The 60,948-nt window shown below is 37.0% G+C and overlaps 5 protein-coding genes across 6 annotated transcripts; 2 read left to right on the top strand and 3 right to left on the bottom strand.

Annotated features, from left to right (window-relative positions):
* Window positions 1-2,401: 2,401 nt before the first annotated feature.
* LOC109029684 (uncharacterized) lies at window positions 2,402-8,623 on the bottom strand. Its single transcript, XM_019040275.2, has 3 exons — window positions 8,602-8,623; window positions 7,886-7,936; window positions 2,402-4,950 (listed from the first exon to the last, which is right to left on the bottom strand). The coding sequence occupies exons 2-3, from the start codon at window positions 7,929-7,931 to the stop codon at window positions 3,278-3,280; spliced, it is 1,719 nt and encodes a 572-aa protein (XP_018895820.2). The 5' UTR covers window positions 7,932-7,936; window positions 8,602-8,623; the 3' UTR covers window positions 2,402-3,277.
* Window positions 8,624-9,277: 654 nt separating this feature from the next.
* On the top strand, window positions 9,278-17,178 carry Sgf29 (SAGA-associated factor 29). The gene is made up of 7 exons (XM_072301590.1): window positions 9,278-9,434; window positions 10,265-10,415; window positions 12,067-12,201; window positions 13,109-13,231; window positions 14,618-14,776; window positions 15,507-15,744; window positions 16,897-17,178. The coding sequence occupies exons 2-7, from the start codon at window positions 10,374-10,376 to the stop codon at window positions 17,088-17,090; spliced, it is 891 nt and encodes a 296-aa protein (XP_072157691.1). The 5' UTR covers window positions 9,278-9,434; window positions 10,265-10,373; the 3' UTR covers window positions 17,091-17,178.
* A 1,134-nt stretch (window positions 17,179-18,312) lies between these two features.
* LOC109029712 (uncharacterized) lies at window positions 18,313-21,058 on the bottom strand. The gene is made up of 2 exons (XM_019040302.2): window positions 20,677-21,058; window positions 18,313-19,320 (listed from the first exon to the last, which is right to left on the bottom strand). The coding sequence occupies exons 1-2, from the start codon at window positions 20,788-20,790 to the stop codon at window positions 18,667-18,669; spliced, it is 768 nt and encodes a 255-aa protein (XP_018895847.1). The 5' UTR covers window positions 20,791-21,058; the 3' UTR covers window positions 18,313-18,666.
* Window positions 21,059-24,517: 3,459 nt separating this feature from the next.
* On the bottom strand, window positions 24,518-34,935 carry Pabp2 (poly(A) binding protein nuclear 1). 2 transcript variants are annotated; one of them, XM_019040309.2, is made up of 6 exons: window positions 34,772-34,935; window positions 33,638-33,779; window positions 31,334-31,445; window positions 30,356-30,423; window positions 29,501-29,829; window positions 24,518-27,040 (listed from the first exon to the last, which is right to left on the bottom strand). In XM_019040309.2, the coding sequence occupies exons 2-6, from the start codon at window positions 33,773-33,775 to the stop codon at window positions 27,007-27,009; spliced, it is 681 nt and encodes a 226-aa protein (XP_018895854.1). In that variant the 5' UTR covers window positions 33,776-33,779; window positions 34,772-34,935; the 3' UTR covers window positions 24,518-27,006. The 2 variants fall into 2 exon arrangements, with proteins under 2 accessions (XP_018895854.1, XP_018895869.1); XM_019040324.2 differs by having other exon boundaries at window positions 34,647-34,840.
* Window positions 34,936-35,092: 157 nt separating this feature from the next.
* Window positions 35,093-40,636, top strand: ND-B17 (NADH dehydrogenase (ubiquinone) B17 subunit). Its single transcript, XM_019040338.2, has 4 exons — window positions 35,093-35,252; window positions 37,025-37,308; window positions 38,762-38,863; window positions 40,058-40,636. Exons 2-4 carry the CDS (start codon window positions 37,036-37,038, stop codon window positions 40,193-40,195), a joined length of 513 nt encoding a protein of 170 aa, XP_018895883.2. The 5' UTR covers window positions 35,093-35,252; window positions 37,025-37,035; the 3' UTR covers window positions 40,196-40,636.
* Window positions 40,637-60,948: the final 20,312 nt, after the last annotated feature.

Consider the following 60,948-nt stretch of genomic DNA (forward strand, 5'->3'; position numbering starts at 1 on the left):
ATGGTCCCAATCCCTTTAAAATTGGACACCCCCCCCCCCCAACTTGCAATTTCTCTTGAATAAATCCCACCGAAATTTTCGTCAATGCCTGTGAAACACCTCCCCCCCCCCCTCCCAAAAGGTATGTAAGAAAAAGAAATGAGACGTAGATCCTCTGAATACTGTCCACAGATATTCACGTTTAGTTTAAAATTAAAACATTGGCAAAAGTGCAAATACCTAATGAAAGTTTGGAATGCTGATGATAATGAATATTTAGATGGGAAAATAATATAATATCTATTTCAGTGGAAAAACTAGAAGAAGGAAAAAAATGCATTTCTGTCTTATTCGTTTCAGCAAATCTGGTTCAACTCTGGACAGCAATTATTCACTTTAAATCCTTGCAAGAGTTTAATCAACCCAAAGCGTGATTGTATTAACCGCCACACTCTTCTTTTTCTCAAGAACAGGGTAATCACTAATGTTTAACGCAAGTATCACTATTATCTAACTTGTCTTGTCATCTGCTTAAAAAAATTTGCCACTCAAAAGTTAATCCATCAGAAAAAAGAGGAAAACATGTATCTTGCCTAAAAAGTTGAAACCTCCTGCCACATTTTATTGGAATGCATTACTTAAAACTTACAGGAAATTTTAAATTGCTTTTCATTGACTTTATCTGTAAATGATCTCTAAAAATAATAGGTACTTTTTTCTTTCCAAGTAAAGTAAGAGAATAAATTTTTAACCACCAAAGGCAAAACACAAGTTTTCCCAGTTAAACGATAAACTCAGGGGTTGATAGGAAAAACAAGAGTAAATTTCCATTCAAGTGGAAAAATAGTTTTATTTTCAATTATTGTGAGTTGGACAAATGTAAGGCAGTCTTCTCTACGATTGACAAAAAGTAAATAACTATTAACTACACATTTTTTAGAAAAGAAATATGAAAACAAAAATTATTAGGGTAACTAGCGAAAATACTGATGCTCATATAACTGACAGTGGGCTGTGGAAGAGTATGTAGGTTACAAGGTTACAGTGATGGTTTGTTCAAAAATTTTGATTAGGTACTTGATTCCGAAGAAATCGAACACTAATATTTCGGATTTGTACTTTGATTATCTTTTGGCTAGGGAAGAAGAGAAATGTATTTTAACTTACATTTTGATCTAGGACTTTACCTATCTTATTAAAAAGTTTTACTCGTATTAGAAAATACTGGATAACTGGGAAAAAACAAAGTGGACATATTGGGATGCATATGTTGTCAAAGGTTTTCTGAGAAAATATGAGTTTCTTGTATAGTGTATAGTCTAGTGCAAATGATACATAATCATAGGACAAGACAACTAGTTAAGGTGAGTCCGTTTTTTAAAAAGTTTTAATTGCTCTGTTCTGCTAAATAAATATTTTGTTGGTGGAAATTAGGTGATACATGAAAGCGTCGAACAAACAGGGCGTTTTCTTATTGAGCACGCAGTTTTTATTTTTAAATCACAAAACAGCTTTTAGTCAGCCTCTTACTGTAAACTAGGTAGGCGAGTATCTACGCTTTGAACTTTAACTTCCTCATTTCTGGATAGCCACAAAAGGTCACTAATTAAAACCTTTCCTAGTTAAAGCATGTGCTCTTTCACTAATTTGAATAGAATTTGATAATTTTACAATTAGCATCGGACTAATTTAACAGGAATCTCCTTGATAGCATGACACGCTGCCTAATTTCCTCCTCAGGTCTCGTTTTTTTAACAAAGAACTAAAGTAGCGTCTTGAAACTTTCTGGAATTTACCCCTATACTATACAGAATGATGACACTAAAGTCTGCAGAAGAGTTTTGTTGAAAAAATCAAATATGAGAGGAACTTAGGCGACTCCTGATTAGCCTAACAAGATCAAGAGTTGCCTTATTTCCTGATTATTAGATGACTGGAAACTAATCAACAGAAGGATTATTCTAGAGGATCACAATTTTTTCTTCGACAAATTTCCATGGTTCATTACAATATTTGAGGGCCTCAGCAGTGTAGACCAATAAAACAAAATCACATAAGTTTCAGACAGAGACAAATTTTCCTTTGTTTAGAGTTTTTGCTGGGCCCTGCCTCAGCTACAAAAATGTTAGCATTTCGGTGTTCAAACGTCCTAAATTGCTAGAAAAAGATAAAAACTATGATTTGGACAATTTGGTACAATTCATTGGGTATTTCCTATGTGAAAGATGTTTCAGGTCATGAATAAATCTCAGGATGTTTTCGTACAACATACACTACATAGAACGCACTGACTGATTAAAAACAATACAATACAATAAAATTCGAAGTACATGAGGAGAATTTAAAATGAATAAACTTGTTTTGTTTCCTTTCTTTCATTTGAAGGAGCCGAGTTAAAAAAGGAAAAAAAAAAACATTCCTGACCAGGATTCTTTTCTAAAAGGAAAGTTCAATAGGACATATTTCTGCCAAACGGAACTATGTGCATTATGACGTGAGCCCTGTTATGCATATCGACGGTGTAAGTCGGCAATCACATAACTCGTTTGCGGTGTCTGAAAATCTCCGCCTCTATGTTATTTTTTTAAAAGAGAACAAATTGACATCATTCCTTGAAGTTTTTGCAGAATTTTCTTCGCACAGAGAAGAAAATTCAAGGCAGTTTTAGAGAATTGCTGCTGAGTAGTTTTCAGTTTAAAAAATAAAGTATGACAGGAAGTCTGCGATGTCGCAAACCGAGTTATGTGACTGCCGACTTACACCGTCGATATGTCCTTGTGGGTCTCAGGGCTCATGTCTTAATGCACATTGTTCCGATTTGCAGAGATATGTCCAATAAATCTTTGCATCCGCCGAAAATAAGCTGTTCAAAGAGCAAGCTTTCTCGTTCGGCAATTTACTTTAAAGCATGGAAATTAAGTTGAACAGTTCTTTTATTACATGAAGCTTTTCCGACACTTTTTAGCTTGGTCTTTCTTTAGTTTAAAGCATGTTCAAAGATGAGAAACGAGCTGTAAGGTGTTGAACGGTATTGAATGCATTAAAAATCTGTGATTGAGTGTCTAAGATGAGGTAGACACAGCTTTCTCTACAGATTCTGTTGATTTTAAATACGTACCATCGATTTATATATTCAAATTTAAAATGAAATGGTGTTTTAAAAGGGTCAAATACAATGGATGCAATAATAAAACAAAAACAAAAAAACATTTGCACGGCAGACTAGCACTTATTATAATACTATCGAAAGTGCTTAAAAATGAAATAAGTACTTCACTTCTCAGAATAATGATTTTTACTAAAAGTAACTCCTGTACAAATTTTTTGGTTTAAAATTTAAAACGTTTAATTTTTCCGTATACGGAAGAAGGCTAGGCACAGTGATATTTATGTATTCGTCTGGTAGAAACATAATCATAAAGTCATAAAACTCGAAATCACATCTTGCTAGTTCTAAGGTAATGAAATCTGCTTTTAGAATCTCAGTTAAATGAGCTCTCTCTTGAAGGCTGTGGCAATTTATAGTTTTGGTAACCAAGTCACTTAAGCTACAAACAAAATTTACTGCAATTTTTTTCCATTTTTCACCGAATCGCGGTTCTAATTTTAGCCTTAAAAATTCGTAAAGCTTATTCGTAGCCCAGTACGCAGGTCTTTTAATCTGTATATTTTCTTTTCCTTTGATCTTTGTTTGTGAGTGTGAATAAGGTTGGTGTTCTATGAATGTTTCCATTAATGGTAGAGGTTTTTTTCGGGCTTTACCTTTCGTCAGTAGTCGAACTGACAGATCATGATCAGTAAAGATAGATTTTTTCTTTTTTACATTTTTATTACAGGAACTAGATCTTCTGACCATAAAGTTACTTTCATCATCTTCTCTTACATTGAGACGTCTAACATCACAGCTACTATCTGAATTAGCACGTGCTGACACTTTGGTAGATTTCTTCAAAGATTTTTTTAATATTCTTATATTTTCAGGCGTACATTCTTCAGAGCCACTAAGCTCACTTACATTATAGGGCTCACTGACTATATCATTATCAACAGCATCACTAATTCTAGACTTAGACTTCGTTGTGTTCCTAATGTCATTTAAAACTGCCGAAAAATCGGACAAATCGTATACATTTTTTGTGACAGCTAGGTTACTATCAAATGATTTATCCATTGATAAACAAGATGAGGGTCTTTCTTGATCCTCAACAATTTTATCGTTTAGAGAGGGAGGAAAAATGGGGGAGATGGGAGTATCACAAAAATTAGGATTAACATCTTCCTCAGAGCTGCTCGATTCAGGTTCTTTATCCTCAATACATGGTGGGTTACTAGTGAAGGAACAGTGAACTGTTTTATACTGGCAGCGCAGTTTTTCAGATGAAGAAAGGATTCGACTACATCTTTTGGAGATTGTCCTTGGGTGACCAGGCACAGGGAAATCTTGTGATGAATCTTTGGTAATATTTCTGACCTCCTTCGACAGGTTTGCTTCAGAAAGTGAAGGTGAAAAAGCGTTGGAGGCATTCACCTGTGGTGCTAATTTCTTAGGTCTAAATTTTTTTGGCCCAGCACTAAAGGTTGCAAAGGTTCCATCAACATCTAGTGCAAATGTTTCATCAATCTTGGAAATTTGTGAAAAAGCATTTGAGCAGTTCATGATAGGCTGTGGTACTAACTTCTTGTGTATTTTAAAGGTTTTTGGTGCAGCATTGAAGGTCGAGAAAAATGTTCCATCACCTACAGCAAATGTTTCATTGACCTTAGAAATTTGTGTTGTTGAAAAAATATTAGAACAGTTGGAGACACTAGCCTGTGGCACTAACTTTTTTAGTGGTTTAAACATTTTCGGGGCAGCATTTGAGGTTGAAGAAACATCAGCGGTGCTATCAAATATTTCCTGTGTTTCCCAGTGTTTCAGTGTTTTCTTTTTCAGAGGTTTAAATTTTCTAGGCAGTGCATGAAAAGAGTCATCTATGAACAAAAGAAAAGAAGAATACATGTCATTTTTGTAGGTAAGGTACATCGTTACAGCTAAGATGAGGAGATAAGAAAAGTACACTTGAAAAACTTTCTTAAAATGTTTGACAACATGATCAATATATACCTACACAAAACTTTCAGAACTTATATCAATGGATGAAAAATATTTAAAAATGGACCTGTTTTATTGGTAAAGGAATGCCAATTAAACGAAGCCGTAAAAGTTTGGGCAACCACATCTGGACCGAGTTTAACAAAACATATTAAGTTGCATCAAGTTTGAACCCAGGAAAAGAGGTTTGAAGTTTTATTCCTCCATGAGACTCAATGTTTTCACATTTAAAATATTTTTTCTAGACCTGGAATCTTTGGCAGTGGAAAATTTACAAACAGTTGAGTTCATAACTACTACCAACTAATTTTTTTCCCAAAATGCAACGTAAGTAGTGTGTTTCTATTGACCTCAGTCTACTTTTCATACTTTGGTCAAAATTGATAATCTGCCTTCTAAAACCTCAGAGGTGCAGAGGTTCTCTTTTAGGTTTTGGCAGAGTTCTATTTTCAATTCCAACAAGACGATTGATTAATTTTTTTTTTTTTTTTTTTTTTTTTTTTTTTTTTTACAAATTAACAAAAATTCTAGTACAATGAGAAAGTAATATTGAAGATTTAGGAGCACAGCTAAGTTTCCAGATTTTCTCTGCCTCTCAAAGTGTGACGTGTATCTGGAATTTTGCGAGTTCAGATCCCTGCAATATGCTTCGTCAATGTTTCTAAACTTCAAAGGATGTTTCTCACTAGATGGGAGGAATTTAAAGATTAAAGTACACATCCAAAAAATAAGGTTCCCTATTTTATACTTCCCAAACTATAGTTAAGATACGTACATCAAGTCGGTAGAGGGGTGCATGCATGCTCTCAGCTTTCAAAAGAGCCTAAAGCTTTGAAAATCAGTCAAAGGGTTTGCAAGAGGGCTTAATTTTACTGAGATTAGATTTTAATTTTACTCCTCATTGCTGCTTATCCACCTCCTAGGGCACTGGTGGATCGCATGAAAGCTCCATAATTTTTTCCTCTAAGTCGGAGAATGCTTGGAGAAAATGTGTAACATTCATCGTAACCCTCAAGTTTGTACTCTTGTTCGACACTTTTTATGATCAACCAATTTAAGAGGAAATCAGAATTTTTGGGGACAGTTACTCTATGTACCGCATTTTTGCCTCCTGATACTCTATGATTAGTAAGATTTTGATACAGAAATCCAGAAGTACAGAAAGTTCTTCGAAGCAAAAATTGGAGGCAATCTCACATCTATGCCTGCCTGTGCCTCTAGTGAGGGTCTCATCTATAAGCTCGGCAATTTTAGCCTCAAAAGTTCCTCATTCTCAGAAAAATTTCTCACACTGCAAAAACATCAAAAGTACAAATTGGGAGAGAAAATTTAAGAAATCAGAGCACTTTTCTGTTTTTTTCCTAATCTTATGCTTAGCAAAGAAAGAAGAACAAGTTAGAAGTAAAAACACTCTGAGTTTGCAGCACTTGCAATTAACGTGCGTGCCTCTGTAACTAATTATCTGATAGCAACCCCATTTTGATAAAAATTTAAAAGTAAATTTGGATGCAGAAACATATCTTGCCGTGCTTTCATTCTCAGATCTTGATTTTGCAACATTGGCACACATGTTAAAGAATGGAAATCGCTTTTTTTGACTGGTTTTTTAAAAAACTTTGACAACCCCGCTAGGACTTCTTACCGTTTCCAATCGGTGGTTGTCAGAGTAAAGAGGCGGTGGAACCTACTGTCGCCTGGGCTAGCTGATGCAAGTCTGGAGACGAACCTGTTTAAGTCTAGGGTCAAGGACTTCTTTTTGAAATACTATGTTCCCTATTAGTTATATTCTTTGTATTGTACTTTTGTTTGTTTGTTTTATTTGTCAGTTGAGTTTATCATATGTTCAGCTGTTTTGCTCTTTTTTGTTAATTACTTTCTTTGTATTTGGGCAACTTGCCCGTTTTGTATAATAAATAAATAAATAAAACTTTTGAGCATTCTGCCCACCTTTAGGAACAGTAAAAAACTAAAAATGTAGGAAATGTTATTAGTTGTAACTAATCCGGATCCATATGAGTTCGAATATTAAGTGTTAGTTCATACAAGAACGCAAAAGCAAGGCATTACCATGATTATTATTCCCTACGTTTTAGTTTTTTAATGATGGGTTGAGTCAATCGTGAAAAAAAAGGTTTTTTTAAAGATCGGTAAGAGAAAGTCATTTACATGGTTTAACAGCTTTCATTCTTGTTTAGAGGTTCAATTTAGCTCTTGCGTGCCGCATTGCCGCAGGGATTCGCCATTGAAGTACTTTTTCTTAAATGTGAAATTTTGCAAGAAACACAATGATGCCGTTAGAATTCCCCTTAAACAAGATCCCATGCTTTTAAAAAAAGGATAACTAGGGTTGAGTGATAAGACCTAATGGATAGGATTGCGTGCGTTATTGACCCAGTCAAACTATCCATGCACAGATCTAGAGCAAAACCATTAGCCAGGTTACCACTTTGTACGAATACTCACAGGCTGCAGCCTCAGCGCTTATAATGTACTCTGCTCCTTATCTGCATGGAGAATTTGATTAGATACAGGAGTGAGTTCTCTCTACAGAGACGATCCTCGCAATTTAGTCTTCAACTTGGAGATATTTCTTTTTAAAGCATGGTATCTAGTTTGTCTCAGAGAAAAAAAGTGGAAAGCCATTGTGTAAGTATCTTAAAAAATTTTACTACAGTGAGAGAGCATGCTAAGATCGCAAATCCCCCTGTGGCATGCAAGAGTTTCATCGTGAAAAACCGTAAAAATGTTCTAATACTGAAAATGATTACACTGATAGCAATGTCATTTCCTCTATAAAATCGAAGCAGTTTATACCTTCTTCCAACAGTTCCAGAGTATTGTTTTCTGTTGTGTCTTCCATCCTTTCTGAAAAAAAAAAATTGAGTGACATTGTAAGAAAAACATGATATTGATTTGAAGGATGGAGTAAAATTCATCACCTTCTCCACAATGCACAGAAAGGACACCTTGAAACATCTCTTGTCTACATTAAGACAGTCTTCGTTCATGACTAGTGCTTAAGTAAGTCTTTAAGGAAAGGACTTGATTTTAACGATGCTTTTGGAAAGACTTATAAACCCATTTTTCTACCAGTCATTTTCCAGCAAGACGCATCTATGACACGGCAGTACAAAAACCGTTTACTTCTCAATTTTCAATTTAATGGGTAGCATTAAGCTCTTTGAAAAAGATCAATTGAGTTGCTTGAGCTGAATCTCATGTATTAGGATAATTTAATTTCTTGTAATTGATATGACTTGGAACCTTTTAAAGTTTTTTCTTCTTCAAATACCTCCAAATAAGTAATCCCATGCGTGCGGTTAGTGTCCCTCCCCCCTCAGTCCCTAATTAAGCCAGCCTCAGGTAACCATTGTTTGAGACCACCAAACTCGGGTTGCCTGACCAGGAATCAAACCCGGGATCTCCCAATTTTAGAGCAAGCACTATAATCACCACACTACAGGAGGTCGACAACTCCATTAAGGTGAGTGCAGAAAGTGCTCAACATAAATACAAGGAAGGGGCATCACCTGTTTTGGCATGGATGATTTCACCGGTCCTGCAGCCGGATTGTTGAAACTTTAACTGGCTATGTTGGCACGATAAGACAAGACATAGCCCTATCTGCGCCGTCTAATATATCGATTTTCGATTCTTGTAGTGCCGACATAAATTTCAACAATCAGGCTGCTGAAGTGTGGATCAGCAAACCAAATGCAGCCCACAACAAGCTTTGTGCTGAGGAGTTAGAAGATAATATTCAATATTAATTGGAAGACTCTTTCATGACAACTCCGGCAAATAAAACTTTCGGAACGTCAGAGTTTTCAAGTACCAACTGACAGAACAATTCAGTGGTCCTCAACAGTAAATCAGATGAAAATTCCTGTAAATAATACTAAACTTACAAATAAAGTTTCAGCAGTTGAGATAGCAACAAGAAAGCAAGCGAGTAGGTGGTCCGTATGACAACTGATGACAGAATGGGACTGGGACAACACCAGCTTGTTGGATGGGAATAACTTTAAAGAAGGTTCCACAGTGCATAAAAGTAAAGTTTAAGAATACACAATGCAAGAATCAAGCAAGATAATAGAAAAAATAAATGAGGAAAGTGAGGAAGGAAAGCTCGAAGCTTTTGAATTGCAACCGTTGCATTCGGCCGGTTCGGCTTTTGGAGCTCACCAGTCATCAGGTGATAACGCTCAGGATTGTTTGTTTACAATTTCCGTCAGATCCAGATCAGAACTTCGAACTTCAGAAGTTTTGTCCATGTTACCGCTCCAATTTATTTCTCTGAATCTGTTCTGCCTAGTTGAGCTGGGGTATGCTATTTCAAAATACTGCTCTTATTTTCAATTTGGTAAGTTTATAATTTTAATTACTTTCCTTGCAGGTTTTGCTGATTGGAAACTGAATATCTTTGCATTCTAGTGCTAACTTAGTTCACTCAAATTTACTACGGCCAATCCTTTTGAACAAATCTATCGTCTTAACTGATCCTAATCTTCAAGACAGTCTTGCAGACTGATTGTTGAAATTCTGCGCTTGGGGACTGTACAAGACAAGATGAAGGAGAAGTGAGTTATGTCATTGGTCAGCTTTATCTTTCGTCTTCTTTGTCGTGCCGGTAAAGGATGTAATCATCGAGAAGCTAAAGGCATATGTCGTTGTCAGATCCTAGTTTAAATAATCTTTTTATCGGTACGACATATCTTAATGGATATAGCTAACAGAAAATGTTCTATACCTCTTTATCAAAGATAGGCTGTCCTCAATTCCAGTCAGAGCTTTTTGAAAAGGAATGCGAATAAGGAATGAAGTTTACTCCTTCTCTTACACTCAATTGATCATAATTGAGGGGCTTGGAGGACAAGGCACATATGAGCAGTTTTTTAAAAGATTAAGACATCAGTGATGTCAAGTAAAACTAGTCTTCATTATATTCTGAGAAAAATGTGCTCCCAAATTCCAATTTTTAAGCATTAAATAGTCAGTTTAAATTTCTGCCATTAAGCTCCATGTAATTTCAGAACTTCAAACACGTACCTATTTCTCAAAATAGCAAAAACTGCACTCATGCGCCTTGTTCTCCAAGCCCCTCAATTTAAGTATCTTTTTGAGCTGAGCTTGCATTCTATTTTTCCATTTTTACCATGTCTATTAATTTTTTTTTTATTTCTGTATGTTTAGATCCTTTTTTCAGTCCTGATTATTCTACTGTATCGCATCCTTTCTACAGCTAAGTTTGTGTTCCAAAGAGATTCTTGTTCAACTCCTGAAGATTCAATCTAGGTAAAAAATGCTGGCATTCTCTGCTGAAGCTGCAGCAGCACAAGTCAAGGTATTATCATCTATTTTTATGTTTTACTTGGTCATAACTCTAACTGGACTACATTTTGCAATACCAAAGTACTTAATAACTATTTGTAGCTCATCAAAAAAAAGCACTTATTTGCGTAGAAAAACATATGACACTTAAACAGTTTCTGAGATAAGTCAGAAATAGTAGTTTTTAATTGTAAAATGAAGTCTATGTCTACCTTTAGGTAACGTATTTAGGAACAATAATCATTTCTATATTGGAATGAGTCTGTCGCAAAATTTTCCAGGACATGAAGAAAAGTTGCTTCTCATGGCAAATGGCTGAAAAATGAACACCTTGGAAAAGTATAAACACACTCCTAACTTCACAAGCTTCGAAAGAAATTACCACTTTTTACAAGTTCCTGTCTCTAAAAGTGTTCAACAGCAAAGACATAATATGACGTAGGTAACCGAGTCTCCTTGGTTGCACAACTCCACGCGTTGTTTTTCTGTCTGAGGAATTGTGTTGTGACTGCGGCCATTTTCAGTTCTGCATTGAGTTGTAAAACCTAAGTGACCAATCCATATCAAATTTTGTCTTTGAGATACTTATTAAACTTTATGAAGTGAGAAGCTCAGAAATATGCCAATATCTCTTGAAGATTCCTGAATTAGGAGCAGATTTCAGACCTCTCCAATGCGATCATGAAGATTCTCAATTAACTTTCTTTAAAATACAATTCTCAACTTTTCTCTTTTCTCAAAGTTAAATTTTACGATATACCCATATTCATCAAAATTCTAGACCGATTACTACTTAGCATTAGACAAAATTAACTTTTGTTCTAGCAGTATGTTTCCATGTTAAAAGAAAACTGATAGGTTTTTACCTCACTGTAACGATTTGCTAAGAAGTTTGGTCAATCCTCCTCTGAAACAAGAAAAACAGCAAGTTTGCTGCAAGGAAATCAATATTCTCAGCTTGGCTACGCACTTTTTTTTTCAAGTTTGAAATAACTAGTCTCCCACAAATGAAGAGTCGGGTAGAAAAGGGACTTCAGTGCCCTCGTGGCCTTTTACTGCCCATTTGCTTTTTGAATTCTGCATATCTTGTAAAACATTTCCTCAAAATTTCATGGAAATCTGTAAATTTTTGAACGAGAATAGGACTTGTTTTATGTAGTGAACGGCAGTGTTGTTAGCATTAAGATACATTTTTGCTCACTGTCAGAGTTGTGCAGCCCACTCGCAATCGCAGTTCTGATAGCCTTACCTCTCTGATACCCTCCTTCCTTGGATGGTTGTACTGACCTAACGGAATTGTGCCCAAAGATGGGACATTCTCTACTGTTCTGTGTGTAGGCATTTAAGACCTCAATTAAAATCAACACCGTCTATGGAGTTGTTTCCCTTTAAGAAAATGAAGGCTTTTTTAAAGTCCCCAATAGTTTTCTTCAAGTTTTCAGAATCTCGTACTGGAGATTTTTACTAAATTTATCTTCTCTCGGTTTGACCTTTCCTTAGCAAAAAATAAATGGATGTTTCGATCACCAGTCAGATATTTCTATTTAGTTACGTTAATCATTGTACTTAAACCTTCTGAAATACGAATCGACAATCCAAATATCTTAACTAAATTTTTAAGCATTGATACCTCCTTTTGCTAATATATGTTTTTCCTCTTACAGGAGAGACTGAGAACTCTCTATGATTTGGTTCATGATATAGAGAAAGACAGGCTGAAGCGTGAAAATGTATTATCGGACATCAGTAAAACTCACGATAAAGTAACACAAGAGGGAAAACTAACAACTTACTTTCAGGTAATATTCACATCATTTATGAGTTATTTTCATACTGATTTATTCTAATTTGCACAATAATGGTTCCTAAACTAAAAGGGGAGAGCCAAAAGTCTCCGTGTGACCTTTGTAGCAAAATTACAAGTTTTGCCGATAGATAGCAACAAAGTTAGTCCTTAGGAGCCAGTTATTAAAGTCACAGTGAGCTTTCATTTTTTACTTATCGATAAAACTGTAGGCACCTTATATTGTAGTGATGACTACCATAGCATGCAAAGGAAATACATTTATGAAAGGCTAGCATGGCTTCAATTTGGCAAAATGTTCATGAAGGACCTCAAAAGTCTGTGTCTACTGCTTTATGGCTAGATCAGAAAAAAATGTTGGAGTTGTGTATCTACTTGCGTGCATTCTCCTGCAATCAGTTTTACATCCTTAAAAATTGGATCAGCACAAAACTGATCTATCAAGTAATGCCAACACCAAATGTAAGTGAGATTCTATCGGGGCTTTAAAAGAGACAAAACATGCTTCATGTGCAAGCCTGTATCAGAGATTCGTTGATAATTACCGTACGATGTATGGAATAAATCAGCAAATCAATGGGCTGAGAAGTGACAATATTCATCCTTCATTGAAGGTATCACTGATATTTTTATTTGGTCCAGCTACAGAGGGATGTGACAAAATTTCAAGGTCCTCCACACTTATTTCTTCGAGTCGGAGCTGCCCTGGCCTTAGGAAAAGTTTCTAATTATATCTAGTAAGTATTTTTTAAAAATACCTAGTAGGTATAATTTTTCTTAAAACGTTTTAACTTTTCAGATTTTTCTTGCAAGATACAGGAAGTTTCACAATTTTGTTAACATTGCAATGCTAGTACTTTCTTATTCTCTCTAATTGTTGATTCTTCCATTTTTCATCATAGCAAAAATTAAAGGGCTTGTACAAAACTGCGTTGGCTGATGGAGACCAGGAGGAGGCTATGATTCGTAAGGCGCTGGACAAGATTTATGAAATAAGATCCATCGACAATGAACACAGACTTCAGGTACAGCTCCCTTGTAAAAATGTTTTCTTCAATTTGTCATGTTGTTTTCCTCCTCTCTTAATTCTCCTAATCAATTATTTTTAGTCCAAACCAACATTTTAGGTAAAACTAATGCAGGGTGTCTACTGTACGGAAAAAGTACGCATACACTAAAAAAGCACAGATTTTGAAAGGTCGGTAGAGAAGTACAGAAAAGGTACGGAAATTCCAGATTTTTTTGATAAACCCTAAAAAGTAGCCTTGGGAGTATGTTATTTCCATCTATTAAATTCGCGGTTTGATTCCTTGTGTTCTTCGATCCATTCGTTTGTCATTCCATCATTCCACTTTCTCGATCCGAATACATGCATGTGAGGTGAGGAAAAAGTCTTATCTTTTACACAACAAGCAAGGATTTTTAAGAATGGCCAAAAAAATCAATTTTCGGAAAAGTAAGGAAAAAGTACTGAATAGGTAAAGAATTTGAATGACAGGATACCAATAGACACCCTGCTAATGGCATCATCCTGTTTTTCCCAAAATTTGATGGAGAAAGTTGATTCGTATCTAAAAATTTTAAGAGACAACCTCTCACCGAACTTTACACAGATTTTTCTGTGGCGCAACAGAGAAAATACAGAAGATGATGGTTAACAGAGGAGAGTACACTTCCTTATTACAGCAAGCGAACACAGGTTTACTGAAAATCGAGGCACAGCTAACTCATGTTGGCGTAAAGCAGTGCTTACTCCTCATCACCGAAACCTCATTCTCATTAGACTAAGATCTGAAAGTGACTGCCTCGCCATCATCATCTATATCTTTAGTATGCTATGACATTTCATTCCAAATGTTTCTCTGTTGCCAAAACTTTAGTCTTACCAGGTAGAAATGTCTCGTTTAGTCTCAAAATGTATTCCTTGGATTGTTTAAAACCCGCCTCCCTAACTGGCCCTCCCATTTTAAACACCCTTTTTTTTCTAAAAATTTCCAAGCTTTTATCTTTTTGTTCTTGTTCACAAATGACCGCAATTTTACAAAAACTACTCAAATTTCACAGCAATTTTTGAAAATACACTTGGTTTTAATGCTATTGTAAGCTGGCCCTCCCAACTTTTACAGCAGTCCCATTTTTTTGTGCAAACGGCAAGGTGCTTATGATCGCAGGACTGGGAAGTTTCTGCACCCCTTAATGAGTGCAAGTGTTACCTCTCTTATCATGGCATCTGATGAAGCAACAAATACCCCCAACCAAAAGAAAAATTTTCCTGCTTTTGATGAAGTAGACTGTTTCATATTAGATGACAAAACTTTTCCCTGGTTCAAATATTAAGAGGTTCTCTCCCAATGTCTCATATAATTAAGAATTTTCTTCTTGTAGTCATTAAAATTCATTTTTTGTTCCAGGCAAGGAAAGCAGGTTGCAAAAAAACTGTGCGACAAGGTGCAAGTATAAAAATGCTCCAGAGCTCAGGTCAAACATTACCTTTGTGGGTTGGCAAACCCAACGAAAAGCCCCCACCTCTTTGTGGGGCCATCCCTGCGGACCCTTCACATGTGGCTAAGGTATATTGTTTTAACACATTTTCATTCTACAGCAGAATCTTGGCTATAATGGAGTCAAAAATGCTGCAGGATGATCGGCCTGAAATATTAGTCTACCTTTGAATACAATAGAGGCTTTTTCTTATATTTTCAAGGAGAAGGGTTGATGCTGTAGGAAGAAAATCTAGGAGAGAACGTTTTCAAGATAATTTATCCAGAAGTCGTGGTCATTACTCATCAACCTTTTCTTTTCTCTGTAAATCTCTTTTAACATAAACATCTTGGAAAGAGTAACAAATGGTCTATCCTTTAGGCTTTACTGCTTCTGGAGTCAACTTTTAGTGTTGTAATTCACAGCACAGTCACAAATTACTGAATCAATTTTTTCCTTTAAAAAGACAAAAGAAAAGGAAAAGAATCAGAATTTTTTGAAAATTTTCCCCCTAAGAAAGCAAAATTATGAAATTGCAAATACTCTTCAGGTAATGGAATTTTCTCATTTTCGGGCATTCTGTAACTCGGGGCTGATTCCCACGGATTGATTCATCCATAAAAAAGCTAAACCAGCATGAGAAGAAATTGCCTGTATCTTGATTAAGATAACCTGTTATTTTTCGTCATATACGCTGAATAAGTCCATAAACTTTTGAAGAAATAACCTCCTGACTCATTGATCATAGATAGTCAAACAACTTCAAAGAAATTAAATGCCGAAAATAAAGGTTTTTAAATCGAGCTCCTCTTTTTTCAGCCAGGAGACATGGTGGCTGCCCTCGTGAAAGGTGAGGAGGGAGAGAATTGGATTGTTGGTGAAGTCGTCATGTTCAATCACCTGACAAAGAAGTATGAAATCGAAGACTTTTACGTTGAGACTGACAAAGTGCAAAAAGAAAGGTACACGCTCAGTAAGCGTCGTGTTATACCCTTGCCTCTAATGCGTGCAAATCCAGAAACAGATCCTGAAGCTTTGTTTCCGAAGAAATCTGTCGGTAAGTCCTGATTTATCAACTCTTCCTGTCTGGGCCCAAATTTTGTAGGCTATCAATATTTTTTCTTTTTTTTTAAATTACTCACTTGGACTTAGGTATTTTATAATCTGCGGACCCCTCAGTCGCGTTGATGCTGTCCCTAGAATAGGGCTGAAACAAACACGTCTCCAAATTATAAAATACCTATGTGCAAGTGAGTAATCTTAAAATTTTTTTAATCATATTCTTGTGTGGCCTTCAAGGGTGATATAACTTACGTTTTTTATTCGTTTGTAGCGAACCTCAAGTTGCAAAACCTAATATTTATATTAAACTATGAGTTAGGAAAATTATATTCTCAACTCAAGCTGTCTGCAAATTAGGCATAATTTTACAGTAGTCTCCATTCATCCCTAGTTCTTCAATAGTGCCATCAATCAGCAATCAAATAACAAAGACATCATTTTAGCCTCAACTTGCGGCCAACAACAAACCTACCAACCAAATTTTGGCCCTGCCAAACAACTTATGTAATAGCCAAATTGAACTTTCAAATCCACTGAAGCGTTTCCTCCATCAAGGGCTAAGGTTGTGCTTCATGCGTTGCAGAGTACTTCGGAGGTGGCTAGGCGTCTCTATCATTGTTTTGTTGCAGTACAGAAGTTGGAGATTATCAGCAAACCTTTACATTCATATTCTTGAAGCAAAAGGGAGATCATATCCCCATTGTTTCATGAACTCCGTTAAAAAATTGGTCAAAATATCTTTCAAAGTAAGAAAGATATAACTGCTCAAAAAGCGAAAAATCTTAAAAAGGCAGAAATACATACATACACACCCTCATATATATATATACACATGTGTGAGAGGGAGAGGGTGAGGGGGTGTGTGTGTGTGTGTGACACACATTTATCATCTTTAATTATCATTAATTATCTTTAATATATATATACACATACACATGAATTTGAATGGCGTATATTTTCGTGATCTATGACCCGTGATCGGTGCTCTTCACAATGTATCAGGTCTGGGTCCGACACCGTGGGAGAATGCAATAGTGTATTTTCTTCGGAAACACACTAAAAATCTTTCTGTAGTCTGTCAAATTAGCTCCCGTAGCGACACAATTTTACTTTCAAGACACCATGTAATGATATTTTTCCTTTTCAGTCATGGCACTTTATCCGCAAACAACTGCTTTCTACAAAGCTATCATCAACCAGATACCATCAACTCCACATGAACCGTACGAAGTGTTATTTGAAGACTCCTCATATCCGGGTGGATATGCTGCTCCACTGAATGTTTGTCAGCGATATGTTATTGCTTACGAAGAAAACAAAAAAGGCAGTAAAAACATGTGACATGAATCAGCAGAGGGACTCATACCAGAATTTTTCTTTGAATTCGATCCTGTTACTATGTGACTGAAGTCTCCCTATCTTTCACGAATTACTTTAAAAATCAAGGTAAACTCTGAGTTCATCATTATTTCATCCAAATATTTAATTTTTGAATCTACTCGTCCTCTTTTTTTTTTTATCAGCACAAAACATGCTTTCTTTTACGTAGAAAAAGCAAAAAATAAATTGTTGACCAAGACCAAGATTGAACGGACCACTACTAGGCTCAACAATAGCACTTTGTGTGTTCAATAATGGGTCGGTTAGTTCATCGAGCTATGCCATTGAAATCAAAAACATTTTTAAGTCTCCATAAATTGTGTTATCAGATCAGTGTAAATTTCATCTTTTCTGCAGACCTCTTCAACACCTGTCCCTTCACAATAACCAGAATGATTTCGTTTTATTATTTGAATACCTCAGGCCTTGTCTTCCGGGACGTTTCATGGGATTTGTCCCAGGGCAAAATCTCACTCCTGAAGTTGAGAAAAATATTTAGTTAGTCAATACTAATCACAGTACCAATTAAGAGTCCTTGTTGAGTACTAGGAACGATTTAAAAAGAAGAAGAAGAAATTTTTTTGTGTTGTTTAACAGAAAAAAAGCCCAGAATTTTCATTCCTGCAACTCGAACTTGGGAAAAATCCTGGGGAGGCTAGGCGTTTTTGTGTTCTACTGCAACAATTTTTGATCCCATGGGCAAAGCATATTCATTACAGAGTTAATAGTCTCACAGTGTATTTGGTTTCTTGTGCAGTTCTGTCTAGTATTATGACCTCTAAGTTTATACTTTTACGAAAAAAGATTAGTAGAAGTCTTTTTCGTAATTCAGTTCATAAAGCAATTTTAATTTGATGAATGATTTAAGAGTGATCTGTCTTCTCACATCTCAGCACAAAGTTTGTTCACTTGTATCTCATGTTTTAGCAATAAAAACACCATTAGTTGTTCTCACGACCTCTTGTATAGTTATGTAGTTACCCACAATATTGTTATTTGATAAAATGTTCTGCAAGTAAATACTTTTTTTTAAGAAATTAAATTTTGTTTGTCTGTTTTGATAATGCATTAATACAAAAAGTGTTCAATGCATTCCACTGAGATCTTTCAAGTACTCAGTATTCAGAAAAAAATGTGGCAATTATTGAACCATTAGGTAAGATGCAAATTTAAGCAATCAGAATTTCACGTAGGTTTTTTTATTAAGGAAAAATAAAGTAACAAATTGGTCAAGCACTGAAATTGGTTCGTTTTTTCATCACGGGTAGGAAGAAAGAAGCAAAAAAAAATCTTTGGTGCACAATCTATTGAAAAAAGTTTTCGATGATTACTTGCGAGTAACTTATCTAAAAAGATTGATGGAAATTCTCTTAATAAATTCGATGAATTTTTAAATAGATCAAAAGTGTTCTGCAGGAAAAAAGTTTTTTAAGTTTAAAAGATCTTTCATTTTTTGGAGGCATGTGGTGGGCTAAAAAAAAGATAAAAATTAGAGCGACTAACTGAACAACATTCTTCAAAAATAATAAAATTTTTGTTAGTAAGAATCCTCTTCCCGTTTGCAAATGACAAGGCGTCCGTTACGGTACTGTTTTCCTTGTGAGAAGCTCTGAACCAAGCAGTAGGGTACAGAAAAGCAATTTCCTCCACTGAGAACTTCATTGAAATCCTCATCACAAGGAATCGTCGTCTGCGAGAAGCACAACTGAACAGTGCATGAGTCCATCTTTATCGTATAAGTGTACTTGTCTGCCTCGCATTTGTTCTCAAGACACTGCACCACTGCAAAGATTGTTTGTTTGGACTTGTCATTGTAAACGTGGAACCAGAAAAGCTCTGAATGAGCAATGATGAGAACAGTGCGGCGTTTCGGGCTATCTGTGCAGATGTGAAATGAGGTGTCCTCATTGAGAATTTTGCAATTAGGATGGCATGTGCAGACATGCTCTTGGAACTTGCATTTGGCGACTTTTTTGCCGCAGCTGGAGAGCAAGCATTTCCGCTGTGCAGTTGGGTTATTGATCTGAACGATCTTCATGTCAGCATTAGCACTGCAGCGGCGGCCCTTGGATGGGCACGAGTTGCCGCCGCATTCATCTTGGTCACTATTATCTCGACAGCTGTCCTGTTTTTTGCAAGGGTCCTTGGCTTTCTTCTTGCAAGGCTCATCTTTTTGGCAAAAAAATCCATCCTGCAAATCAGAATACACAGGATGAGGGAAAACCTGTTCAACTTGCCATATGCTGAACAAACAAACAAACTACTCGGACTCTTGATAAGTGTTTAAATGCTGTAAATGTGGTTGAAAATCAAGCATCACAGTAGATGCTTTAAATTTCTTGCAGAACACACTGGGCGTATTGACAATTTTTAAATTTGGTTCGAAAGTCCAAATCGTGTTTTTTAAGCTCATGAATTCAATATTCTACCTTGTTAGTGAATTAGTTTATACTTGAATCAAATTAGGCACCAAACTAATTTTAAGTTCAGTATTCTTAGAAGGAGAATAATTCTCTGAATGCACTAATTTTTAGACCCCACAAGTTTACAACTCGAAAAAAAAAAGAAAGAAAGGAAGAGAAAAGACACAGAAGAACGATGATTTCCAATTCTGAGGTCTCCTTCGGATGTTACCAGTTTTAGCCGAAGCCAAAAGATTTTTTCAGGAGTTAAGCCTGCTTCAAGTTGTTACAAGCTGAGCCATGCCCAAGTAAATCCCACAAAGCAAGTATAGGAAGTTATTTTGGGAAATGTAGGGCGAACATAAAATATGTATTGTCTAACTAGCAGAGAAATGTCAGCAAATCGTGATACTTCAAGAGAAAACTCAAAGGAGACTGGACTAAGCATTTGACCATCTAGAACATGTAATTCATTTTAATCAAATCCAAAAGTGTCATGGAATCTCGTGGGTTGCTTGTACCTAATAAGCTATACCTACGATCGGCTTAAAAATCTAAGAAGCTGCAGAAAATCAAAAGAATCATTAGTAATGGAATGATGTTTGAAGCATGTAAATTACGAATTGAGAGCAGGTAATCAATTTGCAGGGTGAAGATTTACTTGATGAATTGTACCGGCTTACTGGAGGAAGATGGTATCCTTTCTTTCACACCAAATTTTCATAAAACTACTTTGAATCATAGAAATGTCCTCAAAATTTATCATTTCAAGTTTTTTTTAATCATGGAAAGAAAAATGTAAAACCTTTGTAATCATTGTTTGGTACCTCTGGTTACAATGAAGTGGAATCAAACATTGTTAATTGCAGCGTTTTAGATAGAGGAAAACATGGCAATTATTGGACAAATTGAGACTCATTCCAAATGAGTACGGAAAATTAACCTTTTAACATTCTTTGCTCATTTCAAAATCCTTCCCCTCATAAAAAAAGAGAATCTTCTTGAAAACTATCACTAAAAACTAATCTTGGCTTGACTAAAAGAGAGAAGCATTGGGAAACCCTCGACTAACCAGGGGGAAAAAAAGAAGAAAGAAAACAAGATAAGAGGAGGGGACTGTTTGGTTAGATACTTATGTAGCATACCTCGCACTGGTAACAGGTAAAAGTTTTATTGCTATCGCACATATCATCTGAGCAGTTGGAGTCGCACTCAAGACATCTATTGAATTTCATAGTAAAACTTTCATCATCAGCCATTTTTTAAACAGACCACTTGAAATTTGGAAGAAGGGAAAGATACTAAAAATTTGGAAACCTCATGTTGGAATTTCGAGGTTTAAAAATGAACTATTAAAAACAAATGGCCTGCAAAAAATCCATGTTTCCATGACACCCTCATCTCTTTATTGCATGAGACTAGAGCATATATCAGCTGTTGCTGATTCAAAATTCTTGGAATAATGAACATGTACGTTTATAAAAAAGAAGAAAAAAATATGAGGATCACACAAATAGTAAGCGTGTGAATCTAACACTTATCTATCTCCACTAACAAACTAACAAGGTGCACCCAAGTCACACACTGCATAAGCAAAATGGCAAGTAGCAAGTTGCAATAGCAAAAATTTTATGACGTAGATGTCAGTGTCAATTTGATGCCTGAATGAGATTTAAATTTGATTTTTTGAAAGAGATATTCTTGATTTTAGCAAAAATGCAATTTTCGGAGTCCAATCTCAACACTTGAGAAAAAATTTCAGCAGTCAATGTATCAATTGAGGGGCTTGGGAGACAATAAGGTGTATAAGTGAGGTTTTTGAAAAAATTGAGATATTAATGATTTCAAGTAAAACTAGTCTTGATGCATAGGTAATCTGTGAAAAATTCGCTCCCAAATTCCAATTTTCAAGCATCAAAAAGTCAATTTGAACTTTCTTTCTGACGTAAGGATCCATGTGATTTCGAAACTTCAAACACATATTTCTTGAAATAGCAAAAACTGCCTTGTCTTCCAAGTGCCTTAATGGTAATGTCTAGATTTTAGGGAATTTTTTAAAAAATCCCTGAGCATACATATTACTGTGGTCCATCAGGTATTTCCACACAAGATTTGATTGAGAAAAACTTTGAAATAGCTTCAGAAGTACATCTCTAATGGATATTGCAAATCAAAAGGTCAACTAATTTGCCGTATTCACTCGAACGTGGGATACTTCTCAAGTTATTATAAAGTGTTTTTCCGTCAAAATTTGTGTGCAAAAACCTGATGGACTACAATGTGATAGAAAGCCCAGAGATTTTTAAGAAAATGTCTTAAAATTCAGATTTTATCAATAGATTGATCCAACTTTGAGATCGATCTCTTAAGTGCTGAAGATCCACTTAAACTTTAACAGATGGTAGTCAGCTGAAAACCCATAATAAAATGATGGTGTTGGATTCACTTCAAAAAGAAGGGGGGGGGGGGGGGGACTAAGGAGACCAGACGAATTGAAAAAACTCCATGGATGACTGCATGTTTTATTTTGTAAAATGTCAATGCCCATCAGAGGCACACATGAGAGCAAAGTGGATAAAAAATAGTCGACACCAGTAATGCTGTAGGACAAAATTCAACCACTTGCAATTTTAAGGCTAATAAATGAAAACTTTCATAATTTATAAAGAACAAAAATTCTAGAAAAAAACTAGTTATACATAAAAGACAAAAAAAAAAGAGCTCAGTATTGCTTTTTTGCACAGAAACTAAATCTTTTTCAGCTGCAGCATAAAAAAATAGAATGAAATTAAGAAATGAAATAAAAACAAATCTCTGAGAACTATTTGTAAAGTAGGTAAGTACACGCAGTAATCTCTCAAGAGAAGGAGCGTCTGCATAAGACATGATAGGAGCAAGTTTGAATAAAAAAGCAAATGTCCCTTTAAGATACCGTCTTTGAAAGTCATTTCAAGCACAGCTATGGATGCAATTTATTTACTACTTTACTTTTTTTATGCAATTCACTTGGAAGCATCTTTTTTAACACACTAATCGCTATGTTTATGCTTCAGAGTGGTTCCCATGTTCTTTAATGTTATTCTCTGAATTTTCCTAAGTTAGTTTTCTTTAGTTTTTCTGTTAGTTCCTCTAATATCAATCTGGTCCAGTTTGGTGTTTGCCTGAGGATATTCAATTACCTGTGGATTTAAAAATTCTCAGCCCAAAAATAGCGCAGCATTAGACTAACATTAAAACAAAGAAGTAATGTTTAATGCCTCATAAAGCATTGGAAATAATGCATGTCATGGTGAGTTATTCTTTCACTTCAGGTAATTCAGGTCTAGGAACTAAAACTATTATTTATTTTTAATATTATTGTCTTCCTGGTCCGAATTAATTTTTAAGAGCAGCACCAGCCAACACACAAATATCGGACGCCATAACAACTCTAGTAAGTTCAAAATGTATATTTCTTCTTCCAAAAACTTCTTTGGGCACACTCACGATCAGTTAATAATACTGCAATTGAAGCCCAAAGAAAGGAATATGACGTTTTAGCAGAAGGCAAATTATTCATGGATTAAATTGGCAACAACCAGATCAATAAAGATCATATTTCATTGCGATATAGAAATTATAAGAGAAAGGCGGTTTTTATGAACGTAGGTATTAATTTTTAATTCAAAATCAGTTCAGCCACAATCTTTTACAACTGCCTAACATTCAATCATACCTTGACGAATACCTTCTACTTACACTACACCAAGCACTACATCAGATGGATTTCCTTGGTTGTTCACATTTAGGAGCAAAATCGCAGGATTTCAATGGATCCGATACTGTTCTTGGGGGCCCAAGCATAAACTCCAAGTTTCGAGAAAACCAAAAAAAAATTTCCATTTAGCTTGTATTCAATCCTTTGAGTCTAGTTTCAATGGGTATTTTCCAGACACATACATCATTTGGGCTCCTAAGATTGAGCAGACGTTGGAAAGCAGTTAGTCCCGTTTGTTCCCCAAACTTAGACTTTGGGCCCCTCAAAAAAATATCCATTTAGTTACTTAAAGTGGTGCTACCACTTCACATGAACAACCCAAAATTTAGATGCTAGAACATCGGTTCCAACTGGCATGTTTACTTCTAAACTAACAAAAATTGACACTATTCCTGCGGCATAGAAGCTGGCGCCAAAAATCTATAAATGCTTATTGTTTTATCATTTGATTTGTGTACCTTCTTAAAATGCAGAATTAAGTATGCCTACACTCTTTCCAAGAGCATTGATCTGCCTTTACTGAAATTTACGGACTGCAGGGTTAATGAAAAAGCCCAAGATCACCATTCGCAAATCGTGGTGAACGTAAAGCTATAACTTTCAAAAAAAGTTTAAGTAACTTTTTAACTTTTAAAGTGGGGAAATTTGCCGCTAAATTAGGCATTTTGCCATCGAACCGCACCTTTGTCTAAAAGGCAAATTGCAAACTTCAAAGTTAAGTAACAACACCTGATCAAGGCGAATGGCCAGTAATTTGGATTTTTCTGCAGCTCCGATTGACAGTGCAAGGGGAACTAAACTAGAAGTGGAACTGGAGAGGATTCCTCGGTTTCTTTCTGGGAGGAAAGTTAAATGAGGTTTCACAAAGGTATTTTTTGTCCTTTACTGTCTTCAGCTAGGTGCTTCCCCTCAGTTTCCTTAGAGTTAAAAATGAGTTTTGGAAGGAGAATGAGGAATGTTTCTTTCTTCCTGATATGTGATTTACTTGCAACTTTGAATGAAAACAGTCAAAAAGCAGTATATTTAATGATAACTCAATTGTTTTCAGTCCACTCGGCAAAAGTTATTCAAAAAATTTATTCAATTCACTGACTACCTTCTGAATTTGCATCCTTGTCCTATCAGGATTTATCCCATTAAAAAATTTGCAGATGTTCACAGGAAATTATAGGTATGTAGAAAAACTCTAGGATCAATTTGAAGGGTAAGTTTTTAAAGAAAAGAAGGTGTTCAGCATTTTTCTTTTTATTGAAAACTTCATTAAATGAGCTTGAGAGAAACTTTTACAGAGACGATACTACAAATATTCCGGGGATGTTCATCTCATTAGTTCTATAATTTTCTGTTTAATATACTCAATCATAACTGATGGTGATGCTTTGTAGAACAGACCATCACTATGATCAGCACATCTCGGCTTAACCGAACTTATCAAAGGACTAGTTAGAACAAGTTCATCCAGAAACGCACAGAATCAAATTTTTGAAAAAATTAATTGGAGGCAGATTTGAATTCAACAGCCGAGAAAAAATAATTTGATTGAAGACAGTTGTTTAACTTTCATCTCCACATTGAGTCTTATAGAGGGATAAAACTTCAAACCTTTTTTTCTCAGTTCAAACATGTTGCAACATGGTGTTTTTCTGTTATACTCAACCCACTTACTTCACTTCTTCTTTAGCCCTTAAATGCATTTTGTTCAGAAGCAACACTCGTAACAGTTGGGGAAAACAAACAATAATCGTATTTTTTTCTTATTTGTTCCGGATTGTAGAGCTGTGCTATTTACAGAACCGACGGTTGTCCATTAAATGCATTGTGCCACTTTCCTGCTATTCTTGGCGGGAAAATGTCCTTCTACCTGATTATAATTATTAATGGATTTAGGTTTATTATAATTATTATTGATTATTGATACTATAAAGGCTGTGTCGCCAATTCGGTTTATTATCAACGTATATGTTGCAGGCAAATAGTGAAATCAGGCATTTTGTCAAATGCCTAGGCAGATAGTCAAATTTTGACGGTCTACAAAATATTGTGAATTTATGGCAAAGAGCTCATGATTTTTCACTATTTTTGGAAAAATAACTCATCAAACATACGAACTCTTCTTGTCTCTTCCTCTTCAATTGCCTCTCATATTTTTAAATGTTGAAATTCCAAAAATTCTGTATTTTACGACATGCTAAAAATTTCAAGATCAGTGTCTCTTCAGGAGCTAAAAAGTGTTTAAAATACTATTGTGTGTGCAAATTTTTACTGAGAATTTTTCCTTGCAGGAGCAATGAATTATTTTGTCTGAAATTAGGAAAAGAGTCAGAATTTCAATCTAAGTTAGAATATTTGACTATTTGCCTGGGCATTTGACAAAAAGCCTGATTTTCCTATTTGCCTGCGACATATGTATTCTTCTAATTATTGATTTTTTATTTTGATTAAGTATAATAAGAGCAAATAAAATATCAAAGAAAACACAATTTCCAGGCGCAACCTTGAATGTTGCTTCCCATTGACTGTTCAAAATCAAGCAAAGAAAACAAAAAAAAGCAAAACCTTGTTGCTTCGAACAAAGGCGTCTCTTCTCTCATGCATTTCAGTTTTTGCTGAGAAAAAAATTTGATCTGAAGTTTATTCCTGGTATGAAAAATAGAAATTTAATAGAATGCAAACTAATGAATAGAATGATAATACGAGATGAAAATTTCTTCAATAAACAAGAAATAAGAATTGATTCTTTGTCTCTGGTACAAAAGGAAAGAATCATGTTTGCGCTTTTTCAGTATTTTTACAAACATTTCATTTTTGCATTGGAGAACCATTGCACAAATTATGTAGTCTGTTTTTAAAGGGGTAAAGAAAAATCACTAGATATTTCAAGAAATTTCATGCGACATTTTTTCTATGAACAAATAAAATATACTAACATAGAAATAATGAGACAGCGCAATTTAGATGCGTTCCTTCCTGAGGGAAATGACAAATAAGAGAGAGAACACTTCTCAAAAGCTATGGATTAAATTGATAAAATCTCATTATGTATGATCATTGCAGTGCAAGATAATGTGGGTAGTTAATTTTTCTTTTTTTTCTTTTTTTCTTTTTTTGTGCATGAAAAGGCTTTGAGAATTGTTGATCGTTTTTGGAATATTTGTGGATTCTTGCAAGAGTAATCGCACCATCAAGTTCAAGATACAGAACACCCTAAAATTTGCCCCTGAGCATAAAGAAATCATTTGAAGAAAAGTAAGTGCCTGTACATTAAGATGCCATAAATTTAATAAAGTAAAATAAATAGATACACATCAAAACCCATTTTTATTCCTAAAACGGGGAATAGGAGACTATCAACCTAATCATGCGAATTTTAACCTCTATACAATGTATAATTACAACACTAAATGCAAGCAAAGGTTACTTGCGCAATATATTACGGCTGCAGTTCTAGAAATAGGTTTTGAACAGGTGGGAAAGGATTTAGCGAGAGTTTATCAAGGAATCCTTAGTTGTGAGAGAAACATGGTAAAAAACACTGAAAATTGGAGCATGTAAGTAAATACAAGTTGCTGAAATAAAAAATAAAACCAACAGAAAAAACGCATAAGAAACAGAGTAAACATAAATTCATTTACTGCATACATATAGTAGAAAAGTTGAGTCAAATCTTCTTCAGACACTTACATCGAATGAACTTGTTGGAATAATAACACAGCATTACTTAGTATGGGAAGTACGATGATCTCCGATATGCTCTGTAACATGAAAAGCAATTAAATTAGAATTTTCAGTGATACTCAAACTGAAAAAAGTTACACAGGGGTTTCTTCATTCCTTGGTTAAATGACGGTAGATAATACGGATAGTAAATGATTCATGTTGATCTAGGTCAACCCCTGAGTACATCTTCACTTAACATTCATTATCACATTGCCTGCCAAACCAGTCGTTTTGACCGACATCGAAAGGTTCTGGAAGTATCACGCGTCATTTCGGCTAGGATGCGATTCCTCATGTTGAACGGTTTGTGAGAACAGAGGTCCTCAAAGCCGTCAATATGCTCATGGCTCATGACTCATGACCAGCACAACTTGAGCATGAGAATGAATTGCTGAGCTTATACTTTTTTTGGCTTTTTTAGAGGGAGGAGGGGGCATAAGTACCCAATATACAAAGTCCCTTAACTAATCCACGAATTTCTATTTCTGCATTTTAAATTTCTTCAGTGAGTTCTCATCTTCAGACTACGTTCTTAAATTTTTTATGCATTTTCACAGACTTTACTTTAAAACTGTTATCAATGAAAGTGAAATTGAAACCTGTAAAATTTTAGACGTTATAACTGCTCTATAATACGAACATCTGGATGTATTTCAACTTTGTTGACCCCAATTCCTTACACATGCAAAACTTTGATGAATTTAATTTTGAAAAGGAATTTGACAAACAAGGGTTCAAATTAAAACTAAAATAATGGAAAATTTGATAAACCGCAGGGCTTTACCAACAAATTTTCCTCTAGTCTTAAAATTGGCATTCAATGACAATGGACGGACCAAATTGAGGAGTTTTTAATGTCTGGGTTATTTTTTCCCAAACCGAATGAGCATACATGATATTTAGATTTGAATTGACGGATTGCAAACAAAACCAAAAACGAGCTTCTCTGAATGAGTCACAACTTTCTAAGTAATATAAAAGCCATTTTTTCCCCTTGAGTTGCAAGATTTTAAAATTCATGTGTATGGGGACAATCATGATGGTTAAGAGGAAATTCATTGGACTGAACGGATTCAACCACTCCGCTAGTTCCAGGGGTGCAGAAAATGCCCGATCACGCGCCCGGTTTATTGGAAAGACCAAAAAAATAAGGGTAGAAGGTAAAATTTTTAAGGATTAAAAATGCTGCACATCTTTGTATCAGTCCGCATAGGGATCTGCGATACTAGCGCATTGCAGCGGAAGTCTTGAACAACGCGATTCGCAGGGAATTTCGAACCATTCATGGAGAGGGAAGTGGTGGTCTTTGATGAATTTACCGTTTTACGATCAGGAAAAGCAGAGGCGTGGCGTGAACGATCAATTGTCGATATTTCCCCATTAGAAGCTGTGGTAAAGAATTGATTATTAAGGTGTTTGTTGCGAACACCCTGTTCATCGATCCTTTTCCATAAGCTGAAAAGGCAGATCAAATGATATATCGCAAGCATGCCACGCCACTGGGGAAAAGACTTGAGGATTTCTCTATTTTCCATATAAATGTACGGGAGGCTTTCCAAATTTCCTCCAACTGAATGAGAGCCGATGAAAAGTTGTGGAAAGCTTATGCAAAATGTGGAAGGACCCAGGAAATTTTATTGGATTTTTTTTCAACATCTTTTCACAACTTACTCTTTTTTCACATCTCCGCCACGATTTAAGTAGTTTTATGGAATTCAACCTGAAATTGTGGAAACCTTTCCACATTTTCAGGACTTTTCTACATTTCCTCTAACTGGATGAAAATCAATCGAAAGAAAAGGAAAAATGATTGCTAATTGTTGCTATTGCCCAAAAATTGCTAATTGTTTGTAATCCTCTCAAAACTTATTCTTGTATTTGCGTGGCTCTTCCACGTTTTAACAGATTTCAGCCTGAAATCTTTCCATAATTTTCTCACTGACTGAAAAGCATTGTTAGTAGAGGGAATAGGCTACTAATGTTAAAGGATATCGAACAATATGACATTTTCAACATATTTTCACAATGTGCGCTTCTTCGTGTCTTTTCTATTATCTCTCTCAACCTCGAAACATTTTCCGCACTTTTCCACATTTTGGGATACCATGTGTGCTCTTTGAATGAATGCAAGTAATAAGATAAAATTAACCCAAAGCAGCAATATAATGATAGGAGGATAGCATTTCGAGAGCTATATGCGCTCTTGATACAGCCATGCATCATAAATGGCAGGTTTTATTTGCTTTTGGATCAATTCAATACACTGCGCACTAAAGCTTGTAAATTCGGGCAGCAAAAAAAAAAAAGGTGATCACTTCTTTAATTGAGGGGAAGTTTTGTGGAAAGGCAACCAGAAAAATGTGGAAAGCCGGCGGCAGACCTCGTGAGAACATGGAAGCTTGGAAGATCCTGCACCCCTGCAAGTATTTAATTATTCACTACCAGCTGAATTTTCAAGAAAAATTGACAAAAATAGTATCTAGATTATGACATACCTCGCTCGCCTAACAGGTCTGTATCCACCATAGAAGCCGCCCCTTCCAAACCCTCGTCCTCGTGGCCGACCTCTACCAAAGCCACGATTATTTGTCGTACTAAGGCCTGGTCGGTTCGTCCTTTTAGGATTAACTTTGATTTGTCGTCCGCGGAACAATGACTCATCCATGGCCATTGCTGTTACTACTGACTCTTTGTCCGTGAATTCAATGTATGCGAAGCCTTTAGGGTGGCCATCAAATTTATTACATAGGATAGTGACACGGTTTATTGAACCGCAACCATGAAAATGCTGCTCTAGTTCTTCGGCTGTTGCACCATAGTCCACCTACAACATGGGTAAGAAAAATGTGAATTGTTAAACACTCTTTAATTTGAAAGATCACTTGAAATTGGTGACACATGCAGGAAAATTTTCTGAGATAAATAGCAAGGGTCAATAAAGTTCCCTGCTTTTTACAATTTTGAGCGAGCCAAAAAAGTGCTCCCACAAAAACTGATGGCCCTTTTTTGTGCCCTATATCGCAAACCACGAATATTTCAGTCAGGAACAACCACCAATTAAACAATAAAGACTCAGATCAACTTGGCAAGGTACAAGTTTCATATTTTTGATGCAGAAAATAATCCTATAAGACTATAGGGTCAATTCTATTGTACTATTTTCTATTCTCAGTTGATTATGGTGGAACAAAATATGTGGTGGGTATAAATGAACCTGTGTTTTTGACTAGCATGTTTTAAGATTTAGAGGGACGATTTTCTGTGCAAACATTCATGACTGAGTCTAAAAACTCAAATCAATTAGTCAATAGTTAAAGGACTTTCAGATTTGAATAATTAAAGGTACATACGTTGCCGACAAAAATTGATCGATTGTCAATTTCTTGTTTTTCTTCTAATGATAAGTTGAGAGAACTACCTGAAACAAGAGGAAGAGAGCACAGTTAAAACTTAGAATACACACTTCGGCTAGTTTTCAGTCCTGAAAGGATATACATTCAATTTTAATTAAGTAAATGTAAGCAGAAAATTCAGCCTTCCCACTATAAAAACCAATTACCTAGATGGCTAAAAAACTATACCGCCTAACTGCAAACCAAAGATTTCGCATAAAGAAGAGAAAACTTCACCACTTTTGTAATTTTAAGGTTGGATTAGCAATTTTTTCATACATAACAGTGTCATTGCAGTGCTCCCACACAGAATTAGAAAAAACTAACATCATCATATTTATGTATCCATAGTTCGTCCATGTACATTATGATTTTACAAACTCATTATGGTAGACGCACAAGTAGTAAGACAGTAAAATGGAATTTTATAGCCACCGTGCGTCAAAAATCAGCATAAAGCTGAAATTCTCAATACAGAGGGAGAAAGCTCATATGAGCACAATTTTTCCTCAAAGAGATGCGCTGTTTGGTGCAACACTACTAGTATCGACCATTCAAGACTGCAAACGCGTTTCAGGTCTAATTGGACCCATCCTTGGTGCATCAGTACTTGCCGCCAGCGACTGCTTGCCCAAGTGTCGGGCTGCTTTTCAAGACCTCTCCAAATTTAGTAGCAGAAAATTCAAGAGGCTGCGCTGCACTGAGGATGGGTCCAATTAGACCCGGAACGCATCTGAAGTTGCCTTTCTGAATGTTCATTACTGGTGTTGCACCTAACAGCGTATCTCTTTGAGGGAAAATTGTGCTCATATGAGCTTTTTCCCTCTGTATTAAGATTTTCAGCTTTACGATGATATTTAACGCAAGTTAGCTAAAAAATTTCAACTTACTGTGTTATGATTTTAGATCTGCTACAAGCTTTGAAACTGAACTTACTATTCTGAGGGGGACTGCCAAGGATCTGTTTATCGACTTCTGATTGCAGCTGCTTCAATTTCTCTGCTTCCTCTTCCATTTCCTTTACTCTCGCTTTGATTGCGGCAAGTTCCTACGACAGAAAAAAACAGAATGGTGAAATACCAGGAATATTCAAGTAATCGATGTTTTGCCTTCTCTGGGCGCCATGCACCAAATGCACCTAAAAATTGGGGGGGGGGGGGGAGGGCTGGGCCATTGTGGTGCTGGCGCCTAAGTGAATCCACCCTATCCATCTTTGCAATGCAACCGCAAACGCAATAGCACTCTCAATGCACTGTATTTGGCACTGCAAAAACAGCATACTTACTGTATGCAAATAGTTGTAGTAAATGTTAGGGGAGGGGCAGAGTGCTGCAAAAGATGCCTGCTCTGTTTCATACATGCAGCTTGAAAATAGATTAGTGAGTCTTCAAGAACTCTGTAGAATTTTATTGCGATCATAGTCCTTAGGTTATTAACTTCTGACCAAATCTCAATTTAGGATTCATGGGCCTGACTTTCAAGAACTAAAAATTTGTACTCTCTCTCTAACCCACTGAGCTGAGTAAGGGTTGAACATTCTAAAATGATTTTCTGACCATTTAATGTAGAAATTCAGTTAAAAAAAATTGCCAGAGGCATCATTCCGGAGAACCATCGGCCCACAACACAATCTACACCACTCATGGGGCTTGATTTGCAGCAGAATTGAGGTGCTTTGTTGAACTCTCTAGAGTTACCCGGAGATGTAAACATCCTTTGTTGGACTTCGGAGGAATTTCCCGGAGACCTGCTACGTGCCGCTATGTCAGTCTCTGAACAGCTTTCCAACTCTCCTGTCTCTCGAGGTCGGAGACTACCTGTGAGTGACGTAGCAGTGAAGTTAGCCTCATTTCTCTTCATTTCACATCTTTTTTTGGTATTTTATCCAGGCAATATGATCGGATTTTGGGCCTGCTGTTCACTTATTGTTACGCAAGTTTAGAAAATTGAGAAATATGGAAGATTTTGTCAACTTAATGTATTCGACATCAAGTGTAAACAAATCCAGCAATCTGACGATCCTCCGGACAGTAGACTGGAGAGTTTAGCAACGTAGGTGAGGTAAAATAACTGGGGGTGTAATGATGAGGCACCCCAAATAAAAATCAATTAGTTAAAAAAAACTCAATGATGTCCATGACTTAAAAATGTGCACTTTGGCACCTAAGTCCTTTATTTCATTATCGGTCTCATTCATTTAATCGGATTTTATTGGAGACCACCTTAATTAAAAGTTTTCAAGATCATACGATTTCTTCTGAGCTTTAAAATATACTAGTGCCTAATCAAATTTACATACAAGATTGTTTTCCTTTAATAATGAAAATTCTTTAGAAGTAAAAAACATTTTTACTTTTTTACTAGATAAAGACAATGATGCACAATTTATACAACACTGTAGATGGGTTGCTTCTTTTTTGTTGAATGCAACGCAATTCCATGTGAGTTTTTCATGGAGATTTCCTCATCCAAGTGATGCAGACAAACTGATAAAACTAAGTTTAGGATCTCCAATTAATTCTCTTCAATGGACCACTAGACAAGGTACGAATTTCAGCATTCTGATACATATTTTCTAGACAGAATTTCACGTAGAGCACAATTCGCACAGCAAGAATTACTGAAACCAACTCCTAACGAAGATATTAACATTTTTATTTTACATGAGTTGCAAGGAATTTGAGCTGCCCACTCCCAAGAAACTCAAAGCTCTACATGAATCAGATCGCGCACTACAGCGGTTTTAGCAAGCTTCTCAGTCGAGCAATGTTCATGTCCCACCATGTGTTGTTCAAACTATTAGCAATTTTCTATAGCTGAGCCAAAGCATCAAGATTGAGGTTGCCAGATTTGTATACTGTAGACTGTCATGATAACGTTTAGCGCAATGTGAATCACGTAGAGCATGGAGTTTTCATGAGCGGGTGGTTCTAATTCACGCATCAAGAAGCATTAAGTATCTTCGTAAGGAGTTAGTTTCGGTAATATTCTTTGTGTGCATCGTGTTTTACATGAAACTTTGGTTGAGCAACATGTGTCAGAATGCTGAAATTCGTACCTTATCTAGTGGTCCATTGTATGAAGATCCAAAGAATCTTCATAATCTGTGTCAACTCATCTGGCTTGGCAGATGATTTCATAAAGGGCTTACAGAATGCAAAACTGACCCGCTCACACATGAAATAAGAGGTACTGCAATCACCGAAAATGAAAATAAGTACGAAAAACAGTTTAGCTTACAGCATCATCTGATCGTTCCTGATCACCATCGATGAGACTTTGCTCCAATTCACAATCTAGAGATCCTGATAGAAGGCCATTACCGTTTTCCATAGCAGAGCCATCATCTCCTAAAAGCTCATCTTCGTGATCCGCCATAACTCTACAAAAGAAAGATGAAATTTGATTAACACCCAATAAAAATTAAATCTTAGTGAGATTAAAAGTGATGAATTGATTATTGCATTTTCTATGAATGCGAGTCGAGTTTTAAGTTGGGAGGGAAGGAGGAATTGCTTTAGCATGTAAACTAAACAGAATGTTGACACAACAGAGAACCAACTAGTCAGTAGATGCATGTACAATAAATCGGCCTTAAAAAGAGCCACAACAATACGACAAGAGCAGATAAAATCCAGAAAATAATAAAATGTACTTCCATATTGTACAGATAGGGATGCAAAAATAAACTACATTGATACAATCATCAAATCGGCAACAGGGTCAGCTCTGTAATCAACCATAAGATAGATAGAATTCTGGTCAAAATTTGCTAGGTGCATATTAAATTTGAAAAAAAATCTTGGAATGGCGTTACTATGGGGAATTTTCTGTCTTCTCGATAGCTGCAGTAATGATATCTGAGCTGCCTTTAGTCGCTTCCACTGTGAAGCAATAAGGAGCGTTAGGTCAAGTTACCGACATAAGTTTACCTCCAGAAATATGGCATAACTTAATGGGAGAAATGAATGGACATTTACAAAGACAATTTTTCAAGATTTGTACAAATGGCACAGACGGTGCCAAAGTAATTTTAGGGTCAAATTTACTTGCGCAGAAGACTTGAAGTTTGAGGTTAGGGACTTCAGAAGGGCCAAAATATGAACTTAAAAGCTAGTAAATAGCACAATGGGAAGCAAAACCGTAATTTGGAAGGAGAACGATAACGCAGGGCAAAAGAGCCAGATAAGTACTAAAAACAATGAACGAGAATTAAAGGACAGGGCTAGGCCAGAACAGAAAAATTTACCGGGAAGTGGGAAATTTAAGGGGTTAATTTTTGGAATAAGTAACGCAAATTCACGACACTGGCAGATTTAATTTAAAAGGTTATTAACTTGTGAAGTTAAGGTAAAAAGCGCACATTCCACTTACGGACAAACTTTTTGATTAATACGGATAAATATCACCACTTAGAAGCGTAAGTACTGGCAGATTCATGCAAGAAGCAGCACCAGCAGTTTCAAAACGAAAACAAGATGAATCGATTGCAGGGGGAGGGGTGCTTTGGTAGAGATTACAGGTGCAGGTAGTGCAGGATGTGATTGTCGGATTCAGAAATCATCAATTTTTTCACACCCGAACTTTGATTAGAAGAACAATTTGGTCGACTGTGAAGCAATTTTATTCGACCAATTTCATAACAAAACGACAAAATTACTGTTCTGACCATGGGCTCATACTGGGTCTTCCTGTGAAATTAACCATCATCTCTTTCACGAAGATAATATTTGACGTCACTGCTCACTGCCACCATGTTATCAATTATCAACAATCAATTACATTTATTTGAGGTTATTGGCTGCTGAAGAGTTATCAGTTATCGCCGGAGGTCGTCCTTCGAATTTTTCATCCTGTAAGTACCTTCGGATTATGATTTCCTGCAGTTTAAATATATCATTTTCCTTCGGAAGTAATCAGCAGGTCGTTGTGTCTGTGGTGGAGAATAACAATGAATCAATGAAAGTCCAAACGCCTCGTGCAGTAGGACTTCAATCAGCCTTTCCAGAGGCTGTGTTAATTTTTAAAATTAATCCAAGTCCTTTTAAAGTTACAATCAGATGTCTACATTTGTTGAATTGAATGGAGTGGACATTACATTAGAGTTGATTTAACAACAAAATTCAATTGGACCCCCGAATATTTTGTTGAAAGATGCTGTTACTTTGTTAGGTCCTGAGGTCACTTCACTTGGGCAATATAATTTGCCAGAGTTATAACTACAGCCCATTCCAGATTACTTTTCCACTTTTGTTGTATGTATTTCCCTATTCTGAGCGTATATCAAAAGAGGTAAAGTAATCTGAAACAGGTTCTATGAAGGTTTAACCAACAGTCAATGATTTTTCCTTAGTCGAATGAGAGGCTTGGAAGACAAGGCACCTAAGTGCAGTTTTTATTATTTCGAAAAAAAGAAGTTTAAAGTTCTGGATTTAACTCGAACCCATAGAGTGCTCTGAATACTTTCAAAATTTACAAGTGTTTGTCTCACACCCTCATGAACGTCTTCTGAAATTTTCAGCTCAGTTGAGCCAACTTGAGGCCAGCAGTTGTGCTTAGAGCGACGGTAGGTCACACTCCAAACAAAAAATGCACTCATCACTTGCGCTGTTTTCTCGGCGTCAAATATCTTCCAGGCAAAATCGATTGGTGTTCTGATAGACCTTACTTACCTTCAACTACTACAAAACACCCACAGCTCAATTTTGATCAAAGACATGCTGCTGAGCACATGATTTTATTTTTATTTCCATCCCTCCTTTTTCAACATGGTAAAGCATGAATAGGTCTGGACTTCTGTTTCCCTTTCGCCTCTCCCTGTTTTTATCTACTGTGCTTTTATCAGTGAGGTCCAGTCGTTTTCTTGTATCTCACCTGTTGAAGTTCAAGCATAATAAGCTATGGCACGAAGCTGAGGCTGCTAGGCGCTAATCTCTAGTCTAGAGTTTCTAAAATTGCACTTATGCGCCTTGTCCTCCAAGCCCCTCAAATATTCTATCGAATGTTTAATTAAATATTGATGACAGACTGGTGTATGACCTCCTGTAATGTATTTTTATACAAAACAACCCTTCTAAATGATAGTTATCATAAATTCTTAATTTATGTTGTCTCCCAGGTACCCTCCCCATTGTGTCTGCCAGAAATTGTATGTTGTTTTCATAGGAAGTCATTGTTTTACAGCTTTAATTAAAGTTTTATTTTTGTCTAAAAAGATTATGTAGAACCTTGATGAATAGATATTCATAACTTGATACCATCAGATATCTCTTATTTCTTCTTGATCCTCAATCCAAATTTTTACAAGATGACAGTGTTAGTTTAAAGTCTGAGAAAATTTCCAACCAACTTAGGCAAGCTCATGGCTACAAATATATGAATTTCACGGAGGGAGTAACTTTTCCCCAAGTATTCATTTTTTTTCTTGAATCAGAGGGGAAAAGTTCTTCCCTCACCACAAAGTGATATAACTGCTAATAAAGTGAGAAAAGGCTCAAATAAATGTATAAGTTGAGGGGAAATAAAACTTTCAATTACATTTCATGCTCCTGTTAAAATCTAACTTATCAGGTATGACCTAAACTTCCTGGGTACTTACCTATGCAGAATTTTTTTTTTCCTCCTTAGCGCCTGCAATCATGACGTCTAAAGTACCCTACAACGCCGATACTGGGGGCGTTACTCCCATGAACATCGAAGGAAGACTCTATGATCAAAGAGAGCGTCTTCGGGGAATGACTGATGAGGACCGCAAATTTCGTGCCCAGTTCTTGAAAGATCAACGCTTAGCACCACATGAGCCAGTCACACATCTGCCTGAATTGTACTATGACCTAGTTAATCCTATAAGGCGATTCTATAGGAAACCTCTTGATATGGTCTTTGATAAACTCAGAATAGAAGAGCGATTTGTAAGTGTAATACATCTCTCATTTTATCCATTGCATACTTTTACTCATTTTTAGTCCTTTAAATGCCAGCAAGCTGTTCTGCATAACTCCAATGAAGTTATTTCCTGAGGTACCAATAAGCACTGTATCGAGTAGAAGTATTAAGCAACCACAAAGTAAGAAGGGGCTGTTCATAAAATATGTAATGCTCTAAGGGTGGCGGAAAGCATTACAGAATTTTGTTTTCATGTGTCAAAGGAATGCGACTATCATCACAAGAGCGTCTCGAAGGGAGAGGGATCAAAAAATCTCAAATTTAGCGTAATATATTTTATGAGCAGCCCCTAACTTTAAAAGATTTCCAGATTCACTGTGGCAGGTATTTTTCAATTTTGCCTTTTTGTTATTCTCCCTCTAATAGGGTTCAAAAATTATTGCAGTGCTGGGAGGCAAGGCCGCACTTCAAGCTTATTTTCAAATGTAATGCCTCTTATGCCACGTATAAGAAATGAAAAAATTCTGATTGCAATTTATAGGAAAGGATTCTGCACAGAAACCCAGGCATTTAGTATCAGTTAAATTTTGTTATTATTTAATATGGTGTTCTTTGCAACTTCCTCAGCATGATGACTTTAAAACTAAACTTTCTGCATGTCAATGTCCTGAAAATTTGGGCCGAGAAGCGCATTTTTTAAAATTTACACACGGTCTCTTGGACGCTATCATCACTCAGAGGAAGTAGATTCTTTTTGTCTGTTTTATCTTCTCGCCTGTGTGAGTGAGGAAATAAGAGGTCTTTTCAATTGTCAATTCGGTGATTGCAACATTTCTACAAGATATTGCATGTTATGTTGCCGAAAAATTCTCTTCTCAGCCCTTGCTGCTTTTCTCAAAGTTGGCCAGAAAGAACTTGGATTTCATAAGTGTTTTAAGGCTGAGAGGTCTTAAAGAGTCACCATGTCAAATGACAAAATATAGCCTGCTTTAAATCTCCATAAAGTGCATAGAGTCTTAATGTTAATGGGAGAGCTGTCGCCACTTTTGAGCATTTTCCAAGTTCCGAATTCTGAGACCCCTATGCCATGCCATGTTACTTTTTCGATACATAATCACTTGTTTTCGATATATGAGGACCCTGCCATCTAATATAAACAAATTGGATCTGAATTATTATGTATTCTACATTGCCATATTGGATTGAAAATGTATCGAAAAAGTGAGCAAAGCTCGGCGCACACCGTGCATGGCACTCGTCGACCAGAACATGATGATCTCTTCCATTCACATTACCACTCTATGACCTTCATGCAAATCCTTTGGTTATCGGTTCCAAGTCCTTTGAAAATTTCAGTGGTTGTTTGTCAGTAAAGGAAAAACACCTAATCTCAGCAAAATCTGATGCTTGGGAACTTACTGCACCCCTGCACATTGAATAACCATTCTCAAATCAAATTATCACTCGTGTGTTTTTCAGGGACGTGAGACAGCTTTAAGTTATCGTTTTTTCATTGGAAAAGCTTTACTTTTGATTGCCTCGGGTTATGTTGCAACCTACTACTTTATGTACAACCGTGGGGTAAGTGGTTTCAGATGTACATCAACAGATGTAATCATTACTTGTGTGATCATTTATTCTTTGTATTTTTTTGTAAGAGAGAATTGAAATACGTGTTGCAGTAAGGAACTACTGCATCCGGCTTATTTCAGAAACAGCAAATTGACAGTGAAACTGCCGAATCTAGTATCTCGGTTTGCGAAATCTCAGATTTCGTGTCATACTTTAATTTCTGAGTGGGAAAGCTACTAAACGTCAATTCTTGAAAACTTTCTTGATTTTTCTTCTCTGTGCAAGGAAAATTCTGTTGAAACTAAAAGGAATTATGTTAATTTGTCCTCTTTCAAATAAATAAAATGGGAGCAGAGATTTTTAAAACTGACAACCCAGATACATGGTATATTTTATGCACAGCCCCCTAGTGAAAGCTCATACCGTCTCACATATCTTGAAAGGCTACTAGACAGGAAATGAAACCATGTAATGTATGTTTTTTCATCCCAAATTTACAAAATATGATGGACTTATCAAAAATTTCCAAATTCAATGCATGAATGGAGAGTAAGCCTTCTCTGTGTTTGTCAATCTTAACTTCCTGCCAACCAAAGAACCATACTTTATTCATTAACTCTGGCTTGAGGTAATTTCATTTGTCCATGATTGAATGTTTTGTCAGAGCACTGAATTGTTATTGATGAATTTACCCGTCTTGTAAAAATTGAATTAGCTGAAAGAGAAAATCAATTGCCATGTAGTCATTTTCGGAACTTGAAGGTTTCTTCACAATGTAAGGCACACAATAATGTAACCTGCATTGATTTTGACTTTTTCTCGAAGAGGATTATTGCAGATCAATTTATTGTAAGTAATAAACATGATCTGAGAAAAGATATTTAGGCGTTTAATTGCTTGAATTTTACTTAATTTTAAATATCCTTAGTACGCACGCTAAATCACAAATTATTACAGCTAATTTTCACTCATGAGTTGATTTCCAAAATTGTCATCATGTTTACCAATTTCTGCACAAAATGCTGATGAGGAATCATGTCTTGTGGTGCGTGACCTTTCATCTTGACTAGTAGTACGTTTTTTTAAATTACTTCAATGGTATTTTACACTTTCAAACTGGATATTCTTTTGGCATTGGCTGTTCGTTCAGAAGTTAAATACAATTATGTTCTGTTTGCCACCTGGTTTTGTTTTTTATTTCAGACTTGGGAACGAAAGCACGGATGGCACGTGCATGTTGGTAGAGAGCCAGTTTACCCCGGTGAACCTGGATACCCAAAACTTTCTAATCGCACATTTGCTGATTACTGCGACAGAGAATTCAAAAATTCTCCAATCTAAATTGGACCTCTTGGAATAATGAACTTGAAATCTTTTGATGGTCCACCAGTTAATTTTGGAGGTATTAACTATTTGAATCTTATTTTTTACTTCCCGGAGTTGGAATTTGTAAAGCAAATGATTTAACTCTAGTTTGGAAATAGTTTCTCCTGTGTAGAATAACAATCGCTTGTTTCTCTTTCTATCAAAGTTTGTGGTCATCAAAAGGTAGAAAATTCAATTTTTGTTAGTTTTGATATGTTGTTATAGTTTTTGAGATATAATGTAATTTTACGTCAATATATTGCCCTTAAAAGTTTGCCAAGGAGTTTTTCTGTAATGTAAGAGAGAACTGTGGGTTTTTACCTCAGTTGTTTTTCTCCTCAATCAGGAAAATAACTTGTCTACTTGAATTGTTAAAAACCTGTGAGAACAAATAAAAATAAAGGTATCTCAAGAAAATCTGAAGGTTTTATCTCTCCAAATTCCATTTTTGCATATTTTTCACCTCTATTTTCAGTAAAACAACCTGAACACACAGAAAACTTTCGAAGTAATTAATTTCTATTCAACTTCAAACTCATGACTCATGTATGTTCACTGCATGCCAGTACAAAAATCAAATCTTCTTTATAGAAACATTCATCAATAATACCATCTAAATGCAGGTATGGATGGCTAACTACTTTACCTCAATTGCAGAGTTTAATTATCTCTGATATATTATTATGTTTCAATTTTCACGAGGATTTCTAATCAAAACATCACCCTGCAATTTTGTATAATTACTTAGAATAAGTCAAAAAATTTAAGTACAATGGTGGTGGATTTTCTTTAATAAAAGAAAACATCACAGGAGACTGACATCATCGCAGTCTTTGATTAGCATTTTTCAACTCTAGTCATTGACTGTAAATAACCTGTTGAGAGGGGTTTCTATTGTGGCTGCTCGAGAATTTGACTTTTTTTTTACTCCTTTTTGACTTTTTTCTTTGTCCTTGACTTTTCATAAACTAGCGCCGTAAATCGCTCCAAACTCATTTCCTTTTCTTCTCTGGCTTTTGGCCAGTTCTTTTTTATGTATATACTCATGGTATCCATCTAGAAGGACAGATCATCTTGAACCTTTATCATAATTTGGTCTATTTAAATTTTTGTCACTGAGTCTGTCATTAGATGCTTATTTCATCAGTTTAGAACTACACAGGTTTCAATACAAATTTTGAACGTTTTTTCCCTGAACTAAAGTAATCAATGTAATGTCTTTTATAGTATCTATGTCTTTTTAACAAATAATACTGGTATATATCCAAGGGAGATCAAATAAAATTGCATAATTTTTTCTGTAAAAAGAGAGAGGAGAGGGTAAAAATTATACAAGAATTAGCATGGATGATTGAAACTGAAAAAGTAGGGGAAAATTCATGATCTTTCTAGTATAGATAAACAGGGGAGAGAGGGAAAAATTTCTCCAGAGGCTATATGGATGACTTAAGTTGAGAAATGCATTTCCCTATTGCAACACTTTAATTTCTACAATTTTTTTTTATTTTTTTTTTTCCGTCAAAGAAAACTAAGTAACTAAAATATTTCCTGAAAATTGTTGATGATTGTTATCGAATAAATGAAGAAATTTCGCAGAAAATTTCAAAAAAATTTGGTCAGTTCGCTTTTGAAAGAAATGAAACATGAGCAGAGATTTGCAGCGTTGTTATGAGAAGTATATAATGCCCCTCTTGATCCTAGCCATCTGTATGCAGAGTTGCATAACCGCATGGAGCAATGGAGCATCCCATAGGTATTTTAGAGGGAATCTTGTCACAGAAGACACCTACCTAGCAAAGAATGACGTCCTAATTTAACCTATATTGAAATACATCAGTCGCAAAAGAGACTCAAGTATACAGTGGCAATGAAAATGAATAATACCAGATAATCTCTCAATCACATATCGATGGTGAAACTGCAGCAATGCACATCTCGGTTTGCAGGGCTGCAGACTTCCAGTCATAATCTATTTTCTACATGAAATGCTACCAAATGTCATTCTTTGAAAATTTCAGTGATTTCTTTTTATCTGCTAAAAGAAAATTCTGTGAAAACTTCAAGCCATGATGTTGGTTTAGTCTTCTTTTAAAAAATAAAGTAGGAGCAGTGATTTCGAAACGCAACTAAGATAAGCATTTTGGCAGTCTCACTGAAAAAACCGGAACCAGTGGATCTTTGTGGGTTTTCCTGCTCTTATACAAACAGCTATTATATATTTCCATCGACTTTAATTAGGTGATGAAGCAATGAAGCATATCGACGGTATAACTGCACAAATAGTATATATATGTCTTGGTTGCTGTAGCGCCATTGTAATTTTTAGATTTTTAATCTACATATAAAATTGTAAACACTGAAAATATGATTTAGATATATTTTACATGAAAAATAAAATCTCTGTAACTTTATAAGCCCAAGAGGGTAAGAATAAAGTATAATTACTATTATAGGTAGGTACTCTGTACTATATCTTGGTTGCTGTACTTCAACATCTCTGACCCTATTTTACTCTTTTGAAGGAGACCAACCCAGTACAATGGCTTGAAATTTTCAAAGATACTCTTTACAAAAAGAGGGGAAATCTCAAAGGTTTTTAAGAAATTAGTTTTAGAACGTCAAGAGTGTAAATTATGCAGAAAGTCTGCAACGCCTTAAACGGAAATAAGCATTTCTACAGTTCCATTATCGATAAAGGATCAACCGGGCACAAGTTCATCGTTTGGTAAAACTGAGATAATAGAATCACTAAATAGTACTACTTAAGCCTCGTCCAGAAATTGGCAACAATCAAATTTTCAGGGGCTAGGAGCAAATATGCTATTTTCTTTTATAAAGTTAACAGTTTTCAAATGAGTTACCTATACCTATTGCAATTAATGGATTAAAACTGGAAAATAAAGAAGAGTAAGAGAAGAGAGGAAAAAAAACCCACGTATAAATTCGTTTCTACGGTCTTTTTTGAAAATTCTATGATTTGCCTCCTCTCCACATTAATATAGTTTCCCTGAAAAATTTTCAAAATCAAGTAGGCACCTACTTTAATAAACTTTTACGCTGAGAGCATTTGCAAGCAGTACCTGAAAACAAGAAGAGAATTTATAGGGCGGTGAAAGTAAGTTATGTAAAAGGCCCCAACCCTGTTTTGCTCTAGGAAACATACAGAACAATGAAGACTTTTGCTATTAAAATTATCGGCTCAGGCGTTTTTTAAACCTTTTTGCCGCTTACCCCCCCCCCCCCCCCCCCCCCCCCCTATAGTGGCGTGGCTGGTTGTAAAATAATGGGGATGCTGTTGTGGTCTAAATATTAGGGTTTTTTAGAACTTCTATCAGCAAAAATTTTATTTTCTTGTCTCCTTGCAAAAGCCCCCCTCGGTTGTTGTAAGGCGCCAGTCTTACTCCAAAATATAAAATTATAAGAGTAATCCTTACCTACAGCACTGTTGTAGGTAGGGTATGACGCCATGCAGAGGTGCGCGAAGCGCTTTGGGGGATGGGACCGCGAAGCGCTTATATATAGGGGGCGTGGCCTCCTACACCTATACATACAAATGAAGGAGAACCAAAGAAGAAAAATTTACTCGATTTTTTTCAACGTTTTAACCAGGATTTGATGTGAGGAACTTTAGAGTGGCTTCCTTTCAATACTTCGTCTTTGATTCGCGCTTTATGAACCCAGTTTGCTGGTGCTCCGGTTCAATGGCTCTGAAGCAATCAGTATCCAACGTAGGTATCAAGAACAAGATTATGTTTCTACAAGCTTTAGGTCCTGCCTCATCAGGTTCTGAACTGACCGTTGGTTGATGTACCTATATTTCTGACTAGACTTCTTTTCTAACTCTTCCACAAAAACAAATATGTTGGGATACGCGCTCGAAAATTTGATTTCGGAGTAGGTAGGTACCTACCTATCCACGAAACAACTCTGCCAGCTACATTCGCCGCTCTTAGGTCAGGCAAATATGTGCAGGGCCAAAGAAAAGGGCAACGTTGTAAAAAAAATTACATTCAAACCATCAATTAATTTTTCGGGAAATTGACAATGTCACGATAAAAATCAGTCATATACTTAGTTTACTTCGTCGGCACAATATGCAACGCTAAAATTAAGTTAAGGATTGAAAGAAACAAGCATTGCAGTCTCTATCAGTCGAGCAGTACCAGTACCTACCTATACAAATTTTATTATTTAACGCCTGGATGCAACTATTCGGGCTATGCGGATGTCCGTGTTGCATACCCACAGAGATGAAGGCGTTTTGGCTTCTCATCGCTTCACCCGCGGTGGCGCACAGTGGATCGAGTCAATCGGCGCGGTCGGACATGAAATTTTTGACTAAAACTGCAAATTGCAATGTTTAATTCGTCACATTTTAAATTTCAAAGGGTTCTTCTAGAGGACAATTTCATGAGGAAACCAATGGAACCACTTTATAAATCTCAAAGTTTTGTATAAGCTGAGTCATGAGCTTTTAAAGTTTCCAAATTTTGTCCGACTTCTCCCATTTGACACGATCCACTGTGCGGCGGGCTGAACTGCGAGGTTCCAAAATGACAGAGCGCCTTCAATCCATCGTTTATACTGCCAAGAAATCCACTACGCACGGATAGCTGCGCCTATGCGTGGCATTCAGGGATGGCGATTTTTTCGAATAAATACATTTCGGGAAATCGATTTGATTTTCGGTAAAAAATCGATTCGATTTTAAAATCGGATGGAAAAATCGATCTTAGGAAAAATCGATTTCCTCCGAAATCGATTTTATAACACTTAAAAATCCACCTTCAACGCCAAAATCAAAACTGAACCTTGAAATGAAACTCGGGTCTCGCAGAATTTAGGCCTTTTTGTGCCACATGAACGTAGATCATTTTGACTTTTTCAATAATTCGTTTCCTGCTCGAAAAATCGATTTCGATTAGAAATCGGCAACAAAAAATCGATTCGATTTTCTCGATTATTTTTTTCAAAAAATCGATTTACCGAGATAATCGATTTGATATCGCCATCACTAGTGGCATTTGAGTATCATCTGCGCCTCAATTTTGATACAGCGCTGTGCTAAACATGATTTGGAGATCAACCGTGAACGAGAGAAATCTTCGTTGTGTAAACAAAGAATGGAGGGCGCACTTTCATTTTAAATTCTCACAACCAGCCCGCGCCCCACAACACAGTGTGGCATGAGTGGACGATGCCGACAAACATCGTTACAGCAATGAAAAATCCCTGCTAAAAATGACGAGTTGTATTCAAAATTCGCCAACTCACATGAATAGAACTTCCTACTTATATGAGTAAAAATCCTACTCGTACAGAGAAGAAATTCTACTCATATCACTAGAATATTCTACTCACATTGAGTAAAAAAATAATCTCAAATGAATTCAATTTTTTCATTTTTCAGAAGTGCTGCCTCTGACCAGGAGACACCAGCATTGAATGTAAATTTGAAAAATAAAAACATTTTGTTCTTATAATTTTTTTTTGATGCGGTGACTATAGTTTCTGAGATATCAGACAAATTCAACTCTGAATAACTCGTGTGAGGTGCGATCTCTAGTCGTGGAAGTTGGCGAAAACTGGGTACCTAGAAAATCTAAATGCTTAATTCTGCTCATACATATGAGTTAAATTCTATTCAAATGAGTTGAAATTCTGTTCATATGAGTGGAAATTCTATACATATGACTTTGATTTTCTACTCATTTGTACTCACCATTTTTAGCAGGGAAAAGATGTTTGCCCCATCAAGATGCTGGGTCTGAAGTAATTTTTGCCACAAAATCCGATTCTGAAGCCAAAAAATTCTCCAGGGTTGAAATGTGGTCATCCAAAACAAGATACCTAGCTGCCGAAGAAACTTCAAAATATGATCCTCTCAGTAATGCAAATTTTGAATTTTCCGGATACAGGCCTTTGAGATATCAACTCCTATAAAATTTCTCCAGCAGAATCCGATTCTGCAGCTTTAAATTCTCCAAATGAAATTCAGGCCTCATAAGAAACATTTCGCTACACTAGAAATGTCATGGGGATTGTCGAAAATGGAGATCAGAGGTTTATGCACTAGGTAAGTATTTGTTAGGAACCCAAAACTTATTGATTTCAAATAAAAAGGAGAGTACCTAGGATACCTAAGGAGTAAGGAAATGTCAATATCTCAGAATATTTCGCATATTTCTCGAGAAAAGTCTGTTTTTGTAAGTGGAAACTATTTTCCTCATATGTTTTCAATGGGGACGTTCATGCCGGCATTTTACCCCTCAACTTTTCACGCTTATCCCTGGTGATCTACGAATGAAAAGATAAAATGACCGATTATTTCTCTCCAGAAAAACGCTCCTCATTATAAATATCAAGTCAAATGAATTTTCTTAAACAAAGAAAAAAAAATCAGCTATTTCCGTTTGTGCCCACGAAGCGCCGCACTGTGCGCGGGTGAATAAGCGATGAGTGCCTGGAAGCCAAAACACCTTCACTTTCGTGTGTATGCAACACGGACATCCATGGAGCCTGAATAGTTGCATCCAGGGGTTATAATGAAGTTTGTAAGGCGTATGTCGCGTAAGGCTCTAACTAAAGGGCGCTTTGCTTGTATCCCTTAAACCTGTACTTAATGACAGCAACGCGTCGCCTGTTTTGCCGAAGACGTTAACTATTGCCGATTTTTATCGCGGCAATAAATTGTCAATTTTCCGAAAAATGCATCGATTGCCTATACGGATGGTCTACGAAACCGCCAAAAAATTTAAGCATTGAGCATAATTTGTAGATCCCCTATGACCTATATTAACGAGACATCTTTTATTTGGATTTTCCCCCATCTATAAAACCACTTTTAACATTTAAGTGCAAAATTTCAAAGAAGAACGAATCCTCTAAGCCTGCCTTTTAGTAGATAGTGCGACGACACAAATCATTCTTATTTTTTCTTCTAAAGTTTCTTTATTCGGGAATTATGCGCTTTTGTGGTGAGTCATAATATACCGCAATCATTGACCAAATGATATAAAATATTGAAATTCCATGGTAAAGTAAATTACAATTTTATTGCAATCAATCGAAATCGTATTTTAATAGGTATGATCGTTGCACTGTGCTATACTAGGGATTTATAGCTTGAAAGAGGGTTATGCAAAACGGCCAAAAAGTGATCTGACGGGGATTGTACGAAACTTTGTGGGATGATTGTATAGGTCATTTTGGGCCTACATCTGGCTGCTTTTAGCCGAAAGCCATAGGAAAACAGCGTTGCCATTTTTTAAGGTCGTAACCTTCAAACATCCATAACTTTCGCAAAAATGCAGTTACAGAGCTCGTATTTATACCAAAAAAATACAGAAAGGATATTCTTTTAACCGAAAAAAAATCAAGGAAATAAGGAATTACGGTGACTTTAGTTTTACAAAGGAAAAATAAAGTATTATAAAAGTACCTATGGAAGGAAGTCTGCAACTGGAGACACGTGGTTTCGCACTTCGGCAGTCGATATGAAGATCAACGTTCCTACGAACAATGACCCACAACGGAAAAAACGTCGTATGAACCTCATTGGGATGTTGTCAAATCTTCCCTCAAATCAGTTAATCTAGTAATGAATATTTTGGATGGGGGAAAATTCGCAGCCCTCGACTTTTCATACGTCGCACGGTGGATCGAGTCAATAGGAGAGGTCGGACAAAATTTGGGAACTTTAAACGCTTACGACTCCGTTTATACAAAACTTGGAGGTTCTACAAGTGGTTCCACTGGTTTCCTCGTAAAATGGAGATGTTGCAGTGAGTGAGGGATTCGCGATTTGACCATTGATTCTTATGTAAAAGTTCGCGAGAAACACGATGGTGCCACTGGTTTTCTCTGAAATCATTTCCCAAGCTCAAAAAAAGCTCTCAAAGTGAGGCCAAAATAGAGGGGATATCCCGCCCTATACCCTGAGAGTCCACCTCTACATCAAAACAAACTATCCATGCAAATAGGGAGCAAATACATTAGCAGGGTTGCCGTGTTTTCAGTTTTGGAGTCCCCAAATGAAGTGGCAGCCCTGCTAATGTATTTGCTCCCTATCTATGCATGAAGAGTTTGTTTTGATATAGAGGTGGACTCTCAGGGTAGGGCGTGATATCCCCTCCATTTTGGCCTCAACTTGAGAGTTTTTTTTGAGCTTGGGAGTTGATTTCAGAGAAAACCAGTGGCCACATCGTGTTTCTCGCGAACTTTTACATAAGAATCAATATAGTCAAATCGCAAATCTCTCACACATGCAACATATCCATTCTCTTCCATAAGCACCCGTTGAAATTTAAAATCTGACGAAATTAACAAGTGAATTTGCAGTTTAAAAGTCAAAAATTCCATGTCCAACTTCTCTGATTGACTCAAGCCACTGTGCGTCGTTCCTTCTTAGCATGGTAGAACGGGTTGCAAATACCTGTTGGATGAATGATCGACCCGTAACCGTAACTAGTCCAGCCGCTTGTTTTTCCCGTGTTATCACCGAGGCCGCAACGAACGAATGTGGACTTTACTGCCGTGCTAAGGAAAAACGCCGTATGAACATTCGAGAGTTGCCAAATTTCCTTCGATAAAATGTTTATTTCCGAGGAAAGTTAGGAATACTTTTCCTTTATATTTTCAGGGACTTTCGGTGAAATTGCGAACAAAATTATCTGAATAATTGGCAGGGAAATATTTATAAGTTTACCAGGAAAACTGCGTTTTATCAAAGGAAATTTGGCAACGCCTGGAGGTTCATACGGCGTTTTTCCTTAGCATGGCAGCATATACATGCACCTTGTTTATTGTCGTTTTATCATTGCCTCCAAAAACAGCTGAGAGGCGAATGACCCATCACTGCCACTGCTCTGCGGCGGTTTTTCATTCACTGTCCCAGTAGGTAAGGTGCCTATATACTGCCGTGCTGGGGAAGAACGCCGTATGAGTCTACAGACGTTGCCACAATTCCTTCGATAAAATACGAATTTTCAGGAAAATTGTGAATCTTTTCCCCCAAAACTTTCAGAAAATTTCGTACGCAATAGAGAATTTGCAGCTGTCTTAAATTTTGTGAATTTCATCTTTAAGATGATACTCCTAGAAAAACTGAGCGCGAGGATATCCTTGGTCTCCAAATTGAACAATTATTGGAGAAAAAATGACGAAATAACCTAATTTGCTAAAATACATGTGTTCAAATGGAAAATGACGCCAGATGACGTCATAGGGCGGCACTTTTTCTCACTTTTAATACTATTTCTCTCCAATTTCCCATGTCAGAATTTTTTTTTGAAAAATACTGCGAACTCAGCTCATTAGGCACTCTCAGATGAAGCAATAAAATTTGTGTGTGCAAATTCTCCATTCAATCCTTCCTTAGCACGGCAGTATGATGGAGATGCAAACATGTGACTGATCGTCCAACGGGAAAACGAGGACCTCAGGCTCAGGGCTCCTGCAGAAAAGTTTTTAGGAGGGCATTTTTTGCCAGTTGACTGAAAACTCGATCTCCTGATGGTGCTGTTGATGATAGATGGGGGATCTTAGAAGATCACACTAACACAGAACTGCAAGTGCATGGTAATAAATATCATTGATTCTGAATCGTTGTGTTTGTTGCATACCTATTAATTGAAGGGGCTCCTCTAACTGAAAAGTGCGATAAAATTCGCTCATCAAATAGTCAGGCGGCCTATATCAGCAAATTTGTTGTAAACACGCTAACTTTTGTTAAAATCACGTCAGCTTGTTCACATTTTTCAATGACACCTAAATATGCTTTCGCGTCGTTTGAAATCGAAGGTTGATTTCTTTAGGCTTAAGCTCAAGCGCATTCACTGTTTACCAATAAACGGCCAGTAACGTATGTGTTTACCTCATACTTTTTCCACTAAACTGTTTGTTTCCATTATCCAAGAAGAAGAAGCAGATGAATAGAGAAAAGAAAAAAGGAGACGGAAATAGAAGGAGAAAAAGAAAAATAAAAACAGAAGTGGCAAAAGAGAAAGAAAAATAATATAGCAGAAACGAAAAAGAAGAAAGGGAAGAAGAGAAGAAGATGAAGTAGAAGTGGGATAGTATAGTGGTGTTATCGTGGAATTGCACGTTTAGGCACTTTGTAAAAGATAATAAATGAAGCTTTTTTACCAGATGGGAAAAGATTACATTATCGCCACGTCAGTTCGCCTTCAATTTTTATGCAGGCAACCAGGAGCTCCCACGTGTTTGAATAGTGGTACCTATCCTCGTAAAATAGCATGCTTACTTGGGACACACACAAAGAGGAACTTTTTATCAGATGGGAAGAGGTGTCACTTTAATGTTATGTTGCTCTTCAACTTTTAGCCTAGGCAACACAAATTCCCACGTGGTCGAATAGTGGTATCAAATATGTAGAATGCGTACTTGGGCCACACGAAGAAAAGCTGTCAACCAGACGAGAATAGTTGGCCTACTTTAACGCCGGGTCAGTTTCCCTTCAATGTTTAGTGTAGGCAACACAAGATCCCATGTGGTCGAATAGAGATATCATCCCCCGTATGATATGGTCTCTGTCGGCGTATTGGTTATAGACACGATTATAATATTAGGTAGTTACGGGTCGTATTTTGGCCGACTTTAATTTTCTTCATAGGTTTTGGTATTTTTCATCTTTGGCAAGTTGCTCAAGCTATCAACATGTCCGTTCTTTAGCAAACTTTCCAGGAAAATTTTCCCGAGTGTTGAACCTTTCGGTCTCTCGTGTATGCAGGGCCGGATTCACCTACTTGCCGCCCATGGGCCGCCTATATTTTGCCGCCCCCTTCTCATTCGTTTTGAAACTCGATAAAAACCATCAAATGAACGTGCCAGCGGGGGAGGGGCGCATAAGACGCATTTACTCGTGTTGAACACATTTTTTGGGAAAGCCCTGTCAACACTACTGGCAAGAGTTCTTAACTTTGCACGAAAGTTACGTTCCGTAAACCTATCTCTGTGTGAACAAGGCCTTCCATTCATAAGAAATGAACGAAAAAATTATGAAAGAACAAACATAAATGTGGTTCAATGATTTTAACTTCCGCCGCCGCGCCGCGCAGACCGCACCGGACGGACCGTTGGACGCAATGCGTGAAGTATTCACACAGTCTTGTAGGCGCTATGCGTTTCATGCTGACCGCACTGTGTTTGGCGCAATGCGTGAAGTATTCATGCATTCTTGTAGGCGCTATCCGTTTCGCGCTGACCGCAATGACCGCACAGTGTTGGACGCAATGCGTGAAGTATTCGTGCAGTCTTGTAGGCGCTAATATGTGTTACATGCCGATCACCGCGTCGAGGGCTTCTCCTTTTCATCTCAAGTCCTCGTTATCATTTCTCTCTAAGTCGCGCCGTTCTAGGCCAAATTGCGTGTTTGGTTTCTCTCGTAACTCGGCTTATTGAGGGTGCCGTCTCTTGTATCACTAAGAGACGACAAAATTAGAAATTACTATACTCTCAGAAAATGAGAGATTTTGTCGCTTTTTCTCGTTTGTAATTTTGTTTTTATAAATCCGATTTTTTTTTATACCTACACTTAAAAAATTGCAAATTTTTGCCGCCCCTTAGATTTGCCGCCATGGGCCGCGGCCCATGTGGCCACCCCCTTAATCCGGCCCTGCGTGTATGTATCACATTGTAAACAATGATTATAAACGAGCTCAGTAAACCATTCTGCCGTGCTAAGAAAGAACGCCGTATAAACAATCGAGAGTTGCCGAATTTCCCTTGATAAAACATGTATTTTTGATGACATTCGTGCACATTTTTCTTTGAAATTTTCAGATATTTTAAACTAAATAATTGCGTACGAAATTATCTGAAAATTTTGGGGGAAAATATCCACAATTTCCCCTGTAGATTCGGTTTTTATCGAAGGAAATTTGGCAACGTCTGAAGGCTCATACGGCGTTCTTCCGTAGCACGGCATGGCAGAATTTTCCTAGAAGTTTCCTGACATCAACAGGGCGTGTGAAATGAGAACGCATATATGTGAGGCACTTGGGAAAAGGTGACTTTATCTCAAACAAGCAGAGCAGTTTATCAAAGTTAAGTAATTTCTTTTCACTGTTTCCCCATTTTGAAAAGATGAATCACTGATCACTAGTAGAAGTCGTAACTACAACGGCAGGAATCGAGTTCAAAACATAAACAAAAATCACACGCGTCCGCAACTCGGCCGCAGGTTTGCCGTTCCGTGCATCAATAATTTTAGAATTTCATACCTACATTCAATAATTTCATATTTTCAATAATTAATCAGAATTTCAATACGAGACATGTGATTTGTTTATATTTTGGTATCTGTTAATTTTAGTGTAATAACTCGACAATACTAGGAGTGCGTTTTCGGAAGAGAAAACGGCGAACAATGTAATGCTCAAAGCAATTTATTATGTTTTTCTAAAAACGAATTGTTGGTTTAAAAAATCCCTATAGTGGCAACACCGATCAATTTTTTTTCAGACTTGCAATTTTAAAAAAATGCAACTCTTAAAAAGACTGTTAAAATTTAGTGTTTTAGGGAACCCTTTTGGGAAATTTTTTAACGAGAAATTTACGAAAGGCGAAATTAAGTAAAAAAAAAATCTTAAAAAAACTCTTAGAGTATTGCTGAAAGTTTTTCAACACTTACAATTTTTGGAAAATATTAAATAATTCTTTAAACAGAAGTAATTTTCTGAGGGAGTTTCTCGATAATTTTACCGGCCGCAAATTGTACTAATCAAAATAACCAAATAGGGTTTCTGGAAAAATAGTTTTTAAAAGTTCTAGTTTTTAAAAAGTAATTTTTAAATTTCATAGGATTTTAATCCTATATTACGATTGTAACGTGGATAATTTTACGCGAAATATGTTTTTTTTTTTTTTCATTTCTTAGGAAGTACCCCGCCACACTCCCGTTTCTCTTTATTGTGTATGATTTATTGAGAATATTTCACCTTTTTATCAGCATTTTGCGAGAGTAGTTTTTTACCAGTGCAGCCCTCCACCCCTCTTTGTTTGAGGACTAAATTTTAGATTTCCACTTTGCAACCGTAGACGAGAAGGAAGCGATTTCACTTTTTTGCATGAGTGAATTTATAAGTATACATGGGAGGTGGATTACAAGTTAGTGATAAAATTGTTCCAAAAATCTTAAAAGATAAAGGCAGCTGTGTTTTTTAGCACCTCAAATATTTAGAAAAAGAAGAAAGAAATTGCGTAAATGTTACACGACGTAAATTTTACATGAAAAAATGCCCTAGGTACCTATTCATTTCGATGAAATTTTTAACATTTTTTTTTTTTTTTTTTTTTTTTTTTTGTTTGTGGGGGGGGGGTGCCTATAGTTTTGAAGAGAGGTTTTTAAAAGCTAGTGCCACTAGGAAATATGACCCTTCTCTATATCCTTCGAAAGTAAGTGGATCTTGTCGACGAATCTGGCAACTGTGACGAATGCAATCTCTTATGTATGCAAACAAACTTGAGACTAAACAAGACAGAGAGTGTTGCAGTAGGATACCGATCGAAAAGCAATAGTGACCGGCTGTACAGCTCAGAATAATCATGCAAAGCATAGAAAGCCGATAAACATACAGTGTAAACACAGCAGTGCGCCGGAAAATTGTCAACATGTTTTCTTGAATATTACACTCATGCATGATGTTATTTGTTTTTTTCCCCCTCCCCTCTTCCTCCGACGTTTTCCGCTTGTTCATTCAAGCCACTCAGGCTACGCGAAAGTGGATTTTCAAGCTTGCATTTTTCTATCGTTACGTTATCTGCTGCGTTAATTTTGCGCCAATTTCCTTGTTTTGGTGCCGCTGCTAGTTCCTGTAAAGTACCTTGCATAATGGATGAGCAAATTCTCAAATATCGACGCGGTTTTTAGTTGAATGTGGCGCATCTATGAAACTTAAGATGCAAGACATCATGAGCTGTCCTTCAGAAAACACGAGAGCGGAACCAAACATAGTATTGGGATTGTAGAACTAGAGAAAATATATGCGGAACCTGTTCTGCCGTGTTAAGGGAAAACGCCGTATGAACCTTCAGGCGTTGCCAAATTTTCTTTGATATAACCAGGGCCGGATTTACCTACTTGCCGCCCATGGGCCGCCTGTATTTTGCCGCCCCTTCTCATTTTCGTTTTGAAACATCAATAGAAACCATCAAATGAACGTGCCAGCGGGGGTAGGGTGCAAAAGACGCGTTCACTCGTGTTGGAAACATTTTTTGTGAAAGCCCTGTCAACACTACTAGCAAAACTTCACCGAACTTTGCGCGAACGTTAAGTTTTGTAAACCTATCTCTGCGTGGACAAGGCCTTCCATTCATAAGAAATGAACGACAAACTTATGAAAGAACAAACATAATTGTGGTTTAATGATTTTAACGTCCGCCGCCGCGCAGATACCGCACCGTGTTTGGAGCAATGCGTGAAGTATTCCGACAATTTTGTAGGCGCTATGAGTTTCACGCCGACGACCGCTGCTGAACGCACTGTGTTTGATGCAATGCGTGAAGTGCTCACGCAGTCTTGTAGGCGCTATGCGTTTCGCGCTGACCGCACTGTTTGGCGCAATGCGTGAAGTATTCATGCATTCTTGTAGGCGCTATCCGTTTCACGCTGACCGCAGTGACCGCACTGTGTTTGATGCAATGCGTGAAGTATTCGTGCAGTCGTGTAGGAATGTAGGCGCTAATATGTGTTGCGCCGTTCCTGGCCAAATTGCGTGTTTGATCTCTCTCTTAACTCGATTAATTAAAGGTGCTGTCTCTTGTATCACCGAAAGATGACAAAATTAGAAATTACTATACTCTCAGGAAATGAGAGATTTTGTTTGTAATTTTTTTCTAAATCCGATTTTTTTTTATACCTACATTTAAAAAAATTGCAAAATTTGCTGCTTCCTAGATTTGCCGCCATGGGTCGCGGCCCAGGTGGCCACCCCCTTAATCCGGCCCTGGATATAACACAAATTTCTTTGTAAACTTACGAATATTTTTCATCCAATTTTTCAGATAATTTTGTTCGCAAAATCACCCAAAGTTCATGAAATTATCAATGAAAAATATTCATGACTTTCCTACAAAATAAGCATCTTATCTGAGGAGATTTGGCAACTCTCGAATGTTCGTACGGCGTCTTTCCTAAGCACGGCAGCTTTAGCATGTGATATTCGTTCCAGGTTCTGGCGTGGTCGAACTTGATGTGCGATTTATCGCACCGATTGAGTAAAACCCCAGCAGATTTTGACTTGTTAAACATAATGTAATTGCCAATAATTGGGCGGTAGCGCCAATGCGCATGTGCTGAATAATTTTCGAGATGGTGATAATGTTTTGACGCGATTATTGTACCTTCAACTCCGAAATTCATCAGGGAGAAAAATTCGCGAGTTGATTTGGAAAAAATATTTCAGGGAAACATGTCGGAGAACACCACCGACGACCAGTATCGCTCTACGGCAACACGGTCGTCCTCAGTGGCGTGGCGTGAATTTCGATGTATCGATTGTTATTCCATTTAAACCTATGGTAAAGAATCGATTACTAAGGTGTTCGCTGCGAACGCCCTGTTTATCGATCCTTTTCCATGGGTTTAAATGGCATAACAATCGATAAATCGCAATTCATGCCACGCCACTGGTCGTCCTTTTTTAAATCTTTAGACTGACAAGTTACATTCATGTAAGTATGAGACTTTCGTTTTTATTTCACGAGTTATCATTTTTGGCTCTTTCCTCAAACGTTGTGTTTTGCCGTCCGTCACCTTCCGGCCAAAGTATCACAAACGCCAGGCTCGGACTGGCCATAAGGCCAATCTGCCATTGGCAGATACGCCCCCTTGGCGCGCCAAAAACGCGCCCCTCTGACAGATAGCAAAATAAGAAGAGAAAAAAAATTACGACCGAGAATATATGCGGAAAATTTCTTAAATGAACGGAAGAAGAGAGAGTTAGGAGTGAAGAGAGGTGCTTTTACGCACAGTGGTGAACAGAGGTCCAAGAACCACTTGCTGAGGCGTAAACACTTTTCTGTGAAATTGTCACCTTTTTGTTGACATACAGGCGCTTTATCGTCCCCCTCCTTCATTCTCTATGTGTAACTCCCGTAGAAACGATAGCCGGTTCGATTTTTAGACATACGCACACTTTATAGACCTCATGAGAGGCCTTTAAACATATCTCTTCCTTTTCAAAATGACTATTGATTTGGACATATCATAGCATATCTCGGGCAAACTTAACCTTAATTTATTTCGAAATTCAAAAGTAAGAGACATCTAAAGTGTAAACGCGATACAACTATTCTCGCAAGATGGATGTCCACATTGCATATGAAAAATGTAAGACGCGATGGCGTGAGTCGTGAACTCGCAATGCTCTGCTCTAGTTTAAAGCAACATTACAAATAAGACAAACGCAAACAAACACAACATGGAAATAAGCGAGGGAAAGGATGCGCGTTAACGACGGCGCAGAGATACAACTATTCGTACTTGATGGACGTCCGTGCTGCATCTGAAAAATTGAAGGCGCGATGACGCGAAGCGTGAGTTCTCAATGCTCTGCTATATGCTGCCAATGAGGTGTCGCTCAGATTCGGGAGAGAAGTTAAAAAAGAGGCCCGAATACGTCTTTCTTGTCGACGGCTGTGTTGATACTCGTTCTTCCTTCTTTTTTCAGGTTCTTGCCTGATTCTTTTTTAGGATGGATTTTTAGAACCATGTCTTAAGCTCGTGTAAACCGCAGCAATGACACGGTTCTTGTGGAAATAATGGTGCTTGGATGCGTCCAGTGGCTTTAATTTTTTTGTTTTCTTTAATTTCGGAAGTCTGTCGGTCACTTCAATACGTTCAATTTTACAATTTTTACTCTATACGATTAGGTAATAAACTTTGAACCTGAAAATAGCGTAAACTTGTGCTGCTTTGCCAAAATTTTCTGGACCCCTTTCCACGAGCCACGAAGGGGATGCCCCATCAGGAAATATCACATTACGCCCCTTTAACCAGCCAAGGGTCTACGCCCTCAGATGCGACCCAGTCCGACCCTGACAAACGCCATGCGACGTTTCAAAATTTCCGTCGCCATTTTATTTTTATTTTCCCACAATGAAAAAGTTCAACGAGGCTGTCCGAAAATTTCACTGGATTTTCTTTGCGCTGCGGATAAAATTCAGTGAAATTTTCAAACAGATTCGACCAACAATTTCTCTGTTAAAAAATAAAATGACAGCGAAAATTGTGAAATACGACGCAAGGCGCTTGTGATACCTTGGCCGGGAGGTGTGATCGGTCTCTTGATCTTTCAGCTGACCCTGCGAAAAAAACTGCAAATTACACCAAAAAAAGGAGGATTCTCCAATGATATTTCATCAACGAGAGAAAAATACGATTGTATACTTACGTCGGCTCTGTTTCTCTTAAAATATAAGACGAGTGAAGGAAGAACCTCTTGGCCACTGAATGAAATCTGGAACTTATTTACCAGTGGCGTACTGGCGCGGCGTGAATTGCGATGAATCGATTGTTCTGCCATTTAAACCTATGGTAAAGAATCGATTATTAAGGTGTTCGCTGCGAACACCCTGTTTATCGATACTTTTCTATAGGTTTATATGGCCGATCAATCGATTTATCGCAAAGCACGCCACGCCACTGTTATTTACACTTCAACAAGAGCAACGGGAGGAGCCGATAAATCCCGATCCCTTTCGCCAAAACTTGAGTTTGGGTTTCCGTGAATTTAAGACCCTAATTTACGGTCTTCAGCTTTGTTTAAACTTCAAGCTTTTTCCGGTGAATTTGAATCATTCTCGAAACTTAAATCCCTCATTTAATTGACGGTGAAACTATGAGGAGACACGTATTGATCGCAGAGTTTGAAAATCTCCTTTTATTCGTAGACTTTTCAAGAGCAGGGTCTTGCCATGAGATTAATACATGAAACTCCCAGAGAAAAGTGAGGATGGGCTGAATAAATGCCACAGGAAATTAAAACTAATGTATTTAGTGATTGATTTTTTCGCAAAAATAAGGAGGGACTATATCACGACATTAGTAGAAATCGTAGTTTTCTCTCCCAACTTATTGTTTATTTTATACCCTGTCTCACTTCTTCTTATAGTGTAGATTGAAATCATGCTTGCTATTTCTGCTTTCCTTTCCTGCAATGGGCCTGTTGCATGCAAGAGATACAGCCGCGCGAATAGACTTTTTAGAGGTTAAATGACACGAAAATTACGATGGTCACATTAAAAAAGTCTGAAATACACTCCTTACTGCGCAATTTGCGTTGTTAGGAACGCGCTTTTTCAAATTTCCCGCGTCTGGGGGCAGTTTTCTAATCACCGGAAACGAGCAAACGGCGGGCTTGGTGATTTCCGAAAGATGCCGAGTCGTTGTTGTTGTTGTTATTTTTTCCTTCAGTTTGTTTACAAACCCAACGTGATCTCCTATAGTGGTCCATATACGCTTTATGCGGTAACCAAATCGATCAACTTTTAAATATCCAACGCAATCCCTCTACATTTCATTTCACGATGTCACGAGCTCCGATTTTTAGGTTATGTTGTCAGTTTTAGTTGACCGGAAATAGCCGCGAGTTGCCGTTAATTGTTTCCGTTAGAAAACTGCCCCCAGACGCGGGAAATTTGAAAAAGCGCGTTCCTAACAACACAAATTGCGCAGTAAGGAGTGAATTTCAGACTTTTTTAATGTGACCATCGTAATTTTCGTGTCATTTAACCTCTAAAAAGTCTATTCGCACGGCTGTATCTCTTGCATGCAACAGGCCCATTATTGATCCTCTCGTTCCCAGCAGTCGGGTCGCAGAACTGCCGCGCTACGGAAGAACGCCGTATGCATATTCAATTGTTGCCAAATTTCTTTGGGTATAACGTGTACTTTCAAGGAAAGTCATGCATATTTTCCCTTAAAATTTTCAGATATTTTAGATTAAATTGCGAACCAAATCATCTGAAAAATTTCAGAAAATATATTCACAATTTCCTCCGTAAATTCGCTGAAGGAATTTTGGCAACGTCTAAAGGTTCATACGGCGTTTTTCCCTCGCATGGCACTTGGACTTAACAGAGAAGAAAATCATTGTATCCAATTAAGTTGGAGAGGGGAGTGTTGTATTCTTTTGAATTGAAGGCGCTTTTAGTTGATACACGCGGCAGTGGCAGGTCATTCCGCGGATGTCCATTCCATTTCCATGATAACTTACTCGTATATCAGTCGAAAAATGCATACTTATCTGCCATTGCAATGTTTCAAATCTCCGCTCTTGTACAATTTTATCCACAAAAAAGCAGTTAACTGTTTACTTTGATACGAGGGGCGTTCGTAAAGTAAATATATATCTTTATTTTCTCCGGAACTAATGAAGATAAATTAAAACGGTAAAAAGTGTTTTAACCGTCATACTTTCAGCTTTTCAAAAAACCTTCGTTTTTTAAATTTGGTCCACCCGTTCGCGAGTGACGTCATTTTTCCCGCGCCCATCTCTCGTCACCGCGTGTCCAAAATATTCGAGCGCGGCGGAGCTCCTCAGACGAGTACATGTTTTGGCTCCGGGATTTTGGGTCGCTCAAGGAATATTGCTGATCGATTTCTTAGGAAGAGGAAAAACGATCGATGCCGCAAAATATTGTGAAGTTTTGAAAAAACTTAATTCAGCGATCAAGCGAAAACGGCCCGATCTTTTGTCTCGTCAAGTTTTGTTCCTTCAAGACAACGCTAGGCCTCATGTGGCTCATGTGACTAGAGACTTGTTCGCCTCATTCAAATGGGACCTTTTTCCTCATCCATCGTACTCACCGAACCTTGCTCCATGCGATTTTCATCTTTTTCCTGCGTTAAAGAAGAGCTTGGGTAGCCGAAAGTTCTCCACCGACGCAGAGTTGCAAGAAGCTGTAAAAAAAATGGTTCCAACGACAGGATATGCGCAATTTTTTGAAGATTGAATCCACAAACTGCTAACATATAATCAGAAATGTGTTCAACTGGGTGGAGATCATGTCGAAAAGCAAGGTAAGACAATTCAAAGCCTGAAAGTTTCACATATTTATCCAATTAATGGTGTTACAACCTTTTTTAAAGTGAAAACGTGCGTACTCACTCGTCTGAGGAACTCCGCCGCGTTCGAATATTTTGGACACGCGGTGACGAGAGATGGGCGCGGGAAAAATGACGTCACTCGCGAACGGGTGGACCAAATTTAAAAAACGAAAGCTTTTTGAAAAGCTGAGAGTATGACGGTTAAAACACTTTTTACCGTTTTAATTTATCTTCATTAATTCCGGAGAAAATAAAGATATATACTTACTTTACGAACGCCCCTCGTATCTCCTGCGTAGTTTTTCTTTTCTCTTTCTTCTCATTCAAAAATATTCATTAAAAATCCCTGGGGAATATATTATATATATGCTATGAAGAAACGCATTTCACATACTATTTTCCGTGTATAGAACTGACTCAGAGATAAGATTAAATTTTGCTTGATTGCACACCATTCTTTTAAAGAGCAAAAATGGGTATCTTCAAGAGTTAAGCGTTCCTCGTACAATAATATGACGCCGAAATGCAATTATAATCATAATAACTTATTTGAGCTGTGTTAAAACGCAGCATTTGGAAGAAAATTCTCTCGGTAATTTCTGCTGATTTTTTTTGCTGAACTCATTCATCGATCCTAAACTTAGACCAGCGCAAAAAT

The sequence above is a fragment of the Bemisia tabaci genome, chromosome 6, assembly GCF_918797505.1.
Source record: "Bemisia tabaci chromosome 6, PGI_BMITA_v3".
Taxonomy (NCBI): domain Eukaryota; kingdom Metazoa; phylum Arthropoda; class Insecta; order Hemiptera; family Aleyrodidae; genus Bemisia; species Bemisia tabaci.

Coding starts and splice junctions, on each gene's coding strand:
- LOC109029684 (XM_019040275.2), bottom strand. CDS start 7,931: ATGGAAGACACAACAGAAAACAATACTCTGGAACTGTTGGAAGAAG. Junction 4,951..7,885: donor TCTGGAACTGTTGGAAGAAG/GTATAAACTGCT, acceptor TTTTGTTCATAG/ATGACTCTTTTCATGCACTG.
- Sgf29 (XM_072301590.1), top strand. CDS start 10,374: ATGCTGGCATTCTCTGCTGAAGCTGCAGCAGCACAAGTCAAG. Junction 14,777..15,506: donor ACCCTTCACATGTGGCTAAG/GTATATTGTTTT, acceptor CTCTTTTTTCAG/CCAGGAGACATGGTGGCTGC. Junction 15,745..16,896: donor GTTTCCGAAGAAATCTGTCG/GTAAGTCCTGAT, acceptor TTTCCTTTTCAG/TCATGGCACTTTATCCGCAA.
- LOC109029712 (XM_019040302.2), bottom strand. CDS start 20,790: ATGGCTGATGATGAAAGTTTTACTATGAAATTCAATAGATGTCTTGAG. Junction 19,321..20,676: donor TTACCTGTTACCAGTGCGAG/GTATGCTACATA, acceptor TCTGATTTGCAG/GATGGATTTTTTTGCCAAAA.
- Pabp2 (XM_019040309.2), bottom strand. CDS start 33,775: ATGGCGGATCACGAAGATGAGCTTTTAGGAGATGATGGCTCTGCTATG. Junction 31,446..33,637: donor AGGAACGATCAGATGATGCT/GTAAGCTAAACT, acceptor TTTCTGTCGTAG/GAACTTGCCGCAATCAAAGC. Junction 29,830..30,355: donor GATCAATTTTTGTCGGCAAC/GTATGTACCTTT, acceptor CCCATGTTGTAG/GTGGACTATGGTGCAACAGC.
- ND-B17 (XM_019040338.2), top strand. CDS start 37,036: ATGACGTCTAAAGTACCCTACAACGCCGATACTGGGGGCGTTACTCCC. Junction 37,309..38,761: donor TCAGAATAGAAGAGCGATTT/GTAAGTGTAATA, acceptor TGTGTTTTTCAG/GGACGTGAGACAGCTTTAAG. Junction 38,864..40,057: donor ACTTTATGTACAACCGTGGG/GTAAGTGGTTTC, acceptor TTTTTATTTCAG/ACTTGGGAACGAAAGCACGG.